The sequence below is a fragment of the Triticum urartu genome, chromosome 3A (assembly GCF_056163025.1).
Source record: "Triticum urartu cultivar PI428250 chromosome 3A, HENAU_Tu73, whole genome shotgun sequence".
NCBI lineage: Eukaryota > Viridiplantae > Streptophyta > Magnoliopsida > Poales > Poaceae > Triticum > Triticum urartu.
The window spans coordinates 477,767,667-477,839,182 of NC_141875.1; the positions used below are offsets into that span (position 1 = coordinate 477,767,667).

Genomic DNA, 71,516 nt, shown 5'->3' on the forward strand with positions numbered 1-71,516 from the left:
TGTATTTACAAGAAAGTGAGTGGGAGCACTACAACATTTCTGATAAGTATATGTGAATGACATATTGTTGATCGGAAATAATGTAGAATTAATCTGCAAAGCATAAAGGAGTGTTTTTAAAGAAGTTTTTTCAAAGAAAGACCTCGGTGAAGCTGCTTACATATTAAGCATCAAAATCTATAGAGATAGATCAAGACGCTTGATAAGTTTTTTCAATGAGTACATACCTTGACAATATTTTGAAGTAGTTCAAAAATGGAACAGTCAAAGAAAGAGTTCTTGGCTGTGTTAAAAGGTATGAAATTGAGTAAAGACTCAAAGCCCGACCACGGCAGAAGATAGAAAGAGAATGAAAGTCATTCCCTATGCCTCAGCCATAGGTTCTGTAAAGTATGCCATGATGTGTGCCAGATCTATTGTATACCCTACACTGTGTTGAGCAAGGGAGTACAATAATGATCTAAGAGTAGATCACTGGACATTGGTCAAAACTATCCTTAGTGGAATAAGGAAATATTTCTCGATTATGGAGGTGACAAAAAGGTTCGTCGTAAAAGGTTACGTTGATGCAAGTTTTGACACAGATCTGGATGACTCTAAGTCTCGATCTAGATACATATTGAAAGTGGGAGCAATAAGCTAGAGTAGCTCCGTGCAGAGCATTGTTGACATAGAAATTCGCAAAATACTTACGGATTTGAATGTGACAGACCCGTTGACTAAAATTATCTCACAAGCAAAACATGATCACACCTTAGTACTCTTTGGGTGTTAATCACATAGCAATGTGAACTAGATTACTGACTCTAGTAAACCCTTTGGGTGTTGATCATATATCGATGTGATCTATGGGTGTTAATCACATGGTGATGTGAACTATTGCTGTTAAATCACATGGCGATGCGAACTAGATTATTGACTCTAGTGCAAGTGGGAGACTGAAGGAAATATGCCCTAGAGGCAATAATAAAGTTATTATTTATTTCCTTATATCATGATAAATGTTTATTATTCATGCTAGAATTGTATTAACCGGAAACATAATACATGTGTGAATACATAGACAAACAGAGTGTCACTAGTATGCCTCTACTTGACTAGCTCATTAATCAAAGATGGTTATGTTTCCTAACCATAGACAAAGAGTTGTTATTTGATTAATGGGATCACATCATTAGATGAATGATCTGATTGACTTGACCCATTCCGTTAGCTTAGCACTTGATCGTTTAGTATGTTGCTATTTGCTTTCTTCATGACTTATACATGTTCCTATGACTATGAGATTATGCAACTCCCGTTTGCCGGAGGAACACTTTGTGTGCTACCAAACGTCACAACGTAACTGGGTGATTATAAATGAGCTCTATAGGTGTCTCCAAAGGTACATGTTGGGTTGGCGTATTTCGAGATTAGGATTTGTCACTCCGATTGTCAGAGAGGTATCTCTGGGCCCTCTCGGTAATGCACATCACTTAAGCCTTGCAAGCATTACAACTAATGAGTTAGTTGCGGGATGATGTATTACAGAACGAGTAAAGAGACTTGCCGGTAACGAGATTGAACTAGGTATTGGATACCGACGATCGAATCTCGGGCAAGTAACATACCGATGACAAAGGGAACAACGTATGTTGTTATGCGGTCTGACCGATAAAGATCTTCGTAGAATATGTAGGAGCCAATATGGGCATCCAGGTCCCGCTATTGGTTATTGACCGGAGACGTGTCCCGGTCATGTCTACATTGTTCTCGAACCCGTAGGGTCCGCACGCTTAAGGTTTCGATGACAGATATATTATGAGTTTATGAGCTTTGATGTACCGAAGGAGTTCGGAGTCCCGGATGAGATCGGGGACATGACGAGGAGTCTCGAAATGGTCGAGACGTAAAGATCGATATATTGGACGACTATATTCGGACATCGGAAAGGTTCCGAGTGATTCGGGTATTTTTCGGAGTACCAGGTAGTTACGGGAGAAGCAATGGGCCTTGATGGGCTTTAGTGGGAAGAGGAGAAAGGGCCAAGGGGCTGCTGCGCCCCCCTCCCCTCTAGTCCGAATTGGACTAGGGAAAAGGGGGCCGGCCACCTCTCCTTCTCCTCCACTTTCTTCTCCCTTCCTCCCCTCTTGGTGGACTCCTACTAGGACTTGGAGTCCTAGTAGGACTCCACATCCTGGCCGCACCAAGCCTTGGCCGGCCTCCTCCTCCTCCATCCTTTATATACTGAGGCAAGGGGCGCCCCATGGACACACAAGTTGATCTTCGTGATCGTTCCTTAGCCGTGTGCGGTGCCCCCCTCCACCATATTCCACCTCGGTCATATTGTAGCGGTGCTTAGGCGAAGCCCTGCGACAGTAGTACATCAAGATCGTCACCACGCCGTCGTGCTGACGGAACTCTTCCCCGACACTTTGCTGGATCGGAGTCCGGGGATCGTCATCGAGCTGAACGTGTGCTAGAACTCGGAGGTGCCGTAGTTTCGGTGCTTGATCGGTTGGGCCGTGAAGACGCACGACTACATCAACCAAGTTAACGCTTCCGTTGTCGATCTACAAGGGTATGTAGATCACACTCTCCCCCTCTCGTTGCTATGCATCACCATGATCTTGCGTGTGTGTAGGAATTTTTTTGAAATTACTACGAAACCCAACACTTGCACCAGTCCATAAATGGATCGCTGGAGCTTGCACACTCTGTTAGCTCCCTTTGGATCGATAAAACCTTCAGGTTGCATCATATACAACTCTTCTTCTAGAAATCCATTCAGGAATACAATCTTTACATCCATTTGCCAAATTTCATAATCATAAAATGCGGCAATTGCTAACATGATTTGGACGGACTTAAGCATCGCTACGTGTGAGAAGGTCTCATCATAGTCAACTCCTTGAACTTGTCAAAAACCTTTTGCAACAAGTCGAGCTTTGTAGACAGTAACATTACCATCAGCGTCTGTCTTCTTCTTGAAGATCCATTTATTCTCGATGGCTTGTCGATCATCGGGCAAGTCAACCAAAGTCCACACTTTGTTCTCATACATGGATCCCATCTCAGACTTCATGGCCTCAAGCCATTTTGCGGAATCTGGGCTCATCATCGCTTCCTCATAGTTCGTAGGTTCGTCATGGTCAAGTAACATGACCTACAGAACTGGATTACCATACCACTCTGGTGCGGATCTTGCTCTGGTTGACCTACGAGGTTCGGTAGTAACTTGATCTGACGTTTCATGATCATCATTGTTAGCTTCCTCACTAATTGGTGTAGATGTCACAGGAACCGGTTTCTGTGATGAACTACTTTTCAATAAGGGAGCAGGTACAGTTACCTCATCAAGTTCTACTTTCCTCCCACTCACTTCTTTCGAGAGAAACTCCTTCTATAGAAAGGATCCATTCTTAGCAACGAATATCTTGCCTTCGGATCTGTGATAGAAGGTGTAACCAATAGTTTCCTTTGGGTATCCTATGAAGACACATTTCTCCGCTTTGGGTTCGAGCTTACCAGGTTGAAGCTTTTTCACATAAGCATCGCAGCCCCAAACTTTAAGAAACGACAACTTTGGTTTCTTGCCAAACCATAGTTCATAAGGCGTCGTCTCAACGGATTTTGATGGTGCCCTATTTAACGTGAATGCAGCCGTCTCTAAACCATAACCCCAAAACGATAGCGGTAAATCAGTAAGAGACATCATAGATCGCACCATATCTAGTAAAGTACGATTACGACCTTCGGACACACCATTACGTTGTGGTGTTCCGGGTGGCGTGAGTTGCGAAACTATTCCACATTGTTTTAAATGTAGGCCAAACTCGTAACTCAAATATTCTCCTCCACGATCAGATCGTAGAAACTTTATTTTCTTGTTACGATGATTTTCCACTTCACTCTGAAATTCTTTGAACTTTTCAAATCTTTCAGACTTATGTTTCATTAAGTAGATATACCCATATCTGCTCAAATCATCTGTGAAGGTGAGAAAATAACGATACCCGCCGCGAGCCTCAATATTCATCGGACCACATACATCAGTATGTATGATTTCCAACAAATCTGTTGTTCACTCCATAGTTCCGGAGAACGGCATTTTAGTCATCTTGCCCATAAGGCATGGTTCGCAAGTACCAAGTGATTCATAATCAAGTGATTCCAAAATTCCATCAGTATGGAGTTTCTTCATGCGCTTTATACCAATATGACCCAAACGGCAGTGCCACAAATAAGTTGCACTATCATTATCAATTTTGCATCTTTTGGCTTCAACATTATGAATATGTGTATCGCTACTATCGAGATTCAACAAGAATAGACCACTCTTTAAGGGTGCATGACCATAAAAGATATTACTCATATAAATAGAACAACCATTATTCTCAGATTTAAATGAATAACCGTCTCGCATCAAACAAGATCCAGATATAATGTTCATGCTTAACGCTGGCACCAAATAACAATTATTTAGGTCTAAAACTAATCCCGAAGGTAGATGTAGAGGTAGCGTGCCGACGGCGATCACATTGACTTTGGAACCATTTCCCATGCGCATCGTCACCTCGTCCTTAGCCAGTCTTCGCTTAATCCGTAGTCCCTGTTTTGAGTTGCAAATATTAGCAACAAAACCAGTATCAAATACCCAGGTGCTACTACGAGCTCTGGTAAGGTACATATCAATAACATGTATATCACATATACCTTTGTTCACCTTGCCATCCTTCTTATCCGCCAAATACTTGGGGCAATTCCGCTTCTAGTGACCAGTCTGTTTGCAGTAGAAGCACTCGGTCTCAGGCTTAGGTCCAGACTTGGGTTTCTTCTCCTGAGCAGCAACTTGTTTGCCGTTCTTCTTGAAGTTCCCCTTCTTCTTCCCTTTGCCCTTTTTCTTGAAACTGATGGTTTTATTGACCATCAACACTTGATGCTCCTTCTTGATTTCTACCTCCGCAGCCTTTTGCATCGTGAAGAGCTCAGGAATAGTCTTATGCATCCCTTGCATATTATAGTTCATCACCAAGCTTTTGTAGCTTGGTGGCAGTGATTGAAGAACTCTGTCAATGACACTATTAACAGGAAGATTAACTCCCAGTTGAGTCAAGTGATTATGATACCCAGACATTTTGAGTATATGCTCACTGACAGAATTATTCTCCTCCATCTTGCAGCTATAGAACTTATTGGAGACTTCATATCTCTCAATCCGGGCATTTGCTTGAAATATTAACTTCAACTCCTGGAACATCTCATATGCTCTATGACGTTCAAAACACCGTTGAAGTCCCGGTTCTAAGCCGTAAAGCATGGCACACTGAACTATCGAGTACTCATCAACTTTACTCTGCCAAACGTTCTTAACGTTGTCAGGAGCATCTGCAGCAGGCCAGGCACCCAGCGGTGCTTCCAAGACGTAATTATTCTGTGCAGCAATAAGGATAATCCTCAAATTACGGACCCAGTCCGTGTAATTGCTACCATCATCTTTCAACTTTGCTTTCTCAAGGAATGCATTGAAATTCAAGGGAACAACAACACGGGCCATCTATCTACAACAACATAGATAAGCAAAATACTATCAGGTACTAAGTTCATAATAAATTCAAATTCAATTAATCATATCACTTAAGAACTCCCACTTAGATAGACATCCCTCTAATCATCTAAGTGATCACGTGATCCATATCAACTAAACCATAACCGATCATCACGTGAAATGGAGTAGTTTTCAATGGTGAACATCACTATGTTGATCATATCTACTATATGATTCACGCTCGACCTTTCGGTCTCAGTGTTCCGAGGCCATATCTGCATATGCTAGGCTCGTCAAGTTTAACCCGAGTATTCTGCGTGTGCAAAACTGGCTTGCACCCGTTGTAGATGGACGTAGAGCTTATCACACCCGATCATCATGTGGTGTCTCGGCACGACGAACTTTGGCAATGGTGCATACTCAGGGAGAACACTTTTATCTTGAAATTTAGTGATAGATCATCTTATAGTGCTACCGTCAAACAAAGAAGAATAAGATGCATAAAGGATAAACATCACATGCAATCAATATAAGTGATATGATATGGCCATCATCATCTTGTGCTTGTGATCTCCATCTCCGAAGCACCGTCGTGATCACCATTGTCACCGGCGCGACACCTTGATCTCCATCGTAGCATCGTTGTCGTCTCGCCAATCTTATGCTTCCACGACTATTGCTACCGCTTAGTGATAAAGTAAAGCATTACAGCGCGATTGCATTGCATACAATAAAGCGACAACCATATGGCTCCTGCCAGTTGCCGATAACTCGGTTACAAAACATGATCATCTCATACAATAAAATTTAGCATCATGTCTTGACCATATCACATCACAACATGCCCTGCAAAAACAAGTTAGACGTTCTCTACTTTGTTGTTGCATGTTTTACGTGGCTGCTACGGGCTTAAGCAAGAACCAATCTTACCTACGCATCAAAAACCACAACGATAGTTTGTCAAGTTGGTGCTGTTTTAACCTTCGCAAGGACCGGGCGTAGCCACACTCAGTTCAACTAAAGTTGGAGAAACTGTCACCCACAAGCCACCTCTGTGCAAAGCACGTCGGGAGAACCGGTCTCGCGTAAGCGTACGCGTAATGTCGGTCTGGGCCGCTTCATCCAACAATACCGCCGAACCAAAGTATGACATGCTGGTAAGCAGTATGACTTATATCGCCCACAACTCACTTGTGTTCTACTCGTGCATATAACATCAACATATAAAACCTAGGCTCGGATGCCACTGTTGGGTTTCGTAGTAATTTCAAAAAACTTCCTACGCACACGCATGGTCATGGTGATGTATAGCAACGAGAGGGGACAGTGTCGTCCACGTACCCTCGTAGACCGTTAAGCGGAAGTGTTATGACAACGCGGTTGATGTAGTCGTACGTCTTCACGATCGACCAATCCTCAGTACCGAACGTACGGCACCTCCGCGTTCAGCACACGTTCAGCTCAGTGACGTCCCGCAAACTCACGATCTAGTAGAGCTCGGGGAAGAGTTTCGTCAGCACGACAGCGTGCTGACGATGTTGATGAAGCTACCGCAGCAGGGCTTCGCCTAAACACCGCTACAGTATGACCGAGGTGGATTATGGTGGAGGGGGGCACCGCACACGGCTGGGAGAGATCTTTGTGATCAACTTGTGTCTAGAGGTGCCCCCCTGCCCCTGTATATAAAGGAGCAAGGGGGAGGCCGACCGGCCCTTGTTGGCACGCCTAGGAGGAGGAATCCACCTCCTAGTAGGAGTAGGATTCCTCCCTTTCCTACTCCTACTAGGAGGGGAAAAGGCAGGGAGAGAAAGAGAAGGAAAGGGGGCGTCTCCCCCCTTCTCCTAGTCCAATTCGGACAGGGGGAAGAGGGCGCGCTGCCTGCCCTAGGCCGGCCCCTCTCTCTTTCCCTTATGGCCCAACAAGGCGCATTAGCCCCCGGGAGATTCCAGTAACCCCTCCGGCACTCCAGTAAAATCCCGATTTCACCCGGAACTATTCCAATGTCCAAATGTAGGCTTCCAATATATCAATCTTTATGTCTCGACCATTTCGAGACTCCTCGTCATGTCTGTGATCATATCCGGGACTCCGAACTACCTTCGGTACATCAAAACATATAAACTCATAAAACCGATCGTCACAGAAATTTAAGCGTGCGGACCCTACGGGTTCGAGAACTATGTAGACATGACCGAGACACGTCTCCGGTCAATAACCAATAGATGCTCATATTGTTTCCTACATATTCTACGAAGATCTTTATCGGTCAAACCACACAACACTATACGTTGTTCTCTTTGTCATCGGTATGTTACTTGCCCGAGATTCGATCGTCGGTATCCAATACCTAGTTCAATATCATTACCGGTAAGTCTCTTTACTCGTTCCCTAATACATCATACCGTAACTAACTCATTAGTTATCATGCTTGCAAGGCTTATAGTGATGTGTATTACCAAGAGGGCCCAGAGATACCTCTCCAACAATCGGAGTGACAAATCCTAATCTTGATCTATGCCAACTCAACAAGTACCATTGGAGACACCTTTAGAGCACCTTTATAATCACCCAGTTACGTTGTGACGTTTGGTAGCACACAAAGTGTTCCTCCGGTATTCGGGAGTTGCATAATCTCATAGTCATAAGAACATGTATAAGTCATGAAGAAAGCAATAGCAGTAAACAAACGATCAAGTGCTAAGCTAACGGAATGGGTCAAGTCAATCACATCATTCTCCTAATGATGTGATCCCATTGATCAAATAACAACTCATGTCTATGGTTAGGAAACTTAACCATCTTTGATCAATGAGCTAGTCAAGTAGAGGCATACTAGTGACACTATGTTTGTCTATGTATTCACACATGTATTATGTTTCCGGTTAATACAATTCTAGCATGAATAATAAACATTTATTATGAAATAAGGAAATAAATAATAACTTTATTATTTCCTCTAGGGCATATTTCTTCAATATGTGGATGACATATTGTTGATCGGAAATGATACGAAATTTCTGGATAGCATAAAAGGATACTTGAATAAGAATTTTTCAATGAAAGACCTCGGTGAAGCTGCTTATATATTGGGCATCAAGATCTATATAGATAGATCAAGATGCTTAATTGGACTTTCACAAAGCACATACCTTGATAAAGTTTTGAAGAAGTTCAAAATGGATCAAGCAAAGAAAGGGTTCTTGCCTGTGTTACAAGGTGTGAAGTTGAGTCAGACTCAATGCCCGACCACTGCAGAAGATAGAGAGAAAATGAAAGTCATTCCCTATGCTTCAACCATAGGTTCTATCATGTATGCAATGCTGTGTACCAGACCTGATGTGTGTCTTGCAATTAGTTTAGCAGGGAGGTACCAAAGTAATCCAGGAGTGGATCACTGGACAACGGTCAAGAACATCCTGAAATACCCGAAGAGGACTAAGGATATGTTTCTCGTTTATGGAGGTGACAAAGAGCTCGTCGTAAATGGTTACGTCGATGCAAGCTTTGACACTGATCCGGATGACTCTAAGTCACAAACCGGATACGTATTTATATTGAACGGTGGAGCTGTCACTTGGTGCAGTTCTAAGCAAAGCGTCGTGGCGGGATCTATGTGTGAAGCGGAGTACATAGCTGCATCGGAAGCAGCGAATGAAGGAGTCTGGATGAAGGAGTTCATATCCAATCTAGGTGTCATACCTAGTGCATCGGGTCCAATGAAAATACTTTGTGACAACACTGGAGCAATAGCCTTGGCGAAGGAATCCAGATTTCACAAGAGAACCAAACACATCAAGAGACACTTCAATTCCATCCACGATCAAGTCAAGGAGGGAGACATATAGATTTGCAAGATACATACGGATCTGAATATTGCAGACCCGTTGACTAAGCCTCTCTCACGAGCAAAACATGATCAGCACCAAGACTCCATGGGTGTTAGAATCATTACTATGTAATCTAGATTATTGACTCTAGTGCAAGTGGGAGACTGAAGGAAATATGCCCTAGAGGCAATAATAAAGTTGTTATTTATATTTCCTTATATCATGATAAATGTTTATTATTCATGCTGGAATTGTATTAACCGGAAACTTAGTACATGTGTGAATACATAGGCAAACAGAGTGTCCCTAGTATGCCTCAACTTGACTAGCCCGTTAATCAAAGATGGTTAAGTTTCCTAGCCATAGACATGTGTTGTCATTTGATGAACGGGATCACACCATTAGAGAATGATGTGATGGACAAGACCCATCCATTAGCTTAGCACTATGATCGTTTAGTTTATTGCTATTGCTTTCTTCATGACTTATACATGTTCCTATGACTATGAGATTATGCAACTCCCAAATACCGGAGGAACACTTAGTGTGATATCAAACGTCACAATGTAACTGGGTGATTATAAAGATGCTCTACAGGTCTCTTCGATGGTGTTTGTTGAGTTGGCATAGATCGAGATTAGGATTTGTCACTCCGTGTATCAGAGAGGTATCTCTGGGCCCTCTCGGTAATGCTCATCACTATAAGCCTTGCAAAAAATGTGACTAATTAGTTAATTGCGGGATGATGCATTATGGAACGAGTAAAGAGACTTGCCGGTAATGAGATTGAACTAGGTATGATGATACCGACGATCGAATCTCGGGCAAGTAACATACCGATGACAAAGGGAACAACGTACGTTGTTATGCGGTTTGACCGACAAAGATCTTCGTAGAATATGTAGGAGCCAATATGAGCATCCAGGTTCCGCTATTTGTTATTGACCGGAGATGTGTCTCGGTCATGTCTACATAGTTCTCGAACACGTAGGGTCCGCACGCTTAACGTTCGATGACGATTTGTATTATGAGTTTATGTGATTTGATGACCGAAGGTTGTTCGGAGTCTCGGATGAGATCACAAACGTGACGAGGAGTCTCGAAATGGTCGAGACATAAAGATTGATATATTGGACCATGTTATTCAGACACCGGAAGTATTCCGGATATTTTCTGGTAAAACCGGAGTGCTGGAGGGGTTACCGGAACCCCCCGGGGAAACTAATGGGCCACCATGGGCCTTGTTGGAGAGAGAGGAGGGCAGCCAGGGCAGGCCGCGCCCCCCTAGCAGTTCAAATTGGACAAGGGAAGGGGGCGGCGCCCCCCTTTCCTACTCCCTCTCCCTCTCCTTCCTTCCCCCTCTCTCCCTTTTGGTGGAATCCTACTAGGACTTGGAGTCCTAGTAGGACTCCCCTCTTGGGCGCGCCCTAGGGGCCGGCCGGCCCTCCCCTCCTCCCTCCTTCATATACGTGGGGAGGGGGGCACCCTAACACACACAAGTTGATCTTTTAGCCGTGTGCGGTGCCCCCCTCCACAGTTACACACCTCGGTCATATCGTCGTAGTGCTTAGGCGAAGCCCTGCGCCGGTAACTTCATCATCATCGTCGCCACGCCGTCGTGATGACGAAACTCTCCCTTGGACTCAACTGGATCAAGAGTACGAGGGACGTCATCGAGCTGAACGTGTGCTGAACACGGAGGTGCCGTACATTCGGTGCTAGGATTGGTCGGATCGTGAAGACGTGCGAGTACATCAACCGCGTTGATAAAATGCTTCCACTTTCGGTCTACGAGGGTACATGGACACACTCTCCCCGCTCGTTGCTATGCTTCTCCTAGATAGACCTTGCGTGATCGTAGGATTTTTTTTGAAATACTACGTTTCCCAACATACTTGTGGGTCATCAATGTCGCACGATGCATCTCGGCCTTCGGATTCATCACACCACCACCACTGAGCTTGTCGCATACTCTAACGCCGACTAGGCCGGCTGCCTCAACACACGTATGTCTAAAGAGACAAAACACCGACTCTCGGTCTTGTGTCGAGGCGTAGTACCGAGCGGTCGCCAATGCCACGGAGTCAACGTGGCTATGCCAGCTTCTCAGCTAACTCCATCAATCTCTAGCGCGCACCACAATAGTCTATTGCGACAACATCATCTCTATGTACATGCCGAGCACCTGATGCAACATCAACGCATGAGGCATATTAGATCGATCTTCACTTTGTGCGAGAGCATGCCACGCTTGGTGAAATACGCGTTCTTCATGTGCCACAAGCTCGTAGTCCACTGATATTTTGACCAAAGGTTTACCGACAGGCGTCTTCCTCAAACTCTAGTCCAGTCTCAACGTCGGGGAGCCCAAAGTTTTGAACAACTCATGCACTATGTGCACATGTACAACCTGCGTGATAGGCATTATCGGCTAGTGTCGTTGTACTCTCTCCCTATCCCCCTCTCTCGTGCAATTGTATATATAAGCACACAATGCCAGTTGATACAATCAGGAAAGAGTTTACACCGCCTAACTCTCTTAGCCATATGTGAAGCTTTCCATGAAGCTTAGATAGGCCACTTGCACATTTTCAGGGTCTAACTCCCCCGCATTTTCATTCTAACTTTCTTTTTTTAGAAAATTTTCAATCTTAACCATGATAGTCAACTTAACCAACAATGGTGTTAAAAAAACTTAACCAACAACGTGCTTTTAAGACATCTCACCACTCATGTCGAACGGTAACCAACAACGTGTTGAAATGAACCCCGCTAAAAAAACATGTTGAAGCAAACAACTATATAGAAACTTCCCCGCAAAAACAAATAATAGAAATTCATAAACATTAGAATCTAAAAGGAACTCAAAATCAAAGGGGAAATGTTACAAATCAACTGATAGATTACGTCGCTTGCGTTGACCACCTCCCTTTGTTGCCACATGTCCCGTGTGCGCCCTAGTACAGTGCACCCCCGAGTTTCTAGAAATATCCGGGGCAACTCTGTCCCCTTCCTCTAGTGTTTCACCCTCGTTCTTTCAACCCACTTTTTCCGATCTGGATGAAGCCCAAATACTAAGATCTATGCCGGCTGCTGCAAGGTGCATGCATGAATGGTGTTTGGAAGGCGCTGATGATGCGGGCTAGGGCTCTGCTCGCCACCGCGTGCTTGGCAGATCCATGCCCGTTGCTGCAAGGTGCCGTTGATGCGGGCCAGGGCACCGCTCGCCACCGCGTTCTTGGCAGATCCATGCCGTTGCTGCAAGGTGCCGTTGATGCGGGCCAGGGCACCACTCATCACCCATGCTAGGCAGATCCATGCCCGTTGCTGCAAGGTGCCGTTGATGCAGGCCAACCCCTTTCTCCTTTCCTCCTCCTCTCTCCTTACCCCCCTCTCTTTCCACAAACGAGCTCCCAAACCAACTCTCATGACGTTCTTTTCTTGGGTGCTTTTCTGTAACAATACCTTTATTGTAAAAAATTCTACAAAAAGAACTATGTATAAAAATTTCATAAAAAACATTCTGCAACAAGACCTTTGTTAGGATTTTTTTTTTTGCAACAAGAGCAAATTCTGTACCAAAACTTTTGTGCAACTAGATCTATGCTGCAAAAAAAATTATGCAACAAGATTCCGCTCAATGCGCTAGATCCAACGGCTCGCGACTTGGCCAATCTTTTAAAAAGTTCAGCTGACTAGCACGCCTCAAATCAAAGAGACTTGGTTTTATCTATTTGATCCGATATACATCGTGAGAAGGCACGGAAAGGCGATTACATCTGATACGGGCTCCCAAATTTAATTTGGCAGGACATTATCTAAGCCATCAAGGAGGAAATTTAACCAGCCGGCACGGAACTCATCACACCCGATCTACACGTACACACAGCAAGCCGGCCCCGACCGACCCCGAACCAGTTCGTTCCGCCCGGTCGCCGCACCACCCGCCCCCTCAAACACCGGCGGTGGTCATGCCGCCTCCGCCTCCTCCGCAACCCCCGCCCCCACCTCCTCCGCCGCCGCCGTCTTCGCCCCCTCCTCTCAGCGCCCACCGCCTCCCTCTCCCGCCCGCGCCGTCCTCTCCCACCTCGCTCCTCCTCGCGCCGGCCCCCTCCCCGTCCCGCGCCTTCGCGCTCCTCTTCCCGGACGCCTCCGCGCGCCTCTTCGCCTCCCTCCCCGCCCCCGCCTCCGCCGCGTCGCCCGCCCCAGCTCCCACCCCTGTGCCCTCCCCGCTCGCCGCCGCCGCCTGCTTCGCGCTCCTGCTCCCCTCCTCCCACCTCCTCTTCCTCTCCGCGCACCCGGCCCCCTCCTCCCCCGCGGTCCACCTCCGCGCCTACTCCCTCGCCTCTGCTCGCTTCGCCCCCGCCCCGCTCTCCTTCAAGCGCCACGTCTCGCCCTCCGGCCTGCCCCTCCACGGCCTTCCGTTCGGCCTCGGCGTCCGCCTCGCGGGCGGGGTCAACGCCGTGGCGCTTCTCTCCCTCGCCGCCGGGCAGATCTGGGTGCTTGCACCGAGGATGGCCGCGGACGGGAGGACGCTTGAGCTGCACAAGTGTGCGGTCATCCAGCTCGAGCCAACGCGGCCGGTGTATGCCATGGAGGTCGCCATGGGGAGGCTGCTGCTCGGCGAGGCTGGCGGCGTGCGCGTGTTCCCACTGAGGAGTTTGATGAAGGGTGGGAGGGAGAAGGAGGGGAGGAAGGAGGGTGCCGCGGCATCAGCAAAGAAGAGCTTGCATAAGAAAAACGGGATTCTGAATGGACTGATTGTGCCAGTTGGGCGTGGTAGTGGCGCCCGAGGTGGTCAAGGAGGTGCTGCTTCCGACTGTGAGTATTTCCCGCTTCTGTGAAGCTTTGATTCCGTTTTATAACCAGACAATCAAAGAACTAGCACTAAAGTAATTAGGTTTGCGCTTCGTCGCCGACGATTGCGGGCGCCGTTATCTTCCTGAAGACGTTGTCGTGGTGCTCCTCTGTGTGCCAGGGTTCCGGGTGAAGACCCTTGTTCCTTTTGGACTCGGCAACGGCGACGTTTTCCCTCTGGGGGGGGGGGGGGGGGCGTTGTCGTGGAGCTTATGTGTTTAGGGCACTGTGTAGCGCTGCACTCAGTTTTCCCAATGCTTTCTTTTGGTAGCGTAGTCGTACTTCTGCTTGATCCGACTATCTTGGGATCGGCATTGTTTGAGGGCTACCCCACCATCTTGTATCGTTCGTTCGGCCGTGTACTTCGTTCGATGTTTCCTTTATTATATATAAAGCGGGGCGAAAGCCTGTTTCGAAAAAAAAAGTAATTAGGTTATCAGCTAGGTCTCATGCTCAAAGGTGTGTCTTTGCTAGTGACTTCATATCCGAGTGTTCACCTCGGATGTTCAAGACAACGTAAATGTGCCAGTGGAAATGATGAAATATGAAATGTCTGATCAATTCATATTGTAGGAGTATTTCTTTTTCATTGCAAACAAGGAATATTTGGTTATTTCCATTAATTTAATTGTGTGCCCCTCTAGTTGTCCCACACTTCACTTTCTGTTTGCTGGGTCAGTTAATGGTCTTCTTTTTCATATATAACAGTAAAGGAGCAAAAGCTGGAAGCGTTTTTTTCCTGTTATAAGCAAACTATTTACATGTCTATGTTATGCCTATTCTTATGTTATCTCGGCCCCATTTTCCCCAACTGGTGGCATTTTTTTATGAGCAAACATATTTGAATTGACTAATTTGCATCTAAGCCATAATCATTTCAAACTCAAAATTCCGTAGAGATAAACAACATTCGTTACCGCATGGTAATTCGTTATGTGGATGGGCACCAGACAAACTTTTATTCTGTTCATAGTCATAGATATTGCTAGGTGCTCACATATGTTGCGTGCCATATTTACTAGGACTGTGCTGATGTAAATGGCAGATAAATAGAAGGTGAGTACTTCACTGGGTCTTGGGGGCAGGTCCGTGCAGACATGACGATCAATCCTGACCTGTACCAGTACCAACATCTCCTGGATTAAATTGATTTATTTCTTGAGCCAAATCTACCGCGTAGGATTTCTAGTAGTATATATTAATAAGTACTCCCTCCGTAAAGAAATATAAGAAATATAAGTTTTCTGATTCCACTAGCCTCTCGAAGGACCCCTTGTCCAGAGGATGTACTGTATGTGAATAATCACTAGGACGTGTGTCAACTATATAGCATTCTCAGATAGTTACACAGCAATTCATATCTGGTTCCTTTCAGACACGCTAACTTACAAGCAAAACTCGTAATTGGTACTGCTACTAGAGTTAGTTGTATTCATAGAGTCTTAAACAAGGTTTATGATTCTCCACTTGTACTGCTTGCAGCTGTATTTTCGCAAAATCAATTAATATGTTTCCAATTTATTCTTTCAGGTAAGCTTACAACCTTGAGGGTAAAACAGAATTCAGGGAGCTATTCATCTTTCTTTTTGGCATTTAATCAAGAGGATCATAACTCTCAAGGTGGTGTTAAATTGATAAAATTAGTTAAAGCTGTTTCAATCCAACCTTCTTCCAAGGACAAGTTTTTAGTACTTGATTCAGCTGGAGTGATACATGCCTTCAGTCTTCGAAATGCTGAATTGGAACCGGAAGCTGCCAAAACATGTTTTTTGGATTGTGCCATGAAAGTCCAATTGTTTGCTGTTTTCCCAAGTAGCTCTACGAGTGAGTTTTTGTACTGGCTCTGTTCTTTTTACATTGTGGTGGTTTACTTAATTAATAAATGTGTTCAGAGCATTTGTGCAGAGACACAGATTCTTTGGGTTTCAGATGGTGGACATTCCATACAAATATTGTCACCATTGCCGGCATTTGATGTCAAGTCTCCTAAAAGCGACGATGATGTTAGTGATGAGGAAAGAGAGTTAGCAACCATTAAGCTCTCAGGTTTGTAGCATTGACTTGGTTCTTTTGTTGTCGTTATTTTTTTAATTCTTAACTTAGTCAGATTCTTTAAAAAGTGTGTATTTATTGTCAATTTATTAGAATTCTGAAATGTACCGCCTATTGAAGTATTAGTTCAAACACTGGTTTACATCATTTACATGTTTAACCTCGGAAGTTTATTCACAGTACTTAAAAAACACATAGTAATTGTTCAGAAGAGTAGCATTACCTATTATTCACTTTTTATATTGGCCAGTTTTCTTATCTTCCCACAGATAATGGGAGTGAGTTCATTTGGTTTAGGTGGTCTATATAGTGCTTTCCAGCAGGTAGATCATAACCTTCTTTTCCAGGGGATTAACTTCTGTCGTCCTGCAGCTACTGAAGCCATCTTCACTAGTGAAAAGGTTCAAGACATTGTACATATCTCCAAGGATTCCGTGCTTATCCTTGGCCAAGGTATGAGATAGTGATGTATCTTGAAGCTGAACATTTTGGATTGTGATAAATCTGTTGATATATCGGTTTTGTTTCAGTTCTTCCTTCTCTTATTTTCAATTTTTCTGAACATCATAAATGCTGTTTTTTTCAGGCAACATGTTTTTATATGGAACTGCTTGAATTTGGCTTGTTATCATATTCGTGGTAAATCTATCTAAAGAACTTTCTGTCTTTTCCATTTTCACATTCATTGGTTTAGTCTACACCCACATATTTTTTTTTTGATATCAGGTGGAGACACAGCTGTTGTTTAGATCATGAGTGTGCAGTTTTGGATGGTTTTTTGGCCAACGACAGGGTGGGTTCAATGATTAATAGCTATTTATCACTTGGAAGGCCACTCTTGTGTTGTTCTCTAATGCTTCCCCCTTTTTTCAAGTGCAGCGTTTGTTAATCTTGAAGACATACTTGTTCACCTGTTTTTGGAAGTCATGAGCACCATTAGTCTTTTAATTTCAGTAAGCAGAGTAAAACTCATGACTTGGATGACAACCAGCAAGAGTTGAAAGGTGCAGGCCATTCTATGCTGTCTCGACTGTCTGAAAGCAACATTGCAAAACTCGGAGCCATCTTTCAGCACAGCTCGTCGATACTTCTGAGCAGGTGATGCCACATTATGCAATGCGTGGATTACAACAACTGGGCTGTTGTCTATTCACATTTCTGCACGCCGGGACAAGGGCATTTCTGGTTGCTATGGCTGCACGAAGGGGTGGCTGCAGGCTGCAGCCCTGTGCCCAGGCTCAGCTGTGGTTGATCACCGCCAAGTGCCGCTCCCTTGGTGGTGGACTAGGAGGTTAATCCTACTGCAGCAGGGAGACTGGGCTGTGGAGCTGAGTGTGGTGTGTGCTTTCTTGTAGTAGTTGCCAGGCTCTGGGTGCCTCAGAAACCAATAATGTAGCACTATTTCTGTAAGGTCAGGCCTAAGCTGGAACGATTGGTAAGGTCGTCCATTTAATTATGATGTGAGTTTTGCTACAGCCTGCTAGTTTGTGGTTGTTGATGAATAATATCGAGACCTAGTTATTTGTTTCCTTTTGTTTTGTTTGTTCGTTCACAAATATAAGATGTTCTGGATATTTCAGTATGGACTAAATATATACTGAAATGAGTTAACAAAGGGAAAATGCATTGCAGCTCTCAGGTGCCACATACCCCTATATGAGTATAGCATTAAGAAAAATATCAGGAAATTTCAAAAAATTCTGAAATTTTGGGATATGAAACACGAGTGCACATTGTACACCCGTGTTCATTTTCGTGGGGAATGGGTGATTACGATCCGACATATGTTACACCTAGTTTTTTTTGCTACACATACTTTTGTCTTTTTACTGACATTACCACGGGCACCCATTCCTCACGAAACTGAACACGTGTGTACAACGGGCACCCAGGTTTCATATCTCAAAAATTCAGACTTTTTTGAAATTTCCTAATATGATTTTTACTGCCATATTTATATAGGGGTGTGTGGCACCCAAGAGCCACAAATCCTCTTCCGTTAACAAAAACACTAGAACGTGTCTATACATTCGGTGTGCAAAAAAGTTACTGTAAACATCTTACTCCCTCTGTTCACTATTATAAGATGTTGATGCTCCATTTCACTCATGGGCGGCCGATACCTGGTTTAGTGGTCTGGTCATCGAGCTGCAGTGTTCTGTAAAATGGGCTCTAAATTTCCGGGGCATGAAATTGATCTTCATAGTATCATACTCCATGTTTCATAATGTAGTGCGTATATTAAAACATTACAAACTTTGACTATGTTTATATAATATGTATATTTAAATTAAACAATGCATATCATTGGATACATAATCATTTATATTTTCATGTTGTATATGTTTGAAATTGTATATGTAAATGGTTTTCTCTTTAAACTTGGTCAAAGTTTGGTTAGTTTGACTTTAAACAAAATCTATACACACTATGTTATTGAACGGATAGAGTATATGCAAGTGATTGCTTTATTTATGGATGCTCGTAACTGGCGAAGGTTCATCAGGGAAGGTAGCACACACGAACGTTTTAGGTGACACTTTTAGTTCTGAGTGGGTGGTAATTTCTTCAGAGTGACATGACATTTTTTTCTAGAGAAGACATTTTTCATTTAAGAACTGCTGTCGTTTGATTTTTCTTCACAACTAAAACTTTTATCAAATGACGTTCGCTTGTCACCCCTCTCCCAGCGAACATCAGCTGGGTAACATTACCGTTATTTATTTATTTCCTCCCCGTTGCCGCACCAATTGTTGCTGTGATTTCAAATCGATATGGTAGGTGTATTTTGTCTATTCTGGTGACGAGTGACTGCCGCCACTTCCGCCGCGCAGGACGATACCTCCTTTTCCTTCCTCAAATGTTTCATCCAGCCGCCTACCAGCTCTCGGCGCGACATTCTCCGGCCCCGCTTCAATCTCCCCCTCGTTCTCATCCTGGTATTTCTTTCCCTTCTACCCCCCGGCTCATCCCATAGGGAGTACGTGGTTGCCGCCTTTGGGCTCCTCCTACACAGATCAGCCCCTGCTTGCTTGTGCACACGCTATCCATGTCCCATGCACGCACACGCAAGGTGTTTGATAGAATGCCTATGAGGAAATGAACTGTGGATTCTTAATTAATGATCAGGTATGCTTTGAATAATTTGGGCTGGTGGTGGTTAAAATGCTTCTTTTTAGCGAGGGAAAGTTTAAATGCTTTAATTTCTTAATGCCTTATTTGGCTTAGAGCAGGTGCATATTCGTGAGGACCTCAAACATAGTCTTGGTAAAATTGCTGTCTGACTTGTAGTCTTTTATACAGCATTCTGAAAGCATGTTTGAAGGAATATCTACTACGTATAGCACTTAAAGCCTCCAGTTCTATGAAAGTAGTTGGACGCTCTTCACCTGCTTGCTACTGAGAAATTCTTTCGTATTCTCTTTTGTGACAAGAGAACTAGTCTAAGAAAATGGACCAGGGAGACCTGAAATACTTGAGAACGCCGGACAGGCTAGAATACAAGCCGAGAATAAGTTGTTAGACTAGCCACAATTCCACCTCTATGACATTATCTCCTTGTACTTAGCTCAAGAAGTAGATTATCAACACCAAGTTATACAATTGACGCGTTACAGTTCTATTTCTACTACATAACTGGCATATTATTCTTATTGCCATTAACTCAAGAAGTAGATGATCTGTTCTAGGAGATATGATAGCAGAAGGTGGTTTCACTCGCCCTCTACCTCATTTGCAAGCAGTAATCTACCTTTACCTTGTTCAGCTTCACTACCACCTTGTCCATTGCGGTTCTTTCATCAGGCATCGTTGATGAGCACTGTAAACTCAACTCTATTACAGATGCAAGGCATGTGTTGAGAATGATAGACTGCTCTCTCGATGTGCTTTCATCGCTAGCATGGCAATCACTCTTGATTCCTTGTGATAGAACTTCGTTGTCGACAACATCTATAAGCCTGGTTGGAAATGCTTTAGTAACCCATTGCCGCAAGCTGAGCTCCTCACCGAACAGCGGGCTAGTGGGTCTTTTCCCCGTGAAGACCTCCAGCATCATGATCCCATAGCTGAACACATCGCTCATGCGTGATGCTTTACCAGTTGATCCATACTCTGTTCATTACGCATATGAAAACATAATGGAAAATAAGAAAAAAAATCTTTATTTGTAAACGTTTGGTTTGTTGAAAAGATAGGTAAGTTCAATACCTGGTGCCATGTAGCCGATTGTTCCGGGCAGGTTTGTTAACGCAATGGAGTTATCATCACCCAACAACAACTTGGCAATGCCAAAGTCAGCGATGTGCGCAGTCATGTCTGCGTCCAGCAATACATTGCTAGGCTTCAGATCACAATGAAGAACAACCTCGGTGTGCTGGTGGTGGAGGTACTCCATCGCCATCGCTACATCTAGCATAATTTCTAACCTCTTGAGGAACCCCAAACCCTGAGGGCTGTTGCTTGAGTGCAGCCAACTATCCAAACTCCCATTTGGCATGTACTGGAGCACCAGGGCCTTGAATTCAAAGTTGGAGCAAGTGCTAAGTATTTTCACTAGGTTCCGGTGACGGGCCATGCGCAGAGCACGACACTCTGCATCAAAACTCACAGAGGCTCCTTCATGTTGCATGTTGAGCACCTTTACTGCAACAATTGATTCGTCATCCAGTTGTCCCTTGAAGACTTTGCCAAAGTTCCCAGATCCAATCAGATTGTCCTCACTGAAGTTTTCTGTAGCACGAACAAGCTCGTGGAATGATATTAACCGGTAGTTGATTATGTTGGACTCCGAGGGAACTGATGTCTTTTTGCACTTCTTGATCTTTATTCTGATTAATATGCACAAGCAGGTAGCCAAAATTGCAACTCCCCCGGCTACAGGAAGTATAATTTTTATCAACGATTCCGGTGATTTATGATGGCTCTGGCAGGGTGAAATGCCTAGACGTGAGAGGCCACAGAGAGCATCGTTTCCTCTCAAAGACTGAAGTGTGATGTTTGAGAAAATTCCTCTATCCGGTATCGGACCATCTAGTTTATTGAAAGAGAGGTTCAGGCTAGTGAGGAAGGTCAGATTGGCCAGTGACTTTGGTATGGTACCCCGAAGGGAATTGTATGATAGGTCCATGGTCTCTATGCTGACTAGCTCTCCAAATGAGTTTGGGATTTGTTCCTGGAATGAATTGTTTGACAGGTTCAGGTAGGTGAGCATCTGGAGCCTGCCCAAGGAATCCGGTAAGACACCGGTCATAAGATTGCTTGAAAGATCCATTTGAGCAATTTGTTTTACTTGGCTAACATCTCTCGGCAGTGGACCAGTCAGCATGTTGTATGCCAGATTAAGACTGATGAGCTTTGAGAGGCGCCAGAGACTGAAGGGTATGGTCGAAGACAGTGAGTTAAGAGAAGATGTCATGTACTGCAGCTCACTTAGATTACCCATAGTGCTCGGTATCGAGCCAGACAACTGGTTTTTATCAAGATATAATCGTACTAGGCGTGTTAATCTGGAAATTTCTTCTGGGATGGCGCCGGTCAAGGTGTTGTTGGCAAGGTTGAGTTCTTGGAGATTGTTCAGTGTAGTGACGGATACAGGGATGGTCCCGCTCAGTTGGTTTCCATCGAGATCAATTGTGGTAAGGCTGCTAAGATTTGCAATTGTATCTGGAATGCTCCCTGTTAGGCTGTTAGAACTTGCTATGAAGTACTGGAGTTGTGAAGTAAGGTTTCCCAAATAGTCAGGTATGCTTCCTGCAAACGAATTGGACGATATGCCAAGGGTACTCAGGTTCTTGCAGTTGGAGAGTGCATGGATAAAGTTTAGCTTCCCGCTAAGCTTGTTTCCATCCACATACAAGCCCGTAAGACTACGAACATTCCCAAACGTGGTTGGAACTGATCCAGTGAAGGCATTGAGTGTCAGATCAAGAGTTTTTATGCTTGATATATTGCCTATGGATTCAGGAATTTTACCTGTTAGGAGGTTTGTCGAAAAGCTCAAGTAATTGAGGTTTCTCAAATAGCCTATTTGAGGTGGAATTTCTCCTTCCAGCTGGTTGACACTAAGATCAAGCATGACAAGGTCTGTGCGGTTGCTTAGCTCAACCGGGATCTTACCGACGAGGTTATTTGCCGACAGTAGAATAGTAGAAAGCCGAGGCATTGTTGCTAACCATGCCGGTACAGGACCAGTGAAGTTATTAATGGAGATAGAAAGAAGCTCAAGTTTGTTGGATCTGGCCAGTGCCGGCTGGATTGGGCCAGTAAAATGATTCGAAGAAAGACCTAGTTTTTGTAGCATGGGGAGGCTAAAGCTCTTGTTGCCAGGGAGGGAGCCGAAAAGATTGTTGTTCCCCAAACCGAAGATTCGGAGCATGGACATGTTAAAGATGGCAGCAGGGACAGTGCCAGTAAGAAGGTTGAGTTCCAGGACAAGGATTTCAAGCTTCCTCAAATGGCCAATGGCTTCAGGTATGCTTCCAGCGAGCCTGTTCCTGCCAAACCATATGACGCTCAAATTGGGCGTGTTGTTGAAGAGGCCTATAGGTATGGTGCCACTCAGGTCGTTGCTGTTGAGGTTTATGTACCGGAGGTTGCGCAGCGCGCGCAACTGTGTGGGAATGGCCCCGGAGAGTGAATTGTAGCCGATGTGTAGGTACTGGAGCTCGGTGAGGTTGCCGAGCGCCGAGGGGATGGTACCTGACAGGCGGTTCTCGTCGAGGTCGAGGTGTCTGAGCCGCGCGAGCCGGCCAAGCTCGGCAGGGATCACGCCGGCCAGCCCTGTGTTGCTGAGGTTGAGGTGGGAGATGAAGGAGAGGTTGCCAAGCTCCGGTGGTATGGCGCCTCCGAGTGGCATGCCGGGGAGCGACAGCGCGGCCACACGCCGCCCACGGGCGTCGCACGAGACGCCGAGCCAGCCACAGAAGGGCGTGCGTGCCGTCCAGCTGCGACGCAGGACGCCGCGCGGGTCACGCACGCTGGTCCTGAAGGCCAGCAGCGCCGAGAGGTCGTCGTCGGTCGCGTTTGCTGGCTGATCAAGCGCGGCCGTGCCGGGCAGCAGCAGCGAGAAAGCCACCGTGGTCAGTACTAGGACAAGAAGAGCCATGGTGGTAGCGTGATGCGCGTGGTTATGCCTTCCGTGTCTCCAGGCCAGGGATGCATTGCATGCGTGCATTGCGAACTTGAAGAAGCCAGTGGTGTGCTGGGAATTTAGTGCAGTCGCCTTCTGAGTAGTTGATTATCGGTGCAGGGGAACATCAGCAACTCTACATACTGTGCTGGGGTGGAATGGCAGCCCATGCTCCGTTTACTCGGTCCAGAAATCAGATGCTACGGTTCACATCTCTGCAGGCGTTCTCAGGCATATGGTCAGAGAAATGGAAATCCCGGCTTTGGCATGCTCTGACCTTCCAGCATCAGCGTGGTTAGCACAAGAGCCATGGTGGACTAGCGGCAGCGTGGAGCTTCATCGAACGGGTACTACTGTACTGCTACTTGAGATGCATGCATCTGAGGCTTTAGATAGAGACTTTTGAGCGCCGCTTGAAAGCCATTTTCCTTGTGAAGAGTTGATTGTCCAAGCAGGGAACATCAGCTGTACCGTGCTGGAGTGGAATGGCAGCCCATGCTCCCTATTCGGTTCATGAATCAGATGCACTTCACATCCTCAAACGTCCTCATCGTTTGACTTGTACTCAACTCCAGCCTAGCCACCCAGGCCAGCAGTGAACGGCATGACCTGAGAAATGGAAGTTCCTCCTGGTTTGGCATGCTCCGACCTTCCGTGCCCACGCGTCATGGAGAAATTCCAACTTAGCATGCACGACTGAATCTGATGCGGCCACACGGAAAAAAGTCTCAGGGTGCAGACCCGGTACGCGATGTTGCCGTTGACGGTGACAGAAGTACAACTTGCTGTCTTTGTGAACCCTCCATCAGTCGGTGCGGCGAGACTGCACGGCGCCTTAACACACTGGTTACGACTCCTCGTGCCGCAGAGTTAGCTTCTGTAACTCTCACACTTGTATTGCCTGGCCTCGATGGGCTTATATTATACTGTGTTACAACAGAGGTACAGAGAGGGAGAGAGGGTACAGCGGCAATACAAGCGTGAAAGTTACAGAACCCAACTCGCAGCTGCTCCGATAGAAACACTGGGAAGAATTACAGAGAGCAACTATATATTGTCATAGGAAGAATTACAGTCAGTACAAAGAGCTAGCTGACCCAGCTAATGTCAGAATTTATGTTGTTGCTCTGTTTACTGGTGTTTTTTCTTTTGAGGAGTGAAGCAGGGTGCTCTGCTTTATTTCCTTACTTCGTTATCTGAGCACAGTAATTTGCCTTGATCTTGTTCAATTTGACAACCACATCATCCATTGGCAGTCTCTCATCAGGTGCAGTCCTTGAGCAAACTAACCCCAACTCGATGATGGACGCCAGGCAAGCATTCAAGATGGCGGAGGAATCCTCGGAGGGATTGCTTATCTTATCCATACCGTGCTTTGGTACATCTTCCAGCAGGCCACGGTCAGTGACACTGGAGAGTTCATATTGGAATGCTTGGTTAACCCACTGCCTTAAGCTCAGCTCACCAGCAAACATTGGATCAGTCGGCTTTTTCCTCGTGAAGACTTCAAGGAGAACAATCCCAAAGCTGTAAACATCACTGAAGCGTGATGCTTTCCCGCTTGATCCGAACTCTGTTCCATGCCAAAAGAAAACCAGTGAGCTTTTATAATGGATCAAAACAATCGGAAATATCTTATCAGACTTACAAGGGAAATTACCTGGTGCCATGTATCCTACAGTGCCGGGCATGCTCGTTAACACGATAGAGTTGTCGTCTCCAACCAGCAGCTTGGAAATCCCAAAATCGGCAACATGTGCAGTCATGTCCATGTCAAGCAAAATGTTGCTCGGCTTTAAATCAAAATGCAGGACAACTTCGAAGTGCCGGTGGTGCAGATACTCCATTGCCATTGCAACATCCAGCATGATTCCAAGCCTTTGCAGAAAACTAATGTGCCTCCGTTCGCTTGAATGCAACCAATCATCTAAGCTGCCATTAGGCATATACTCAAGAACCAATGCTTTGAAGTCAAGATTAGAGCAAGTGCTAATTATCCTGACCAGGTTCCGGTGCCGGGCCATTCGTAGTGCACGACACTCTGTGTCAAAGCTCTTTGAAGCTACTTCGTCTTGCATATTGAGAACCTTTATTGCAATGACAGACTCATCATCTAGCTGACCTTTGAAGACTTTACCAAAGCCTCCAGCCCCTAGCAGGTTATCATCACTGAAGTTGCTTGTTGCACGGACAAGTTCATGGTATGAGATCAACTGGTAGTTCGTCAAGTCTGTGTTTGAGGGCAGTGACATCTTTCCTTGCTTATTCAGCTTTCTTCTAACCAACATGTACACGCAAGCTGATAAAACAAATAATGTCACTACTGCAGGTAATATGACTTTCAGCAGTAGTTGTTTTGACCTTGAGTGTGAGTTGTTCTGGCATGGTGATATTCCTTCCCTTGGAAGGCCGCAGAGTGCACTGTTTCCCATCAATGATTCGAGAGTGATGTTGGAGAACACACCTCCTTCTGGTATCTGTCCATCTAGCTTGTTGAAAGAGAGGTTCAGGTTGGCAAGATAAGTGAGGTTGGCCAATGACTTCGGAATGGCACCAGAAAGTGCATTGGAGGAGAAGTCTAACTCCTCAATACTTAATAACTTTCCAAGTGAGTCTGGTATTGATCCTTCTAATAAGTTTCTGGACAGATTCAGATTGATCATCATCTGCAGTGCACCAAATGAAGTTGGGATATCACCTGATAGCTGGTTACTCGACAGGTCCATCTCGGTAATTGCAGTCAGTTTCCCTACATCTTCCGGCAGGGAACCACTGAAAGAGTTCTGTGACAAATCAAGCTCAATTAGTTTTCGTTGGCGCCATAGACTTGTTGGTATGGTTGAAGATAACGAGTTGCGGGATAGTGTCATAATCTGTATCTGGCTTAGGTTACTGATGCTACTTGGAATGGGACCAACGAGTCTATTGCTGTCAAGATGCAACTTAGCCAGGCTTGTTAACCCACTGATTTCTGCTGGGATGGTGCCGGACAAGCTATTGTTGGCAAGGTTGAGTTCTTGGAGATTGCTCATTGCAGCGATTGGTGTGGGGATTGTCCCATTCAGCTGGTTTCCACTGAGCGACAGAGTCATTAAGTTGGTAAGATTGGCAAATGTACCTGGGATGCTTCCCGTGATCCTGTTGTTATCTGCTATAAAAGTCTCGAGGACTGTGCTAAGGTTTCCAATGTAGGCTGGCAGACTCCCTGTGAATGTGTTGTTTGCCATGCTGATTGTATTCAGGCTCCTGCAATTTGAGAGTGCAGACAGGAAGTCGAGGTTCCCGCTGAGCTGGTTCCCATCAAGCCAGATGCGACGAAGGTTCAGCAAGTTCCCAAATGAAATTGGCACCGATCCAGTCAAACCATTTCCATAGAAATCTATGGTTGTGAGGTTAGAAAGATTGCCTATGGAATCAGGAATGGGACCTGTTATTCGGTTGTTGGCAAAGCTCATAAACCTGAGGTTTGTCAACCGTCCAAACTCTTGTGGGATTCCCCCCTCAAGTTTGTTCTGGCTAAGGTCCAAACCGAGAAGCTCAGTGTGGTTGCTCAGTTCCACAGGGATCTTTCCAGTGAGGCCATTTGTCGACAAGTAAATTCTTGTGAGGTTCGGCATTGTCGCCAACCATGATGGCACGGGACCGGTGAAATCATTCACGGCGAGGGAGAGCGTGTCAAGGTTCCGACACGCCGAAAGACCTGGCGGGATAGGTCCCTCAAACTGGTTTTCATTGAGGGACAACACTTCCAACATGGGGAGGTAGAAGCTCTCATTTCCAGGGATTGGACCTGAGAGATTGTTCCTTGTGATGGCTATGACCTGCAGCTGGGACATGTTGAATATGGCAGGAGGCATGGGGCCTGAGAGAAGATTGCCTTCCAGGACCAGCCACTCGAGCTTCGACAACGAGCCGATGCTGTCAGGAATCGCTCCCGTCAGCCGGTTCGACCCGAGACGCACCACGCGCAGATCGGGCGTGTTGTTGAACAGGCCATGCGGTATCGGCCTGCTCAAGTCATTGTTTGACAGTCTCAGCGACTGAAGTTTCCTCAGGTTTTGAAACTCGTATGGGATTGCGCCGAAGAAGTTGTTGCTGTCGAGGTAAAGAGACTGGAGCCCTGTGAGGTTGCCAAGGGTGGAGGGGATGGCACCTGACAAACTGTTGTACGAGAGGACGAGGTTTTGGAGCCGGGGCAGGCCGCCAAGCTCGCTGGGCACGGGGCCGGCGAGGCTCGTGTTGCTGAGCACGAGGCTGGAGAGGAAGGAGAGGTTGCCAAGCTGCGGGGCGATGCTGCCATGGAGCGGCACGCCGTCGAGCTCTAGGCCGGTGACGCGCTGCCCGCGGCGGTCGCATGAGACCCCGACCCAGGAGCAAGGGGACGCCGCCGCGGTCCAGTTGCCGGCGAGGATGCCGAGAGGGTCCTCCACCTGTGCTTTGAAGGCGAGCAGCGCGGCCAGGTCCGTGGCGTTGGACGACGCCGGCTGCGCCGCGCCACATGGCATCAGCGAGACGAGGAGCGCCGCCATGCAGAGGCAGAGACGAGCGGCCATGGATGTGGAGAGGTGAAGGTTGGTGAGGGAATATGGGGCGTGGTGCGCTGGTTTTGGACGTGCCATCGATCAGTGGGCTCAAGTGGCTGATAACTGAAACTGAAAAGGAGGAGGAGCCGTCCCTCCAACTTGCTCCCATTATTTAATGACGAGGAGTGGAACAGGCGTAATGCTGCTGCAGTAGTCAACATGTTCACATGCATCTGACCACACACGGCTGCTTCTTGGAAACGAGATCTTCCTTCAGGTGCTAGAGCTCTTTCCTTCATTGGATACCTGAATCGGATTCGGAGGCACCGATGCAATTCAAAAGTTGAGATTGATCAGCTGATTAACAGAACAGAGATGATTCTGGTTCTACTTGATCGTAGGTGGAGCTGATCCTGGTTGGCGGAGACGCACCATCACGCCAGTTTTCAAATGGTTATTAGGCTCTAGACTGCACACATTGACACATTATTGACGCTGGTCGGATCCATTATACAAGTGCAAGTTGATGATAGCATAGTTCTTCTGGCTTCCTGGGCTCTCTCAGAGTAAAATACTCCCAAGTGCGCGTCATTCGCATCTTTATCGTCGTAGCACCGTATCTGAGTGAGTGAGCTGTGCACCTTTCTTCTTTCTGAATATGGTGAGAAGCTGTTGTTGTAGTGCTTGTGTTGTGTTGGACCGACCTGGCATCAGACTATTCCATGGCCCATGGCTACTTCAATAATTTGAATTTTGGTGCTGTTCTTATATGAGATAATTGAAAAATAAACAACTGACGGAAGTGGGTGTTGGGAAGTTCGGTAAGATTTTGGGCTCGAGTGTTAATGATAAGTAATAACTGGTAGCTCATGCATACTACTACTACCTTCTTCCCCAATCTTAATGAAAATGACAAGCAACGATTGCTTCTTCTTCTTGAAAAAGTCCTGAGAATATGATTCCGTTGTTTAATTCGGCGATGTGGTGGGTGGAAGGTGGAAGACTAGCTTTGCTTCCTAGTAGAAAGAAATAGGGAAGAATAAACATATTCTTGTTGCTAGTTACGATGAACCTACATAGTATGGTTTTCTTATCTTCTATATCTAAATAGTTAGCCTCCACTAACATATTTTTCTCAACATGCAATCATGCCACATCATCAAGCAACATGCATGGCAAAAGGCCCACCACAACATGCATTCATGCACATGAAAACGTCCACCTCAACATGCAAACATTTATTAGATATTTTACAATACATTAATCAAACACAATAAAGCATATGGATTTGCAATTTTAGTTTTCGTAGTATCACTATTCACGTTCCATAGAAATTACATATCATCGAAATGTATTGCAAATATTCCCGTAACAACGTGCGAGGTATCATCTAGTATGTAGAAGAGTTGATGACTGAAATGATTTCCAAACATTAATTAATTTAGGCGCGGTATATGATTCAGCACCGTCCTTTCTCGCAAAGGCAACAAATTAGTCGTACTAAATTGTTCTGCAACTTTTGCCAGTGAGTCCGGTCCAAGGGTTGCGGAACGATAGCATCGTAGACGTAGTCGATCACGTAAAGGTACAAGAAGTAAAATTGACACAGAGATGTAGGGGTAGTGCCCTCTTTATTAATCATCATCCACCGTCTGTACAAAGGGTGCTTTTCTCTGTATATAACTAGGGGGTGGAGGGATAAGTGCCCACTTTACATTAAGCGAGGGAAACGCTCGGTCAACAGGAGGGCGTTGGCCGAGTCGGGCTGCGGCCGCTCCTATCGGCCCATCAGTTTCCCAACATCCCCCCTTGGGCAGTTATTCGTATATTCACGCCTCAAAATTCCAAAAAACCCAGTGAGAAAAATATAGAGAAAGAGCGCATAGTATACGTTATTGTATTACATGAATTGCCTCGTCAAAAACCTCGTGTGAGAAACATCAGGAAAACTCACTCAAGAAAAAAAGAGTGCAATCCACTCAACCGTGAAGTTGAGTATTCGATCATCGGGACCGAGATTTTAGCGACGAGTTTGTGAAGTTTCTCCCCCTGAACCTTGCATGTCCCTAAGTCTTATCATGCCGATTCCACACACACATCTCTCAAAGGATGGCGCCAATACTGATTTAGTGAACAAATCAGCAATATTGTCACAAGACTTAGTATGCTCAATAACAAAGAGAGAGAAATGTTTTGATAAGTTTGCCTCGCTAAGGGTATGCCACTTGCTTGCTAGATTATTTTTTATATTATCTTGTTTACCAGGATACTAATATCATTCTCCATCAATGTAAAACTTGCATTATATAGTTTTATGATGTATTAATATTGTATTTTACTTGTTGGTGACATTTGAAAACTCAGTTCCCTATTTGTACATAACAATGAAATGCCTAAATTTCCCTCAAAAAAAAACAATGAAATGCCTAAAAACATGTAAATTATTGCCTAGTGGTGATACACTATCAATGTAGTGATTGTTGATTGTTATTATTACAACCACAGATGGTCATATTTTTTTGGTCGAAAACATGCCAACATATGAATCCCTAGTCCAGACGAAAATGACAGTAAAGAAGGACCGCTAATTGGATTAACTACTTGTGAAATAAGTAGTTTTCTTTTGAAAGTGAAATAAGTCTCTTTCTAGAATCAAGTTTTTTTTTGAAATAAGTATTTTCTTTAGAATCAAGTTTTTCTTAGCAATAAGTCTTTTTTAGGTTAATTTTGATAAATAAGCCTTGTTTTTTTAGCAATGAGAAATAAGTCTTGTATGTGTGTGTGGTTAGATTGGGCCAAACGACCAATTCATCTAACTACCTACTCCTACATGGTTAGCCCATTTAACCTAACCTAAGAAGCCCAGCATTCCTCCGAGTTCAGGCCCCTGTCCCATCCAAACACTACCGGTGCCCAATTGGTAGGGCCGGCGACGACGGCGGCGATGCGGCTGCTCTCCGGCGCCTCGGCCTCCCGCCTCCCCTCGGCCCTCCCCTTTTTGGCGCGGGCAAGGCCTAGATGTGTGTCGCGCTATTCCTCCGCCTCCGCTTGCCGGGCCGCCTCCTCGTCAGCTGCGCCCGTCGGTGACGGCGGCGCGCGGAAGCCGTGGCTGTTCGTTGGGCTCGGGAACCCCGGGAAGATGTACCAGAGGACTCGCCACAACGTAAGCTTCCGTACATGCTCTATTCACTGTAAAACCCATCATTCTGCTCGGTGGGATTGTGGAATTATCCTAGTTACTCGTGGGTTGAAATGTTGAGAATTGGTACATATTGGAGTTGGACGCCAAAATAGTTGCACGCTTTGATTAGTGAATGGTGAGGTCGTAGGCATGAACATTTGGTATGTGATTGTAGGAACATGCCAGCAGCAAATTTGCGAGTGTAAAACTGCTTTCTGTTTTAGCAATTTTGCGAGTGTAAAACTGCTTTCTGTTTTAGCTGGCCGATTGAAGATATTGTCTTTGTGATGGGCTGTTAACCTGTTGTTGATAAACACATTTTGTAATCATGGTGGTTATCAGAAATTTCATGTTATACTATCTCAGTATGACAGTATCCGTATCTGAATGATCGTCTAGACCAATCACCACTTTTTGGGTAAAGAATTTGGAACAGCCAAGTGTCCTAGCCAGATACTTATTTATCCAAGGTCATTATGCTATAAAAGTACTCCCTCCGTCCCAAAATAAGTGTCTCAACTTTAGTACAACTTCAAAGTTGTACTAAAGTTGAGACACTTATTTTGGGACGGATGGAGTATATATTATGAAGGATACTACACTTTATAGGCAGCAAAACTGGTTATTCTGCACTGCTTGTCATTTGGTTTAAGTTTGCTCTTGTTTCGTACTTTGTTGTATAGAATTGAATTGCACATAACTTATATCTACAGTATCTCTATTTAAGTAAAGGCCGTATCCATTTTTTCACAGGTTGGATTCGAGATGATTGATGCTATAGCAGAAGCAGAGGGTGTATCACTCAGCAGTATGCAGTTCAAGGCAATGGTTGGCAAAGGTAATATTCCCACCAAAGTTTTCAGGATAATCTATTCCTGATTATTTAACATCGCTATATGCATGTTACTCCTTTAAAATTCTGTAGGTGCATAGACATTTGTAAAATTGTTTGTAATCGTTCAGGTCGTATCGGAGATGTTCCTATCATGCTTGCCAAGCCGCAAACATTTATGAATGCAAGCGGTGAGTCTGTAAGTACAATGCTTGCAAAACAAACTTGAAACTACTTCTTCCGTTGTTCCCTTGTTTGACGCCCTGAATTGTACAGGTTGGGCAGCTGGTTTCATATTTCAAGATACCACTTAATCAAGTCGTTGTGGTAAATGTTAATCTTGATTTGGTTCCTTTTATCACGGATCGTTATAATTTGGTTCCAACATCATTCTTCTCTTCTCTGCAGATGTATGATGATCTGGATTTACCCTTCGCAAAATTGCGTCTACTGCCAAAAGGTGGACATGGCGGGCATAATGGGTACTCCAGTCTTTTCTACTTCTTTAATGAAACACATTTCCTGTATAAATACATAACCTATTGTCCCGTCCTTTATTTTACGAACTATAGGATGAAAGCCTCATGACTTTGTAGGCATATAATCGCTAAGCACTCTTAAGTTTAACTAAGCAAAAACATAGAATAATCATATACTTTTTGGAACTGTTCTTTGAACTCAGTGCAATGTAATGGCATTGTTATCTTAAAAATTGATTGTAACTTGTAAGGTTCCAGGCTGTGTTGATGTTATGTACGCACAGTACATGGTCCACCCAATGCCAATTTAGTGAAATGATTCCCGTGATCTCTTAGTTAGGAAGTTTTGAATTAGGAAGATATCATTTTGCTTGGTCCTTAAGCCAAGTAGAGATAAGATCTATGATTTGTTCCTTAGATTGGATTGTTAGGCCTCTATATAAAGAAGACCCTTTGTAGAATAAAGCAAGCAATAATTAGGAGAGTAAGAAAAAACTCTTCTGTCTAACCCCCAGGGGCAAGAGCCTCTCCTTAAGCCTAGTACCCAACAGACAAAATTAGCATGCTGACATTTGTACATTTATTTCTCCCTCATATATATAGATCTTATTACCAACAGTAAAAAATGTAAATGTAATAATTTTTATCCTTGTGAACCTTTCCTTTGTTATTGTTCTGGGAAGAGCTTGGGAGAACCTAACAAAATAGTTGCAATGAGCTGGAATTCTTTCTTGTATTTTTTGTTCTGACGAGCTATTTTTCTCAAGGATGAGAAGCATTATCAACCATCTCAAACAAAATCGTGATTTTCCACGTCTAAGAATTGGTATGTCACTTTGTCAGTCACTTTTCTCCTTTTCTAACAATGTTACTATTGTCTGAAATATTCTTGATGATATTTGTGCAGGCATTGGACGACCACCTGGGAAGATGGATCCTGCCAACTTTGTTCTCAGGCCATTCACCAAAAAAGAACAAGAAGAGGTTTGGAATGCTTGATAGAAATTTAAAATATTTGATATTTACCGCTTCTCTGTCATGCTTAGGCACCATCGCCTATCCAGTGTATATGCTTTCGAAAAAATGATCTTTATATTGATTCAAGTGCGGCACAACCGAACAATAATGCAAGTAATCTGTTTCTGCAGCTTGATTTCACATTCCATAGGAGCTTGGAAGCAATAAGAATAATGGCACTTGAAGGATTCAACAAGAGCGCTACTTTCGTGAACACTGCCCAGTCATCCGAAATGCTGAATAGATGACAGGCCAATTCATTGTTTCTTGTGCCAAAGCGATTGAGTTTAAGTGATGAACTAGAGTTAAGGAACTAGATAGGGGTGTTCAGTTACTTGCATTGTGGCCATCTTTCCTGTTAGAAGACCCCACGCTGAAAACTGAAGCTTTATTAGTGCATATACGGCAATATTGGATGATAATAATCTATTTATACCAGCAGTGTGAAACATTGTGAACTAATCAATGCCACAACATTTGAGTTTATGTATACTGTTCCTGCCATGTTCATTAGTATCTTCTAATTTTACAAATCAAGAAGCATACTAGTCTGCAAATCGACTGACATATATACTTAAAAAAACAAAGTCTTGTATTCGTCCGATCCTAACCTTAATTCAAAACTGCGATATTTATTTTGGATTGCAGGGAGTAGTACATAGTTTTCGTTGTATGTACTCATGCCGATTGAGCGATCTCGGTTGTTGACCTCCACTCACTGAACCGGGCAAAAAAGAAAAGAAAATGAAATGACATGAAAGAAAAGAAAACGAAAACGAAAACGAGACCAGCACCCGGTGTCCGTTTCTTTCTCCTGTCGTGACACACGAGCAACGGCATGTCTGACTGAAAACACGAGGGGATATTATTTCCATCTCGGGAGAAGCCGGGTGGAGGCGTCGAGCGTCGTTGGCACTGTAGGTGCGCTGCGGCACATCCCTCAGACGCGACCACCTGTGGTGGCCGTGAGCCCGGGGCCCTCGACGCTTCCCTCCAGCCGTCCAAAATCGATCTTCAGCGGCGCTCTCGATTCCATTCTCCACGTTCTAAATGTTCGGGATAATCTCTCGTTTTCGTTCGATTTTCCACGTTCCGGAGAGGGATAAGTTCGTTTTGCCTTATCGGCTCTGCCAGAAGCCACAGCTCAGGTTGCCTTTCGTACAGCTCAAGCATCGACCGCGAGACCGGATATTCGATGATCCACCCTTGCTCCTTCGGGCTCGGCGATCTTGGTTGGGTACCGGATTCAGAGTGAAGGGGTGAATGTATGTAGACATCATCATCTTATAAATTTATTAAGGTGCAGAATTGTGATTTCAAGCCACACAAGAGGATAGTAATAATTGTTTTAACGACATATGTAATTTCTGAACGTTAGGATTTTGACGAGCAGGTGCGCTACCACCCAGGCTAAGCCTGCTTTTGTGTTTCTGATTCCAGTTAGCTGACTTTTATACTCTGTTTGATAGAGACAAAAAACAACAATGTTTTTCACGAGGGGGCAGACCCATGGACAAGTTATTTCAAGGATCGATGCCTCTCGAGAAATGAATGTTTCTCTTCGTGTAGAATTCAAACTCCAGTCATTGTATTGTGTGTAAACCCGAGGAAAAAAATGTTTTGAAATATATGTTGGATAGTATGATAATTTACACACCACCAACCTGGTAATTTACATACAAACATTGCAATAATTTTTTTGACCCTTTTTTATTGTTGAAATATAAGATCCGATAACTTACGCGGCAACACCATAGTAACCTTTTCTTTACCTGAAAAAATGATACAATATACCCCTGGTTTTTCCGTGTGAATAGCATGGTAGTTTAGGAATCGCATACCTGATAACTTGCGTGCCAACACCGCGATAATCTTTTATTCACCAGGAAAAAAGTTGATGAAATATACCCCGGTAACTTATGTGTGAATAGCATGGTAATTTACACACCGTGAACCTGATAACTTATGTACCTCGGGTCTGGTAACTTTGACGGGGGAGGGAGTTTGTTGAAACATACAATGATAACTTCCGTGCAATTATCATGGTAATTTTCACACGCTGACCTGATAACTTACATACCCTTAGCATGGTAAGTTTGACCCAAGGGGAAAAGTATGAAACATAATCCGATAATTTCTTTTTAAAGAGCATGGTAATTTATGCACCACATCCTTCATAACTTACCTAAAAACACCGCGGTAACTTTAGACCGGGATTTTTTTTGTTTGAAAACACATCGCCGCTAATTTCTATGTATATGATGGTAATATACGCACTGCGGACCTGGTAGCTTACGTACAAACATTGTGTTTAACTTTGACCCAAAGAGAAAACTGTTGAAGCATACTCCGATAATTTCTATGTAAGTAGCGTGGTAACTTTCGTACCATGGACCTTCTAACCTAGGTACAATCATCATGGTAACTTTGACCCGAGGGAATTGAAAAACATACGCATGATAACTTGGATGTAAATAACATGATAATATACACACCGTAGACCTGTTAAGTACAAAACAACGCATTAACTACAAAGGCATCTGTGGTGACTTTTGTCAATCTCAAGATGAAGTGTTGGCCTAGTCTCTCGGATGCTCATAGGGGTAGGGTGTCTGTGTGTACGTTTATAGGGGTTAGCATATGTGTGTATGTATGAGCGCCCGCATTTATACTGTGTTTAAAAGAAGAACTTTGATCGAAGGTGGGGAGGGGACAGAATTGTTAAAAAAATATCTGGTACTTATGTGTAAATATGGTATGTGTGAACCGTAGACCCGATGATAACTTCGACGCATTGATAAAGTAGTCGAAACATCCCCGTGATAACTTCGGTGCAAACACTATGATAAGTTACGTACTGCTGTGGTGATAGCTTACGTAGTCCAGGCGTGGTAACTTTGGACTTGAAAAAAATATCGCCAAAACATACCAACATGGGATCTCGTTTCGAAAATCTTATCGCGATGAATTTTTTATGTGAAAATGGATTTTCAATCAGAGCGACGGTTTGAGCTACAAAATATTTTAAAAATTGAAAAAAAGAAAGAATTTAGAATGACATCAGCTTTTCGTCCTTTAGTGCATATATGCATGTAATTAGAGGGAGGGATGCACGTGAAAAGAAAATTAGTCATTCTATTACATGCACATATATAATTAGAGTAAAGTAAGGATCGTTTTTGCCTATTGCTAAAATCCGAACATTTGGTAGTTATAAAAGTCCTTTTTTAAAGGAAAATATATGGGACCAATTCTTGCCCTCCTGTTTTAATTGGCACTATGATTTATTTTCTTTTTTGTGAAAGTGAAAAGTTAATACTAGCCCTACACAATAAGTCATTGATAATGACTTACCCATTAGGTAATTTGTACTTAATGGCTCATGTCAATTCTGGACGTGCAACTATGACAAAATAGCTAGTGTGTGTGTGTGTGTGCGCGCGTGCGTGCGTGCGTGCGTGTGTGTGTGTGTTGTCAATTTTCTTTGATTAAGCTTTTCAAATGGAAACTTAGAGCATCTCTAAGTGACCCTCAAAGGACTTTAACTCTTTTCTCATGGGAACTTAGAGCATCTCTAATCGGATCCTCGCAAGGCTTTAACTCTTCAACAGATTTTATTTTGAGGAGTTAAATCCTTTCTAAACGACCCCTAAAAAGATTTAACTCCTAATTTTTTGAGGAGAAGTGTCTCTCCCTCCTCAAAATTGAGTAGCCGAAGGGAGTTCTCGTCAAAAGATTCCTTCACTTGGGTCCTCTCTGTCTCAGCAAAACCTCTCTTCCCTTTTAGCCACCTGCTGCTTGCAGCTATAAAAGAAACCTCTTCACTTCTAGCCGCCGACAACCTTAACTTCCCTCCTAGCTGCGCATAACGTTCACTATCACTGCTGGCGGACTAGTTGAGTAGTGTTGGTATATATTATACAAGCCATTTGGGGAGACACATAAGAATCTCTGCAAGGATTACCGTATGTGTCCCGCAGATGGTTAGCATATTTTTTCTCATCAGGGGAGTGAAATTGATCTCGATATCGCCGCCTGAATTGAGTCGCCCTCATTGCCAAAATCGACACCATTGTTCGAAAGTATGATAAGCATTAGGTGGGATATCCACGTTACTTATCATAATTTCAAGCATCGTCGTCAGGACCGAGTCTCCACAGGAATTGATGGAAAAAGCGTTAGGCGTAAGCGAGACGGTTGACCTTAGCCTAGCGCCTAGGCGGTGCTTAGACGCCCTAGGTGTAGCCTAGGCAGAGATACACTCTTGATTGTCAGTTTGTATTTGGATATTATATGTGTATCAGTATTGATTTAGAGATTATAAGTGAACAAATTATCGGCTATTGCAATTGGAAGAGGCTCAATTTGATCTGTTGGTGCAATATAGCTTGATTTCTCACTTTAGTCTACAATTTCTTGCTTGCATGCCTAGAATTCCGCTTGTGCCCTTGACGAGGCATTTGGTCATTGCCCAGTGCCTAAGCGTGCCTAGATGCCTCCTAGACTTTGCCTTTTCCAATAGAGCCTCGAAGTCGTCGCCGGGCTTGCCATCCTGCTCATGGTGGTCCAAGCCCTCGTCGTTGTGCATGTGGTCTCCATATCTGTATAACCTCCGAGATACTAAGCCGACACAACATATTAAAATTGAAGAAGTCATCATAGACATCTCATAGCAAAGCTGGCCAAACAGGCCGGCCCGGCCCACCGCAATTGTGCCTAGCTCGACATGACCCGCCATGGCACGATTAATAGTCGGGCTGTGCCGTGCCAGCCCATGTGCTGCGGGTAGCAGCCCAGGCATGACACGGGGGCCATGTGGGTTGGCACGCGACACACCCAGGCATGCTGGCCCGTTAGGCACGAAATTTCCCATTTTGCGCGAAACACCTCGGAAAATAGGGGGGAAAGGCCAAAAAAATACGGGAAAATGCAACATTCGATAGAGTATTATGTGGGATAGATCTAGAGGTTTATTAGCGCTTATCTCATTAAAACCTGTTGGGAAACATTGTATGGAAAGCAAAAAAAATTCTACGCACACACAATATCTATCCATGGAGATGCATAGCTACGAGAGGGGGTGAGCATCTACATAACCTTGTAGATGGCTAAACGGAAGCATTTATCAACGTGGTTGATGTAGTCGTACAACTTCATGATCTGTACCGATCAAGCACCGAACACACGACACCTGTTGGGTGAAGGAAATATGACATAGAGGCAATAATAAAGTTGTTGTTTATATTTCCTTATATCATGATAAATGTTAATTATTCATACTAGAATTGTATTAACCGGAAACTTAGTACATGTGTGGATACATAGACAAACAGAGTGTCCCTAGTATGCCTCTACTTGACTAGCTCGTTAAACAAAGATGGTTAAGTTTCCTAGCCATAGACATGTGTTGTCATTTGATGAACGGGATCACATCATTAGAGAATGATGTGATGGACAAGACCCATCTATTAGCCTAGCATAATGATCATTTAGTTTTTCTGCTATTGCTTTCTTCATGACTTATACATGTTCCTCAGACTATGCGATTATGCAACTCCCGAATACCGGAGGAACACCTTGTGTGCTATCAAACGTCACAACGTAACTGGGTGATTATAAAGATGCTCTACAGGTGTCTCCGATGGTGTTTGTTGAGTTGGCATAGATCTAGATTAGGATTTGTCACTTCGTGTATCGGAGAGGTATCTCTGGGCCCTCTCGGTAATGCACATCACTATGAGCCTTGCAAGCAATGTGTCTAATGAGTTAGCCACGGGATGATGCATTACGGAACGAGTAAAGAGACTTGTCGGTAACGAGATTGAACTAGGTATGATGATACCGACGATCGAATCTCGGGCAAGTAACATACCAATGACAAAGGGAACAACGTATGTTGTTGTGCGGTTTGACCGATAAAGATCTTCGTAGAATATGTAGGAGCCAATATGGGCATCCAGGTTCCGCTATTAGTTATTGACCGGAGATATGTCTCGGTCATGTCTACATAGTTCTCGAACCCGTAGGGTCCGCACGCTTAGCGTTCGATGATGATTTGTATTATGAGTTTCATGTTTTGATGAACTGAAGTTTGTTCAGAGTCCCGGATGAGATCACGGACATGGCGAGGAGTCTCGAAATGGTTGAGACATAAAGATCGATATATTGGAAGGTTATATTCGGACACCAGAATGGTTTTGAAGTGTTTCGGTTATTTTACGGAATACCGGGAGGTTACCGGAACCGCCCGGGAGAGTAATGGGGCTTAATGGGCTTTAGGGGAAAGGAGAGAGGGGTCTCAAGGGGTGGCCGCGCGCCCCCCATGGGCTGGTCCGAATTGGACTAGGAGGGGGCGGCGCCCCCTTCCTTCCTTCTCCCCTCCTTCCCCTTCCCTCCTTCTCCTAGTTGGAATAGGAAGGGGGGGGGCGAATCCTACTTGGACCGGGAGTCCAAATAGGACTCCTCCCTATGGCTCGCCCCCTTATGGCCAGCCTCCTCTCCTCCCCCCTTTATATACGTGGGAGGGGGGCATCCCAAAGGCACACCAAAGTTTCTCTTAGCCGTGTGCGGTGCCCTGAAAGTGCAACTATCCCTAGGTGGTTTTGGTAATTCATAACAACATATAGCTCATTGAGCTAATGCTATTTCAAGATGATTATTTCAGGAAAGCTCAATGATTGGCATGGCATGGATGTGAAAGTGGAACCCTCAAAATGCTAAGGACAAAGGATTGGCTCAAGCTCAAAAGCTCAAGACTCTTCATTTTATATTTTAGTGATCCAAGATCACATTGAGTCTTTAGGAAAAGCCAATACTATTAAGGAGGGATGAGGTGTTGCTTAATGAGCCTCTTGCTTCATGTGCTTAGTGATATGCTCCAAAACCCTCAACTACTTTCCCATATCCACATATGACCTAAACCCTAAGCCAAACTCGGTCCTACCGATTCTTCCTATCCGGCGCCACCGAGTTTCTCTTGTCATTAGCCACTGCCAAACCCTAGCAGTTCGGTCCTACCGATAGGGATCTCGGCCTCACCGAGATGGGATTGCAAACTCTCTGTTTCCCTTTCGTAACTTTTCGGTCTCACCGAAAGAGCGAATCGGTCCCACCGAGATTGCAATGTAAACTCAGTGTTTCCCCTTTGTAACTTTTCGGTCTCACCGAGTTCCACTCGGTCTCACCGAAAGAGCAAATCGGTCCCACCGAGTTTGCCTGACCAACTCTCTGGTTAGTTAATTACCAAATTCGGTCTCACCGAGTTTGTGTAATCGGTCTCACCGAGATTACGTTATGCCCAAACCCTAACCATATCGGTCCTACCGAGTTGCATGTCAGTCCCACCAAAAATCACTAACGGTCACTAGGTTTACATTTTCGGTCCGACCGAGCTTATTGATTCGGTCCCACCGAGATTGGAAAACTGTGTAACGGTTGGATTTTGTGTGGAGGCTATATATACCCCTCCACCTTCTTCTCATTAGATGAGAGAGACATCAGAACACACACATCATTCCAACTCATATGTTCTGATAGAGAACCACCTACTCATGTGTTGAGACCAAGACATTCCATTCCTACCATATGAATCTTGATCTCTAGCCTTCCCAAGTTGCTTTCCACTCAAACCTTCTTTCCACCAAATCCAAATCCTATGAGAGAGAGTTGAGTGTTGGGGAGACTATCATTTGAAGCACAAGAGCAAGGAGTTCATTACCTACACACCATTTGTTACTTCTTGGAGAGTGGTGTCTCCTAGATTGGCTAGGTGTCACTTGGGAGCCTCCGACAAGATTGTGGAGTTGAACCAAGGAGTTTGTAAGGGCAAGGAGATCGCCTACTTCGTGAAGATCTACCGCTAGTGAGGCAAGTCCTGTGTGGGCGTTGGCCATGGTGGGATAGACAAGGTTGCTTCTTCGTGGACCCTTTGTGGGTGGTTGCTTCTTCGTGGACCCTTCGTGGGTGGAGCCCTGTGTGGACTCGCGCAACCGTTGCCCTTGGGTGGAGCCCTATGTGGACTCGCGCAACCGTTACCCTTCGTGGGTTGAAGTCTCCATCAACGTGGATGTAGGATAGCACCACCTATCCGAACCACGGGAAAAACATCCGTGTCTCCAATAGCGTTTGAATTCTCCAAACCCGTCCCTTTACATTCTTGCAAGTTGCATGCTTTACTTTCCGTTGCCAATATACTCTTTGCATGCTTGCTTGAATTATGTGATGATTGCTTGACTTGTCCCAAAATAGCTAAAATCTGCCAAGAACTAAAATTGGGAAAAGGTTAAGTTTTTATTTGGTCAAGTAGTCTAATCACCCCCCCTCTAGACATACTTTCGATCCTACATGCCCCCCTCCACAGTTACACACCTCGGTCATATCATCGTAGTGCTTAGGCGAAGCCCTGCGCCGGTAACTTCTATTGGGGAACGTAGCAGAAATTCAAAATTTTCCTACGTGTCACCAAGATCTATCTATGGAGAAACCAGCAACGAGGGGAAGGAGAGTGCATCTACATACCCTTGTAGATCGCTAAGCGGAAGCGTTCAAGAGAACAGGGTTAAAGGAGTCGTACTCGTCGTGATCCAAATCACCGGAGATCCTAGTGCCGAACGGACGGCACCTCCGCGTTCAACACACGTACAGCCCGGTGACGTCTCCTACGCCTTGATCCAGCAAGGGGAGAAGGAGAGGTTGGGGAAGACTCCATCCAGCAGCAGCACGACGGCGTGGTGGTGGTGGAGGAGCGCGGGATTGCAGCAGGGCTTCGCTAAGCACTACGAGAGACGAGGAGGGAGAGGGGTAGGACTGCGCCAACAAGAGAGAATTCCGTGTCTTGGGCAGCCCCAAACCTCAAGTATATATAGGGGGAGGGGAAGGGCTGCGCCCCCACCTAGGGTTCCCTCCCTAGGGGTGGCGGCAGCCCCTAGATCCCATCTAGGGGGCGGCCAAGGGGAGGGGGAGAGGGAGGCGCACCAGGCATGGGCCCTAAGGCCCATCTGCCCTTAGGGTTTGCCCCCTCCTCCCCTTTAGGCGCCTTGGGCCCTTGTGGGGGGGGGGGGGGGGCGCACCAGCCCACATGGGGCTGGTCCCCTCCCACACTTGGCTCATGCAGCCCTTCGGGGCTTGTGGACCCACTTGGTGGACCCCCGCGACCCTCCCGGTGGTCCCGGTACGTTACCGATAAAACCCGAAACTTTTCCGGTGACCAAAACATGACTTCCCATATATAAATCTTTACCTCCGGACCATTCCGGAACTCCTTGTGATGTCTGCGATCTCATCCGGGACTCCGAACAACATTCGGTAACCGCATACATACTTTCCCTATAACCCTAGCGTCATCGAACCTTAAGTGTGTAGACCCTACGGGTTCGGGAGACATGCAGACATGACCGAGATGACTCTCCGGTCAATAACCAACATCGGGATCTGGATACCCATGTTAGCTCCCACATGTTCCACGATGATCTCATCGGATGAACCACGATGTCAAGGACTTAATCAATCTCGTATACAATTCCCTTTGTCTAGCGGTACGATACTTGCCCGAGATTCGATCGTTGGTATCCCGATACCTTGTTCAATCTCGTTACCGGCAAGTCTCTTTACTCGTTCCGTAACACATCATCCTGTGATCAACTCCTTGATCACATTGTGCACATTATGATGATGTCCTACCGAGTGGGCCCAGAGATACCTCCCTGTTTACACGGAGTGACAAATCCCAGTCTCGATTCGTGCCAACCCAACAGACACTTTCGGAGATACCTGTAATGTACCTTTATAGCCACCCAGTTATGTTGTGACGTTTGGCACACCCAAAGTATTCCTACGGTATCCGGGAGTTGCACAATCTCATGGTCTAAAGAAATGATACTTGACATTAGAAAAGCTTTAGCATACGAACTACATGATCTTGTGCTAGGCTTAGGATTGGGTCTTGTCCATCACATCATTCTTCTAATGATGTGATCCCGTTATCAGTGACATCCAATGTCCATGGTCAGGAAACTGTAACCATCTATTGATCAACGAGCTAGTCAACTAGAGGCTTACTAGGGACATGGTGTTGTCTATGTATCCACACATGTATCTGAGTTTCCTATCAATACAATTCTAGCATGGATAATAAACGATTATCATGAACAAGGAAATATAATAATAACTAATTTATTATTGCCTCTAGGGCATATTTCCAACAGTCTCCCACTTGCACTAGAGTCAATAATCCAGTTCACATCGCTATGTGATTAACACTCAAGGTCACATCCCCATGTGACTAACACCCAAAGAGTTCTGGGTTTGATCATGTTATGCTTGTGAGATAGGTTTTAGTCAACGGGTCTGCAACATTCAGATCCGTATGTACTTTGCAAATTTCTATGTCATCTTGTGGATGCAACTACTACGCTACATTTGGAGCCATTTCAAATAACTGTTCTACTTGGAGCTATTCTAAATTGTTGCTCCATTATATGTATCCGGTATCTCTACTCAGAGCTATCCGGATAGGTGTTAAGAAAGCATCGACGTAACTCTTTACGTCGAACTCTTTATCAACTCCATAACCGAGAAAGATATCCTTATTTCTCTAAGGATAATTTAGACCGCTATCTGGTGATCTACTCCTAGATTACCTTTGTACCCTCTTGCCAGATATGTGGCAAGGCACACATCAGGTGCGGTACTCAGCATGGCACACCGTATAGAGCCTATGACAAAAGCATAGGGGACGACCTTCGTCCTTCCTCTTTCTTCTGCCGTGGTTGAGCTTTAAGTCTTAACTTCATACCTTACAACTCAGGCAAGAACTCCTTCTTTGACTGATCCATCTTGAACACCTTCAAGATCATGTCAAGGTATGTGCTCATTTGAAAGTACCATTAAGAGTTTTGATCTATCCTTATAGATCTTGATGCTCAATGTTCAAGTAGATTAATCTAGGCTTTCCATTCAAAAACACTTTCCAAATAACCCTATATGCTTTCCAGAAATTCTACGTCATTTCTGATCAACAACATATACTCATCAGAAATTCTATAGTGCTCCCACTCACTTCTTTGGAAATACAAGTTTCTCATAAACTTTGCATACACCCAAAATCTTTGATCATCTCATCAAAGCATACATTCCAACTCCGAGATGCTTACTCCAGTCCTTAGAAGGATTGCTGGAGCTTTGCATACTTATTAGCATCTTTCAGGATTGACAAAACCTTCCGGTTGTATCACATACAACCTTTCCTCAAGAAAATCATCGAGGAAACAATGTTTTAACATCCTATCTGCAAGATTTCATAAATAATGCAGTAATCGCTAATATAATTCCAACAGACTCTTAGCATCGCTACGAGTGAGAAAGTCTCATCGTAGTCAACTCCTTGAACTTGTCGGAAAACATCTTAACGACAAGTCGAGCTTCCTTAATGGTGATACTTACCATCATTGTCCATCTTTCTTTTAAAATCCATATGTACCTAACAGCCTTACGACCATCAAGTAGTTCTTCCAAAGTCTACACTTTGTTTTCATATATGGATCCTCTCTCGGATTATATGGCCTCGAGCCATTTTGGAATCCAGGCCCACCATCGCTTCTCCATAGCTCGTAGGTTCATTGTTGTCTAGAAACATGACTTCCAAGACAGGATTACGTACCACTCTGAAGTAGTACGCATCCTTGTCATCCTACGAGGTTTGGCAGTGACTTGATCCGAAGTCTCATGATCAATATCATAAGCTTCCACTTCAATTGGTGTAGGTGCCACAGGAACAACTCTTTGTGCCCTGCTATACACTAGTTGAAGTGACGGTTCAATAACCTCATCAAGTCTCCACCATCCTCCCACTCAATTATTTCGAGAGAAACTTTTCCTCGAGAAAGGACCCGATTCTAGAAACAATCCCTATTGCCTTCGGATCTGAATTAGGAGGTATACCCAACTGTTTTGGGTGTCCTATGAAGATGCATTTATCCGCTTTGGGTTCGAGCTTATCAGCCTGAAACTTTTCACATAAGCGTCGCAGCCCCAAACTTTTAAGAAACAACAGCTTAGGTTTCTCTAAACCATAGTTCATACGGTGTCGTCTCATCAGAATTACGTGGTGCCCTATTAAAGTGAGTGCAGTTGTCTCTAATGCCTAACCCATGAACGATAGTGGTAATTCGATAAGAGACATCATGGTACGCATCATATCCAATAGGGTGCAGTTATGATGTTCGGATACATCATCACACTATGGTGTTCCAGGCTGTATTAGTTGTGAAACGATTTCCACAATGTCTTAATTCTGTGCCAAACTCGTAATTCAGATATTCATCTCTATGATCATATCATAGATATTTTATCCTCTTGTCACGACGATCTTTCAACTTCACCCTGAAATTACTTGAACCTTTCAATAATTCAGAATCGTGATTCATCAAGTAAATATACTCAACATCTACTCAAATCATCTGTGAAGTAAGAACATAACGATATCCACTACACGCCTCAGCACTCATTGGACTGCACACATCAAAATGTATTACTTCCAACAAGTTGCTTTCTAGTTCCATTTTACTGAAAACGAGGCTTTCAGTCATCTTGCCCATGTGGTATGATTTGCATGTCTCAAGTGATTCAAAATCAAGTGAGTCCAAACGGTCCATTTGCATGGAGTTTCTTCATGCATATACACCAATAGACATGGTTCGCATGTCTCAAACTTTTCAAAAATGAGTGAGCCCAAAGATCCATCAACATGGAGCTTCTTCATGCGTTTTATACCGATATGACTCACGTGGCAGTGCCACAAGTAGGTGGTACTATCATTACTATCTTATATCTTTTGGCATGAACATGTGTATCACTACGATCGAGATTCAATAAACCATTCATTTTAGGTGCAAGACCATTGAAGGTATTATTCAAATAAACAGAGTAACCATTATTCTCCTTAAATGAATAACCGTATTGCGATAGACATAATCCAATCATGTCTATTCTCAACGCAAACACCAATCTCGATCGTAGAGGGAGCGTGCGATGCTTGATCACATCAAGCTTGGGAAAAACTTCCAACACATATCGCCAGCTCACCTTTAGCTAGTCTCCGTTTACTCCGCAGCCTTTTATTTCGAGTTTACTAACACTTAGCAACTGAACCGGTATCCAATACCATGGTGCTACTAGGAGTACTAGTAAAGTACACAATGTATATCCAATATACTTCTATCGACCTTGCCAGCCTTCTCATCTACCAAGTATCTAGGGTAATTCTGCTCCAGTGGCTGTTCCCCTTATTACAGAAGCACTTAGTCTCGGGTTTGGGTTCAACCTTGGGTTTCTTCACTAGAGCAGCAGCTGATTTGCCGTTTCATGAAGTATCCCTTCTTGCCCTTGCCCTTCTTGAAACTAGTGGTTTCACCAACCATCAACAATTGATGCTCCTTCTTGATTTCTACTTTTGTGGTGTCAAACATCGCGAATATCTCAAGGATCATCATATATGTCCCTGATATATTATAGTTCATCACGAAGCTCTAGCAGCTTGGTGGTAATGACCTCGGAGAAACATCACTATCTCATCTGGAAGATCAACTCCCACTCGATTCAAATGATTGTTGTACTCAGACAATCTGAGCACAAGCTCAACAATTGAGCTTTTCTCCCTTAGTTTGCAGGCTAAGAAAATCGTCGGAGGTCTTATACCTCTTGACATGGGCACGAGCCTGAAATCCCAATTTCAGTCCTTGAAACATCTCATATGTTCCGCGATGTTTCAAAACGTCTTTGGTGCCTCAATTCTAAACCATTTAGCATTACGCACTGAACTATCATGTAGTCATCAAAACGTGTATGTCAGATGTTTGCAAAATCCACAGACGACGTTCGAGGTTCAGCACACTGAGCGGTGCATTAAGGACATAAGCCTTCTACTGTCTGCAATGAGGATAATCCTCAGTTTACGGACCGAGTCTGCATAATTGCTACTATCAACTTTCAACTAAATTTTCTCTAGGAACATATCTAAACAGTAGAACTGAAGCGCGAGCTACGACATAATTTGCGAAGACCTTTTGACTATGTTTAGGATAATTAAGTTCATCTTATGAACTCCCACTCAGATAGACATCCCTCTAGTCATCTAAGTGATTACATGATCTGAGTCAACTAGGCCGTGTCCGATCATCACGTGAGACGGACTAGTCATCATGGGTGAACATCTTCATGTTGATCGTATCTACCATACGACTCATGCTCGACCTTTCGGTCTCTTGTGTTCCGAGGCCATGTCTGTACATGCTAGGCTCGTCAAGCTAACCTAAGTGTTTCGCATATGTTCCGAGGCCATGTCTGTACATGCTAGGCTCGTCAACACCCGTTGTATTCGAACGTAAGAATCTATCACACCCGATCATCACGTGGTGCTTCGAAACGACGAACTTTCGCAACGGTGCACAGTTAGGGGGAACACTTTCTTGAAATTTTAGTGAGGGATCATCTTATTTAAGCTACCGTCGTTCTAAGCAAATAAGATGTAAAACATGATAAACATCACATGCAATCAAATAGTGACATGATATGGCCAATATCATTTTGCTCCTTTTGATCTGCATCTTCGGGGCTCCATGATCATCGTTGTCACCGGCATGACACCATGATCTCCATTGTGTCTTCATGAAGTTGTCTCGCCAACTATTACTTCTACTACTATAGCTAACGGTTAGCAATAAAGTAAAGTAATTACATGACGTTTATGTTGACACGCAGGTCATAAATAAATTAAGACAACTCCTATGGCTCCTGCCGGTTGTCATACTCATCGACATGCAAGTCGTGATTCCTATTACAAGAACATGATCATCTCATACATCACATATATCATTCATCACATCCTTTGGCCATATCACATCACAAGGCATATGCTGCAAAAACAAGTTAGACGTCCTCTAATTGTTGTTGCAAGTTTTTACGTGGCTGCTATGGGTTTCTAGCAAGAACGTTTCTTACCTACGCAAAAACCACAACGTGATATGCCAATTGCTATTTACCCTTCATAAGGACCCTTTTCATCGAATCCGATCCGACTAAAGTGGGAGAGACAGACACCCGCTAGCCACCTTATGCAACTAGTGCATGTCAGTCGGTGGAACCAGTCTCACGTAAGAGTACATGTAAGGTCGGTCCGGGCCGCTTCATCCCACGATGCCGCCGAATCAAGATTGGACTAGTAACGGTAAGCATATTGAACAAAATCAATGCCCACAACTACTTTGTGTTCTACTCGTGCATAGAAACTACGCATAGACCTAGCTCATGATGCCACTGTTGGGGAACGTAGCAGAAATTCAAAATTTTCCTACATGTCACCAAGATCTATCTATGGAGAAACCAGCAACGAGGGGAAGGAGAGTGCATCTACATACCCTTGTAGATCGCTAAGCGGAAGCGTTCAAGAGAACGGGGTTGAAGGAGTCGTACTCGTCATGATCCAAATCACCGGAGATCCTAGTGCCGAACGGACGGCACCTCCGCGTTCAACACACGTACAGCCCGGTGACGTCTCCTACGCCTTGATCCAGCAAGGGGAGAAGGAGAGGTTGGGGAAGACTCCATCCAGCAGCAGCACGACGGCGTGGTGGTGGTGGAGGAGCGCGGGATTGCAGCAGGGCTTCGCTAAGCACTACGAGAGACGAGGAGGGAGAGGGGTAGGACTGCGCCAACAAGAGAGAATTCCGTGTCTTGGGCAGCCCCAAACCTCAAGTATATATAGGGGGAGGGGAGGGGCTGCGCCCCCACCTAGGGTTCCCTCCCTAGGGGTGGCGGCAGCCCCTAGATCCCATCTAGGGGGCGGCCAAGGGGAGGGGGAGAGGGAGGCGCACTAGGCATGGGCCCTAAGGCCCATCTGCCCTTAGGGTTTGCCCCCCTCCTCCCCTTTAGGCGCCTTGGGCCCTTGTGGGGGGGGGGGTGCGCACCAGCCCACCTGGGGCTGGTCCCCTCCCACACTTGGCCCATGCAGCCCTCCGGGTCTTGTGGCTCCACTTGGTGGACCCCCGGGACCCTCCCGGTGGTCCCGGTACGTTACCGATAAAACCCGAAACTTTTCCGGTGACCAAAACAGGACTTCCCATATATAAATCTTTACCTCCGGACCATTCCGGAACTCCTCGTGACGTCCGGGATCTCATCCGGGACTCCGAACAACATTCGGTAACCGCATACATACTTTCCCTATAACCCTAGCATCATCGAACCTTAAGTGTGTAGACCCTACGGATTTGGGAGACATGCAGACATGACCGAGATGACTCTCCGGTCAATAACCAACAGCGGGATCTGGATACCCATGTTAGCTCCCACATGTTCCACGATGATCTCATCGGATGAACCACGATGTCAAGGACTTAATCAATCTCGTATACAATTCCCTTTGTCTAGCGGTACGATACTTGCCCGAGATTCGATCGTCGGTATCCCGATACCTTGTTCAATCTCGTTACCGGCAAGTCTCTTTACTCGTTCTGTAACACATCATCCTGTGTTCAACTCCTTGATCACATTGTGCACATCATGATGATGTCCTACCGAGTGGGCCCAGAGATACCTCTCCGTTTACACGGAGTGACAAATCCCAGTCTCAATTCGTGCCAACCTAACAGACACTTTCAGAGATACCTGTAATGTACCTTTATAGCCACCCAGTTACGTTGTGACGTTTGGCACACCCAAAGTATTCCTATGGTATCCGGGAGTTGCACAATCTCATGGTCTAAGGAAATGATACTTGACATTAGAAAAACTTTAGCATACGAACTACATGATCTTGTGCTAGGCTTAGGATTGGGTCTTGTCCATCACATCATTCTTCTAATGATGTGATCCCATTATCAATGACATCCAATGTCCATGGTCAGGAAACCATAACCATCTATTGATCAACGAGCTAGTCAACTAGAGGCTTACTAGGGACATGGTGTTGTCTATGTATCCACACATGTATCTGAGTTTCCTATCAATACAATTCTAGCATGGATAATAAACGATTATCATGAACAAGGAAATATAATAATAACTAATTTATTAATCCCTCTAGGGCATATTTCCAACAACTTCATCATCACCGTCGCCACACCGTCGTGCTGACGGAACTCTCCCTCGGCCTCAACTAGATCAAGAGCTCGAGGGACGTCATTGAGCTGAACGTGTGCTGAACGCGGAGGTGTCGTACGTTCGGTGCTTGGATCTGTTGGAAAGACGTCTGACTACATCAACCACGTTATTGAACGCTTCCGCTTTCGGTCTATGAGGGTAAGTTGACACACTCTCCCCTCTCGTTTCTATGCATCTCCTAGATAGATCTTGCATGATCATAGGAATTTTTTTGAAATACTGTGTTCCCCAACATTGTGGATATGACTATTAGGTATGAACCGCCCAGGAGGGACCGGGTCATATCGTTGGCGATTTATCAATGAAGATGGCGGATCATAGCAAGCCCATTGACGGCCCAAGACCCAGAGGCGACTTGAGGCCCAAGGGGATGAACTGCCACATGTATGACTTGTATTGTAAGGCAAGATTAGTTAGTCACCAAGCCGGACACGTAGTGTATGAGCCGACCGGGACTCTGTAAGCCACAGGGCGTCAACCTATGTATATAAAGGGACGACCCGGCGACGGGTTAAGGACAAGAAACAATAGATCGAGAACTAGGTCAAGCGTATTTGCTCCCTGGTAATCGAAACCCAAGCAATACGACCCCAAACTGGAGTAGGCCTTTACCTCCACCGCGAGGGGCCGAACCAGTATAAACTCTCTGTGTCCTTTGTCCTGATTAACCCCTTTAAGCTAACCTAGTTGTGATGGCTCCACGACTAAGTCCTTCCGCTAGGACATCTGCCGTGTCAAGTCCATGATAGTTTGCGCCCACCGTGGGGCCAGCGCACAGTGGTTTCGAGTTCTTGAAGGGCAGCTTCCCAGGGATCAAGGGATACGCTGTGGGCCGGATGACCAAGAGTCGTCACGGCAAGCTCTACATCGACGGTGCTGGCGGGGGGCCCGAGGCCGGATCAATTGAGTATGGGTACCGGGTCCCCTTCGGCGGAATCCACGTATTCATCGGCAAGATTGGCGAACCGGGCCCTGGGTGGGACACCTGCATCGACATCATCGAGACGGCTCAGCGTGCACGACACGCCTAGGTTCAACCCGCCGTGAAGCACGCCTTTGTTGGTTTCATCCATGGGGCGGAATTTGAGGAAGGATCTGTGTCTGGCGATGAGACGGCCATCCACTCCGATGGTAAATCGTCCACAGACGAGACCAATTCAATGTATCAAGTACAAGACGATCGGCTTGGGGGCTGTTCCGATGGCGACAGTATTCCGGACCCCTATGAGCCGCCGAACAGGGTTGCGATCTTCATGGCCGGTACACAGCCAGCGCTCGGCTCAACGACCGCTGCAGCTATGACCTCCAGCTCAGTGGCTGCGGTGATGGCTGGTGCTAGCGGCTTTGCGCGCCCGCCAGCTCAGGTTATTATAGAGTTATTGGAGGCTTTGGCGACTTTGATGGGGGTGGAAGTGACCCCGGACACTCAGGAACAACATAAGGTGGATGTTGTGAGGTTACGAGATGAGATAACTCAAGCCAAGGAGCAGCTGTCGGCTGAGAACGCTAGGATGGCCACAGAGTGAGTTGCTTTGGATGCCCATGCACAACGTATTCAGACAGACTCTTTCTGGCTCACCTTGGATCAAAACACTTCAAATGAAGTCATGAGAAGGAGACACCAGAGTCGCTTACCTCTGGAATATGATGCGATAAACCTTTTCAACACGCCAGGGGCAGGGACTAGTGACCCGCCCATGGTGAACCGGGCGGTTGAGGCGCCCGTGACTGGAGCACCAGTTCAGCCACGTGTCATGGATCCGCCTCGTTTGGATATGACTCCGCCTCAGCGTGTTCCGACACCGCCGGGTCATTATTCTAACCCTTTGGATAACATGATCGCTGCGGCATCACGATTGGCGGCTCTTCCAGTTGAAGGCGAGTCTCCAGCTGCGATAGAGATGCGGAGGGCCAGAGAACTTCTTCAAATGGCCGTGGCTCAACAGGCGGCTTAGTCGTATAGCCGTGAACGGATTCATTCAACCCCTCATCCAAGCCGGAGTTGTAGCAGGAACATTGACTCACTGGCAGTTTCAAGCAGTGAACAGCGCCGTAACCAGCCTCGTGGGCATGACCCGGCGCGCGGTGGTGTGGATGCTCAGACTTTGGTGGATCAGGGCAGGGCACATCGGGAGGCGGAGCTGGCGGCCCAACAGCAACCTCCGGTTTATCCGTCAACATCTGTGGAGGCAGGAGTGACATCTAGAACATTGGGTGTGCCATGTTTAGCGCCGGCTCTACGCAAAAAGCAGTTGCCTAAGGATTTCAAGGGCCCTCATAAGGTGTCTAATTATACAGCGGATCAGCCCCCGGAGGAGTGGGTTGAGAGTTATGAGATGGCCATGGAGATGCTGGATGTTAGTGATGCTGCATGTGCTAAGTATTTCACCATGATGTTGGATGGGCCGGCTCGTACTTGGTTAAAAGGGCTACCCTCTAACTCCATTAGATCATGGGCAGAGTTGAAAGCCCGTTTCATCCAAAAATTTAAAGACACGTGCAAGCAGCCCCTGTCGATCCTGGATTTGGATTCTTGTGTCCAAGGTGAGGGCGAGTCAACAACCAATTGGGTGCGCCAGATCTCAACTGTTATACACTCATTGGATAGTATCAATGCCGGTTCAGCAGTCCTGATGTTGGAGAAGAATTGTTGTTTCCTCCCCCTTAAGCAGAAACTGGGGCGGCTTAAGCGCCACTGCAATGACATGGGGGAGCTCATGGCGGCCCTCGTCAAATATGCCGATTTTGATAGTACCAAGGACCCCGACTCTAATGAAGAAAAGGCGGGTAAGGGAAAGAAGAGTGGCAGTGCGAAGGGACAACAACATAACATAGCAGGTCATGGTGGCAACGGTAAGCGCAAGGCGGAGAGCGTTTCAGACTTTGTGGCCAGCGCCAATGCACAGAATAATAATCAACGTCACAAGGGAAAGCCTCCCCGGTTTGGAGGGCCAAAATTTAACCTTGAAGCAATGATGAACCAGCCTTGCCCAAAGCATGGCACGCAAGAGAAGTCGACGAATCATCTATGGAAGGATTGCTTCATTACGAGGGAGTATGGGAATTCCATTTTTTCCATAATAATCATGGCCCGAATGGCGGTTCAGGATCCGGCTCTCACGGGCCTGGCTTTGGCTGTAGTGGTTCAAACTCCGCTTTCCAAGGCCAAGGCAATCAAGGTGGTTTTAATCAGCAGTCTGGTCAAGGGAATCGGCAACCACAATGTGGTTATCAGAGTAATACAATGAAGTTAAATAGTGGACAATATCATGTGTTCACCATGATTTTATGTAAACGGGACCAGAAGATTCATAAAAGGGCGGTGAACGCAGTTGAACCGGTGATTCCATGTTACTTGCGATGGTCTGAACATCCTATTCTCTAGAGCCGTGAGGATCACCCGCCCCGGGTTGACAATCCGGGTCATTTATCTTTGGTGGTTGCACCTCAGGTTGGAGGTTACAAATTCACTAAGGTGCTGATGGATGGAGGCAGTAGTATCAATATCCTTTACTATGAAACTTTTCGTCGTATGAGTTTGACTGGCAAGGATCTTAAGCCGTCTAACACTATTTTTCATGGTGTGGTGCCTGGTAAGTCGGCATATCCAGTAGGCAAGATAGCTTTGGAAGTGGCCTTTGGTGATGATCATGATTCTAGAGTTGAGACATTGACCTTTGAGGTGGTCAAGATTAAGAGCCCTTATCACACTTTATTTGGGCGGCTGGCTTAAGCTAAGTTCATGGCAAGGCCTTGTTATGTTTATCTACAGCTCAAGATGTCGAGTTACAAGGGTACCATCATAGTGCATGGGAACATGAAGATAGCTTTGGAATATGAAGAGGGCGATGTTACCGATGCTGAGTCTGTTTGTGTAATAGAAGAGTTGAAGTTTTACAAAGATAATGTTGACCCGACAGATATGACACCTTTGAAGAAGCCAACCATAGTGGATGACCCTTTGTTGAAGTTTGAATCGGCAGATGACACTAAGTTGATTGATTTTGTTCCTGGCGATTCATGCAAGCAGTTCAGTATCAGTGCCAATTTGGATCCAAAATAGGAAAGTGCGCTCATCGAGTTCATCCATGAGAACTGGGACATCTTTTCATGGAAGCCTTCAGACATGCCGGGTGTACTGAGGGAACTCAATGAACACACTCTCAATATTGATCCGAAGTTTAAATCGGTCAAGCAATTCCTTCGTCGCTTCAATGAAGAGAGGCGTAAGGCCATTGGTGAAGAAGTGGCCCAGCTCTTAGCAGCTGGGTTCATTGTTGAAGTTTTTCATCCTGAATGGTTGGCTAACCCGGTGCTGGTGCTTAAGAAAAATGATACTTGGCGCATGTGTCTGGATTACACTGACCTTAATAAAGCCTGCCCGGCTGATCCTTTTGCTCTTCCCTGTATTGATCAGATTATTGATGCTACGCCGTATTTTGAGCATTTGAGTTTTTTGGATGCTTATTCTGGGTATCATCAGATCAAGATGGCAGTTAAGGACCAGGAGAAGACAATATTCATCACTCCCTTTGGAGCCTTCTACTATGTGTCTATGCCCTTTGGGCTCAAGAGTGCCCAGGCGACTTACCAGCGGTGTGTTCAAAATTGCCTTCATGGTCAGATTGAACGCAATGTTCATGCCTATGTGGATGATATTGTTATGAAATCAAGGAAGAAGGAAACCTTGATAGATGATTTGAAAGAGACCTTTGACATTCTCTGGGTCGACAAGATGATGTTTAACCCGGCCAAGTGTGTCTTTGGTGTACTAGCAGGCAAGCTCTTGGGCTTTTTGGTTTCTGAACAGGGCATTGAAGCTAACCCGGAGAAAATCAAGGCCATCACTTCCTTGACTAAACCGGTGTGTATTAATGATGTTCAGCGTCCGGCGGGTCATATTGCGGCCTTAAGCCAGTTCATAAGCCGGTTGGGAGAAAAAGCTATTCCTCTGTACCAAATGATGAGGAAAATAGATCACTTTATCTAGAGTGATGCTACTGATCAGGCATTTGAAGCCTTGAAAACAGTTAGCTGAGCCGCCGATCCTTGCCGCTCCTATTGAGAAAGAGCCCTTCTTGTTATATGTGGCTGCCAATAGCCGAGCTGTCAGTGTGGTAATTGTTGTGGAAAGGAAGGAATCAGGCAAGGAATATCCGGTTCAGCGGCCGGTTTATTACATCAGTGAGGTGCTCATTGAGTTCAAGTAGAGATATCCACATTGGCAGAAGCTGGTATATGGGGTGTTCATGGCTAGTCGAAAGCTTAAGCAATATTTCCTGGGTCATCCCATCACTGTGGTTAGTTCTGCTCCTTTAGGGGATATTATTCAGAACAGAGAGGCCACAGGTCGGGTAGCTAAATGGGCCATTGAGCGTGCACCCCATGGTTTGAAGTATATGCCTCGGACGAATATCAAGTCTCAAGCACTTGTGGATTTTATCAATGATTGGACTGGGCTGCAGATGCCAGAGGAGAAGCCAGATAGCACATATTGGACTATTTACTTCGATGGATCCAGGCAGTTGGAGGGCTCGGGGGCTGGAGTTGTTTTGACTTCCCCACGAGGTGATAAATTTTGTTATGTTTTAAGGTTGATGTTCCCTTGTACTAACAATGCAGTTGAGTATGAGGCCTTACTCCACGGTCTTCGAATGGCTAAAGAGATGAATCTAAGCCGGGTGAGGTGTTTTGGTGACTCAGATTTTGTGGCTCAGCAAGTTTCAGGCACTTGGGATTCTAAGGACCCACTCATGGCGGCTTACCGCCACGAGTTTGATGCTATTGCTGGTCATTTCAAGGGTTATCAAGTGGAACATGTGGATCACAGGAAGAATGAGGCGGCTAATGCTTTGAGTCGGTTAGAGTCCTAGCGTAAGCCGGTGCCACCTAACGTTTTCCTTGATATTCTGCATAACCCTTCAGTCAAATTGCCTACAGAGGAAGAACTTGCTATTCCTGTCCCAGAGGCACAATTGGTGGCGGCTCTTCGTGCTATTCCTGACTGGGCAGTTCCATATTTGGCTTATATGACCCGGGGCGAGTTACCTGACGATGAAACTTTAGCCAGGCAGATAACCCGATGATCCAAGTTAATGACCACTGGCAATGGTGAGTTGCATCATTGCAGTGTCTCAGGGGCGTTTCAACATTGTGTTTCTCCCGAAGAAGGCCATGAAATCCTATGAGAGATTCATGAAGGAGATTGTGGTCATCATGCCGGCTCTAAGTATCTTGTAGCCAAGGCTTTCCGTCATGGGTTTTATTTACTGATGGCTAATGCTGATGCGGAGGATTTGGTCAGTAAATGTGATGGCTGTTAGAAATTTTCAAAATGAGCTCATGTGCCGGCTCAAGAATTGCGGATGATTCCAATCACTTGGTCATTTGCAGTCTGGGGGCTAGATATGGTTGGACCTTTCAAAAGGTCCAAAGACAAAAAGACTCACCTTTTGGTGGCGGTTGACAAATTCACAAAGTGGGTTGAGGCAGAGCCGGTTAGTAAGTGTGACGCGGCAATAGCGGTTCAGTTCATCAAAAAGGTGATTTTCCGGTTTAGCTTTCCTCACAGCATTATAACTGATAATGGGACTAATCTGTCCAAGGATGCTATGAAAGAATTTTGTCAACGAGAGCATATTCATCTTGACGTATCATCAGTGGCTCACCCCTAGTCCAATGGTCAACCTGAAAGAGCCAATCAAGAAATTTTGAGAGGCATCAAGCCCCAGCTTATGGTCCCTTTGCAGAGGACGCCAGGTTGTTGGGTGGAGGAATTGCCTTCAGTGCTATGGAGTATCAATACTACCCCCAACAGATCTATGGGTTACACGCCTTTCTTCATGGTTTATGGAGCAGAGGCAGTTCTCCCTAGTGACATCTGTCATGATTCGCCCCGTGTGGCGGCTTATGTTGAAGTTGATAATGAAAAATCACGTCAAGATGCTCTTGACCTATTGGATGAGGAGCGTGACCGTGCGGTGGCTCATTCGGCGATTTACCAGCAAGATCTGCGTCATTATCACAGCCGTCGGGTCAAAACCAGGACCTTTCAAGAAGGAGATTTGGTGCTCTGGCTGATCTAGGATCAAACCGACATGCACAAGCTATTCCCACCTTGGGAAGGACCCTTTGCGGTCAGCAAAAATCTGAACAACGGGGAATACTACCTTATCGATGTTCGAGACCACAAGGACTGACGCACATCGGAGGAGGAGACCCGCCGACCGTGGAATATTGCTCATCTTTGGCATTATTACACTTGAGCCACTGGCTCTTGTGATGTACATATTTCTATCAATGTATATATTATGATGAATATAATAAAGCCGGCATCCCTGAAAAATTCAGGGCCTCTGTCATTTCATTTCTGAGAATAACGAGTCTTTATTGTCACTTCATATGATCACTTGGGGGCTTCCTGCTCATTCAGGATAGCTATGACTACCCTCTTGATCCGGCTTGTACGCCATACTTACCAAGTACTTGGGGGCTTCCTGCTCATTGAGCATAGCTATGACTACCCTACTAATCCGGCTTATACGCCTGGAATCAAATATTACTTGGGGGCTCCTTGTTAATGAACAGAGCTTTGTTGACCCTTGTAATAGTCTTGGACGCCAGATGTATTCACCAAAAAATCTGGGTTATCCTGCCTTTGTTTGCCTGCCACTCCGACCAGGTAATCCTGGAATGACTCATTGTACTCTTGACAATCAATCTTCTAAAAAGACCGTGAGTTTGTCAAAGTTAAAACGGGGATTGGTCATGTGAGGTCCGTCTTACGGGTTTGAATTAAGGTTTAACTCAACGGCTGCGTGGCCCTTGAATAACGCTTGATATGCAGGCTTGGCAGCCTATATGAATGCCTTGTTTTCTATTTTTCTGGTTTTTGATTTGATTTTTATTGAGATTGATCTTTTGTACCATGTTGATACATGGTTTCAAACTGATAAAGGCCATGTTTGCCTTATGGTTCATATATGAATCTATCCGGCGTTTTGTTAACCCGGGCTGGCTTTGGACTTTAAGTCACTAGTATATGATGACTATGTACTTGGAGTACTGGCTCTAAGCTTTGGGATGTTACCCCTTGCTACATATGGCGTGATAAGCCGGCGGTGTGAATAAATTGAACAGGGCGTTGTGCTCTCAATCTTTGGGCTGAGACCCTTACTGCATGATGGATGATAAGCCGACAGTGTGAACAAATATCACAGGTATGATATTTATTTGTTATGATTATATGAGGTTTTGATAAACCGGCCCTGGTTCTGGATTATTTAGTCATCCGTGGCTTTTATATGGGATATTATGACCCGCCCTAGGGTAAACCGCCAGGGCACTTGTTATCTGTTTATGAGCAGGAAAACATGATAAGTATGGTCTGCATAATTGATGATATCATGAGCATAAGTGGCAGATCTTCAAATGATGGATCGGCAGTGTTATGCAAATAAAACGTACACGATGGCACGACAAATCATTGTTTATAACTAGCCTATTACAAGGCATCTGACGGCCCAAAGGGATAAGTGTTTTTGAAGACATAGCATCCATATGTTATGGCTGGTAAACCGGCTCATGAATTGCGACTTCTACTCTTGGCGGGTTTAAGCCTCCGGATCATCATGTGCTTCTTCTTCTTCATCTCCGTGATTATCCATTGGCTGGAAGTCAGGCGTACCCCAGTTGATACCGGTCAAAGCTCTAAACACAACCTCATCATCAATAAGGTTTGATGGATCAATGTCAGGAGCGAAGGTGTGCTTACGCGTCGGTGGGATGAGATCCACCTCTTGATGAACCAGTGCCTTCATCTTCTTGTTCCCAGGATCATAAGCCGCCTGGTATTGGGATAGATTGGTATCTTCAGCTAGCTTGCTCGCTAACGGACGCATTGCTCTTGCTATTTCTGCAAAGTCATTAGCACTGAAGGGAGATCCGTCTTCTTTTACACTCGGGCAACCATCAGCCAAGTCTTCTGGATCAAGATCTGCTTGCCACGCCTTTGCCCGACTTAAGGCAGTCAAGGCGCCGGCTCTGGCAGATGCTCGCTTTAAATCGTCGATCCTTTGGGGCAGCACCGATAATCTCTCTAATGCTTCCTTGATGAGGGTTGGCGGATGTTTCTTATGAATAGCAGCAGCAATGGTCCGTTGAGCGCCAGTGTATAGCTGTTCTACAAGGCTATAGACAGCCTTCAGCTTGATGCACATGTTTGAGCCCAACTTGACGCTCCGGGAGCCTGTGTTAGTAAAGTTATTGATAAACCGGCACATGAGTATAATATGCCTGCTGGGGTAAAGGAGTCATTTTTACTACTTACCGAAGATAGCTGATGTCATGGTATTGATCTGATGTTTTAAACTGGACAACTCATCAGTCACCGCTTTAAGAGCTGCCTCGGCATCCTCTGCTCTCTTTAATACAGCCGTCTTCTCAGTCTCCCAGCCGGTTTTATCAGCACTGAAGCTTTGTTTCAACTGCTCAATGTTTTCCAATGCAGTCTTCAGTTCTGACTTGGCCTTGGACGTCTCAGATTGTTGAGTTTTAATATTGGTCCTCCGATTGTTGATTTGCGAATCCTTCTCAGTTAGTTCAGCATGCGACATGAACAAACATGGAAGGTATTATGATCATGATTATTTTTTAAGTCCCAAGCACAATACAAGTATTTTCCTTGGCACTTGGGGGCTAATGCCTATTGCTCTTTTCAAGACAAGTTTATGTGATGACCCAGGCAAAATGAGATGCTCCAGTTTATAAAGGCTACACATTGGGATATTGGTTTCAGCCATGGTGATAAGTCCAGGTTTATCCATACTGATTAAGCCGGTCCTTGGGGACTACAGAAGCAAAATTGATCACTGTTGATTGAAGTCCTGACTTAGCTTGATAGTTTAAGCCGGCCCTTGGGGGCTACTAGTGATAATGTTCATCTATTTGTGGCTATCTGAAAGTCTACAGTATATTCGATTCTATCATAATCCATAGACTTGGCGGCTGATAGTAATATATTTATGAAGAGGATTGTGTTGGATTACCTCAAAACGATCCTTCATCAAGTTAACCAAGCCAGCTTCAAAATCACGACTGGTGTGAAGGTGGTTCAGATAACCAGAGTGAATCTCTTGAGTGCTAAATTGAGAATAGCCTTCCAAATCAACCTTCCATTTGCCTTTGTCAACAACAGAGAACTCTTCTTTGGCGCTGTGTTTGGACAGGGCGATGGGATTGCCCGGGGCTTGATAAGTCGTCCCAGTAACCATTATATCGTCAGATTCATGAGCCGGCTGAGCAGGACTGGCGGTTTATCATTTTTTGGATCAATGTCCATGGCGTCTTGAGTGACGGGGTGATCTTCTGAAGGGGGGTCATCCATAACAGCTTTCGACTCTTGATGCAAGGTCTCGATGGTGGCATATTGTGTCGATTCAACAGTCTTGGGCTCTTCAGCCGGTTTGTCGATTTTCTGCTTCTTGCTGGGCTTGGCCATAGCACTGAAAAGGAAGCATGAGACAGAGTTAATATGACAATTAAGTGCATAATTCAAAAGTGGGTAAGATTTAATGTTCTCACCCAGGCACAATTTTGAAGGCCGGGATTTGAGTCCCAGTTGAGTCGCCAGAGGATGAATGAGACATTCCCTGATAGTTTGAATCAGACGGGTTAAGAGGTTGTCGAAAAGACCCGCCTTTGGATAAGATAAGTTAGAAATTGTTGAAACCTCCGGTCGACGCTTGCGAGGTGCTGGGGTGTTTGGTAAGCCGAAGGATAAAACTCCATCGCCACTATTCCGGGTTGTGTGGCAAGCTTCATGTTGCTGCTTCATCAAAAGAAAGTTGGGATCCAAGTAAGCTAAAAGGTGAGAAAATCTTACTTTCCGGCTTGCTTATCAGGTTTCCTATGTTGGCAGAGGGTCTGAGCCGGAGGAAAGAGTAATTACCTCTTCATCATCTGCATGGCTGGCCTCAGCGTCATCCTAATAATGGTCATTGTTAATAAGGTGTACAAAGAATGAGCCAAGGGAATCAAGTTCTACCTCTGACTCATCGTTTCATGATTGTCCAAGTTAAATAACTCGGCATGGTTGGTTTTCTTCTTGGCAGGCTTTTTGATAGCCTTGCTCTTTGTCCGGGTCTTCCTGACCGGTTTATCTTGCAGCTTCTTGGCCCAAAAAGGTGAATCGGCCTGTAAAAATTGAATGAGTGTGAACAGGCAGTACAAGGGAAAAACATGATTCAAGTGTGAACTTGATTAAAAGCTTACAGCTGGCAGTTTATTCAGAACGCAGAAATGACTTAATCCGACTTTACTGCAATCTTCCAAGCTCTCATTTAACAGAGACTTGGTCATCTCATTGATGTCTTCATCAGTCAATTCAATTTGACAGTGGCGTTGAGGATCTGATAACTCACTGGTATATTCATGCATCAAACCGGGACAGCGGCTTAGAGGTAATACTCTCCAAGAGACGCAGCATCGAACCAGATCAATTCCAGTCAAGCCGTTGACCATTAAGGCTCGGGTCTTTGAAAAAACTGGCATGTACTTTTTTCGTTCTGATGTGCTGGTGCGGTCTAGAAGATGATGTCTGTCACTAAGCCGATTGGGGCGATAACCCGGCAAGGAATTTTCCCCTTCTGGAGAAGTGTCTTTGCAATAAAACCAAGTTTGATTCCAGTCTTTGGGATGACTGGGAAGAGTGGCAACTGGGAAGGTGACTTCTTTCCGGCACTGTATAGAAATGTCGCCTAGATCTAGGCTGGGGCCATCTGTGAACTCGTTCTGCCGGTTTAAGTAATAGAACTCCCTAAATAGTTCTACGGTGGGCTCCTGTTGAAGGTACACCTCGCAGAATACTTGGAAGTTGCAGATGTTTGAAACAGAATTTGGTATGATGTCCTGAGGATGGAGCTTGAAAAAGTGCAGCACATCACGGAAGAATTTTGAGCCGGGAGGGTTGAAGCCCCGGAGCATATGATCAGTGAAGACAATTACTTCGCCATCCTTGGGCTCAGGAGGAGTTTCGGTGCCTAGGACCCTCCAATGAATGACATCCTTTTTGGCCAGGACATCTGTCTGAACATATTCGTTCAAGTCTTCCTCGGTGACCCTGGAAACGACCCAATTGCAAGCAGTGACAGTTTTGCCCATTTGGAGATTGAAAGCCTAAAATAAAGAAACATTACTGGTTTAAAACAGATGTTAGGTTAAGCAGGACGATGAACATTGAAGTATGCGGATATTCATATTGGCGGCTTAAAAGGGGACTAATGGTACCTACCGGGTTAAGATTTCTGCTGTTAAGCCGGACAGAGTTTAAAAATCAAGTGTGTTGTACAGAGATAAAATATGAGGATAAATAAGCAAGCATGGTTAAACTGGAGAAGTATTGCCGTTTTAGGCAAGCTATGAAGCATATGATGGCGGTTCAAACAGGGCCTAGTGTTGCATGGTGGGTCATAGTTTATGATATAAGCCGCCATGGCAGTTATGTTACTTCATATTTACAAGTGAAATTTTTGCTAAGTGATGGACAAACAGAGTTCACAGACTGAGGCTATGATTTTGGATCTACAACAATTCAGAAAAGACAGTAAATGCTAAACCTAAGGTGGCAGAATTAGAAAAGTTTGGGTGCTCCGATGAGATCTTCTATGGAAACATGCTATCCTGATGATAAAAATGAATGCTAAACTACTACCGCGCAAGGTTCATGGCCTATTTCAGATTAAAAGCTACTTGAGTTGAAGGAAACAACAAAGAACGGCCAAGAATACCGATGAACAGAGTAAACCCTAATGCAGATCTAAGGATTGGGGAAATAAGACTTACGGATGTCGATGAAGTAGCGATCGCGCGCCAGCGTTTTCTGGTCCGGTCAGGGTGATGCAGCGGCCTAAGTTGATGTAGCGGACGGAGGTCGACGGTGGCGGAGCTCGAGCGCAGGTGCGGCTGTGCAAAGGAGGAAGGCGAAGACGAGGAAGTGAGGGGGGAATGATAAAGACCCCCGTCCCTATTTATAAGAGGGTGGATACAAGGCATGCGCGGGAATCGAGGAAGTGGAAATCATCATGTGGCTATATGAACACCTCGATTCTCGGGAAGTTCGTTAAAGATATTCTGGGCCTCGTGTGAAATTAATGTGAAATGACATCATGGCGGGTTACGGCAAAGTTTATCAAACGGACGATGCAAGATTTTGACAAGTCAGGTATTGAAGATTGATATGAACAAGTTCAAATCAACCTGGGGCCTAATGTTGGGGATATGACTATTAGGTATGAACCACCCAGGAGGGGCCGGGTCATATCGTTGGCAATTTATCAATGAAGATGGTGGATCATAGCAAGCCCATTGACGGCCCAAGACCCACAGGCAACTTGAGGCCCAAGGGGATGAACCGCCACATGTATGACTTGCATTGTAAGGCAAGATTAGTTAGTCACCGAGCCAGACACGTTGTGTATGAGCCGACCGGGACTCTGTAAGCCGCCGGGCGTCAACCTATGTATATAAAGGGACGACCCGACGACGGGTTAAGGACAAGAAACAACATATCGAGAACTAGGTCAAGCATATTCGCTCCCTGGTAATCGAAACCCAAGCAATACAACCCCAAACTAGAGTAGACCTTTACCTCCACCGCGAGGGGCCAAACCAGTATAAATTCTCGGTGTCCTCTGTCCCGATTAACCCCTTTAAGCTAACCTAGTTGCGATGGCTCCACGACTAAGTCCTTCCGCTAGGACATCTGCCATGTCAAGTCCACGACAACACCTCCACGTTCAGCACATGTTCGGCTCAATGATGTCCTCGCCTTCTCGATCCAAAAAGAGTGGCGAAGTAGTAGATGAGTTCCGGTAGCACGACGGCATGGTCACGGTGGTGGTGAAACTATTTCCACAGGGCTTCGCCAAGCACAACAGATTTAGGACGGAGGACGAACTAGAGGGAGAGGGGGCGCCAGCACATAGCTTGGTGAATTGTGGTGTACCTCAGGGGCTAGCCCTACTCCAATATTTATATGTTGAGCCCTGGGGTCGTTTCTTGGATAAAGAGCCTGCTCGAAGTCGGTTTGGAACGCAAGGAAGAGTCCTTCTTGGTTTCCAGTACCAGACGCCAAGATCCCTGACATCTGGCCCCTGACCTTCGCAAAACTTCCTTTTGCACTGACCTAAAGCCTCGTGGGCATTTCCCTTTGGCCCAACCATATCATCCTATATATCAATCTTTACCTCCGGACCATTCCGGAGCTCCTTGTCATGTCCGTGATCTTATCCCGGACTTCAAACAACATTAGGTCACCAACATACATAACTCATATAATACTATATCGTCAATGAACGTTAAGCGTGCGGACCCTACGGGTTCGAGAATGATGTAGACATGAATGAGATGCTTCTCCGACCAATAACTAATAGCGGGACCTGGATGCCCATATTGGTTCTTACATATTCTACGAAGATCTTTATCGGTCGAACCTTTATGACAACATACGCAGTTTCCTTTGTCCGTCGGTATGTTACTTGCCCGAGATTCGATTGTCGGTATCTTCATACCTAGTTTAATCTCGTTACCGATAAGTCTCTTTACTCGTTCCTTAATACATAATATTGTAACTAACTCCTTAGTCACTTTGCTTGCAAGCTTCTTGTGATGCTGTATTACCGAGAGGGCCTAGAGATACCTCTCCGTCATACGGAGTGACAAATCCCCATCTCGATTCATGCCAACTCAACAGACACCTTCAGAGATACCTATAGAGCACCTTTATGACCACCCAGTTATGTTGTGACATTTGATAGCACATAAGGTATTCCTCCGATATCTGGGAGTTGCATGATCTCATGGTTGAAGGAATATGCATTTGACATTAGGAAAGCAGTAGAAATAAACTGAACAATCATATGCTAAGCTAACGGATGGGTCTTGTCCATCACATCATTCTCCTAATGATGTGATCCTGTTATCAAGCGACAACGCATGTCTATGGTTAGGAAACCTTAACCATCTTTTGATCAACGAGCTAGTCTAGTAGAGGCTTACAAGGGACACGGTATTTATTTATGTATCGACACATGTATTTAAGTTTTCAGTCAATACAATGCTAGCATGAATAAACCTTTATCATGATTAAGAAAATATAATAATAACCACTTTATTATTGCCTCTAGGGCATATTTTGAACAAAACCTTCCATCCCAAAGAAGGAAAAGAGTACAAGACATGCTCTAGAAATACTAAAAAATTAAAAGAAATAAAAAAATACAAAGACTACAACAGTACAACTGAAGAAATTGGGATTCTTCATTCTTCCCCGCAGCCGCAACCTCCTCGTCTATGCCTAGTAAGGATGTTGATTCGCCGTGCCGGACAATGCACAATAAATTACCGCATCTTTTGCATGTTGCTTTTAGCTCAGAGACTCTACCATCCATAACTACTTGTGCATCTTAGTATTCTGAGATTCTATATGAGCAAGGTGCAAGGAGAGTGGGGGAATGGTAATGGGATCACAGGTAGAAGGGTAGAGGCTATACTCCATATCCCAAAGACCGAAATCGGAGAGTGGGAAGGTAAGATCATTGTTGTCATCCATGTTTGAGTGTGATAAATATGTGGGGTGAGCAGCCCTATTTATAGCAAAAAAGGTTGACAATTTTCGGACAAATTTGACCCTTCAACGATTTTTTTGAAGATATGGATTTTTGTTAAAAAAATAGACCCTAACTGTTGAGGAACGTAGCATGCAATTTCAATAAATTTCCTACGATCATGCAAGATCTGTCTAGGAGATGCATAGCAACGAAAGGGGGAGAGTGTGTCCATGTACCCTCGTAGACCGAAAGCGGAAGCATTAGGTTAACGCGGTTGATGTATTCGAACGTCTTCACGATCCAACCGATCTAGTACCGAACGTACGACACCTCCGAGTTCAGCACACGTTCAGCTCGATGACGTCCCTCGAACTCTTGATCTAGCAGAGGGTTGAGGGGGAGTTTCGTCAGCACGACAGCGTGGTACGATGATGGTGATGTGATCCACGCAGGGCTTTGCCTAAGCACTACGATGCTATGGCCGAAGGAGTAAACTATGGAGGGGGGCACCGCACACGGCTAAGAGAACAACTGTATGCTATGGGGTGACCCCTGACCCCGTATACAAAGGAGGAGGGGAGGAGGCCGTAGGCCTAGAGGGGAGCGCCATGGGGGGAAACCGAATAGGACTCCATGTCCTATTCGTCCCCTTCCTTTCTTACAGAGGGGGAAAGGGGAAGGGAGAGGGAAGAGGAGAAGGAAAGGGGGGCGTGCCTCCTCTCCTAATCCAATTCGGACTCCCCATGGGAGGGGGCCGCGGCAACCCCTTGTGGGCTGCCTCCCCTCTCCCCTATGGCACATGTAGGCCCATTACTTTCCCTGGGGGGGTTCCGGTAACCCCTCGATACTCCAAAAAATGCCCGAACCACTCCAAAACCACTCCGGTGTCAGAATACCATCTTCCAATATATCAATCTTTACCTCTTGACCATTTCGAGACTCCTCGTCTTGTCCGTAATCTCATCCGGGACTCCGAACAATCTTTGGCTACCAAAACACATAAGCGTTAAGCGTGCGGACCCTACGGGTTCGAGAACTATGTAGACATGACCGAGACACATCTCCGGTCAATAACCAATAGTGGAACCTGGATGCTCATATTGGTTCCTACATATTCTACGAAGATCTTTATCTGTCAAACCGCAATAACAACATACGTTATTCCCTTTGTCATCGGTATGTTACTTGCCCGAGATTCGATCGTCGGTATCATTATACCTACTTCAATCTCATTACCTGCAAGTCTCTTTACTCATTTCATAATGCATCATCCCGTAACTAACTCGTTAGTCACATTGCTTGCAAGGCTTATCATGATGTGCATTACCGAGAGGGCCCACAGATACCTCTCCGATACTCGGAGTGACAAATCCTAATCTCGATCTATGCCGACCCAACAAACACCATTGGAGACACCTATAGAGCATCTTTATAATCACCCAGTTACGTTGTGATGTTTGATAGGACACAAGGTGTTCCTCCGGTATTCGGGAGTTGCATAATCTGATAGTCAAAGGAATATGTACAGGTCATGAGAAAGCAATAGCAATAAAACTTAACGATCATTATGCTAAGCTAACAGATGGGTCTTGTCCATCACATCATTCTCCTAATGATGTGATCCCGTTCATCAAATGACAACACATGTCTATGGTCAGGAAACTTAACCATCTTTGATTAACGAGCTAGTCAAGTAGAGGCATACTAGGGACACTTTGTTTTGTCTATGTATTCACACATGTATCAAGTTTCCGGTTAATACAATTCTAGCATGGATAATAAACATTTATCATGATATAAGGAAATATAAATAACAACTTTATTATTGCCTCTAGGGCATATTTCCTTCAGTCTCCCACTTGCACTAGAGTCAATAATCTAGTTCACATCGCCATGTGATTTAACACCAATAGTTCACATCGCCATGTGACCAACACCCAAAGGGTTCACTAGAGTCAATAATCTAGTTCACATCGCTATGTGATTAACACCCAAAGAGTACTAAGGTGTGATCATGTTTTGCTTGTGAGATAGGTTTAGTCAACGGGTCTGTCACATTCAGATCCGTATGTATTTTGCAAATTTCTATGTCTACAATGCTCTGCATGGAGCTACTCTAGCTAATTGCTCCCACTTTCAATATGTATCCAGATTGAGACTCAGATTCATCTAGATCGGTGTAAAAGCTTGCATTGACGTAACTCTTTACGACGAACTCTTTATCACCTCCATAACCGAGAAATATTTCCTTAGTCCTCTAAGGATAATTTTGACCGCTGCCCAGTGATCTACTCCTGGATCACTGTTGTACCCCCTTGCCAAACTCATGGCAAGGTACACAATAGGTCTGGTACACAGCATGGCATATCATATAGAACCTATGGCTGAGGCATAGGGAATGACTTTCATTCTCTCTCTATCTTCTGCCGTGGTCGGGCTTTGAGTCTTACTCAACTTCACACCTTACAATACAGGCAAGAACTCCTTTTTTGACTGATCCATTTTGAACTCCTTCAAAATCTTGTCAAGGTATGTACTCATTGAAAGTCTTATCAAGTGTCTTGATCTATCTCTATAGATCTTAATGCCCAATATGTAAGCAGCTTTACTGAGGTCTTTAAAAACAATTCGTATTCAAGTATCCTTTTATGCCATCCACAAATTCTATATCATTTCCAATCAGCAATATGTCATCCAGATATAATATCAGAAATGCTACAGAGCTCCACTCACTTTCTTGTAAATACAGGCTTCACCATAAGTCTGTATAAAACCATATGCTTTGATCACCTCATCAAAGCATATATTCCAACTCCGAGATGCTTGCACCAGTCCATAGAAGGATCGCTGGAGCTTTCACACTTTGTTGACAAAACCTTCTGGTTGCATCATATACAACTCTTGTTTCAGATATCCATTAAGGAATGTAGTTTTGACATCCATTTGCTATATTTCATAATGTGGCAATTGCTAACATGATTCGGACAGACTTAAGCATCACTACGGGTGAGAAAGTCTCATCATAGTCAACTCCTCGAACTTGTCAAAAACCTTTCACAACAAGTCGAGCTTTGTAGACAGTAACATTACCATCAATGTCAGTCTTCTTCTTTGAAGATCCATTTATTCTCTATGGCTTGCCGATCATTGGGCAAGTCAACCAAAGTCCATACTTTGTTCTCAGACATGGATCCCATCTTGGATTTCATGGCCTCAATCCATTATGTGGAATCTGGGCTCATCATCACTTCCTTATAGTTCGTAGGTTCGTCATGGTCTAGTAACACGACTTCCAGAACAGGATTACCGTACCACTCTCATGCGGAACGTGCTCTGGTTGACCTACGTGGTTTGGTAGTAACTTGATCTGAAGTTTCATGATCATTATCATTACCTTCATCTCTAGTTGGTCTAGGCATCATGGGAACGATTTTCTGTGATGAGCTACTTTCCAATTCAAGAGAAGGTACAATTACCTCATCAAGTTCTTCTTTCCTCCCACTCACTTCTTTCGAGAGAAACTTCTTCTCTAGAAAGGTCCATTCTTAGCAACAAAAATCTTGCCTTCGGATCTGTGATAGAAGGTGTACCCAACAACTTTTTTTGGGTATCCTATGAAGACGCACTTCTCCGATTTGGGTTTGAGCTTATCAGTTTGAAAACTTTTTCACATAAGCATCACAACCCCAAACTTTAAGAAACGACAGCTTTAGTTTCTTGCCAAACCATAGTTCATACGGTGTCATCTCAATGGATTTAGACGGTGCCCTATTTAACGTGAATGCAACTGTCTCTAATGCATAACCCCCAAAATGATAGTGGTAAATCGGTAAGAGACATCATAGATCGCACCATATCTAATGAAGTATGGTTACGACGTTCGGACACACCAATACAGTGTGGTGTTCTAGGTGGTGTGAGTTGTGAAACTATTCCATATTGTTTTAAATGAAGGGCCAAAGTCGTAACTCAAATATTCGCCTCTGTGATCAGATCGCAGAAACTTTATTTTTCTTGTTACGATGATTCTCCAATTCACTCTGAAATTCTTTGAACTTTTCAAAATGTTTCAGACTTGTGTTTCATTAAGTAGATATACCCATATCTGCTCAAATCAACTGTGAAGTTTTAGAAAATAACGATACCCGCCGCGAGCCTCAACACTCATCGGACCGCATACATCGGTATGTATTATTTCCAATAAGTCAGTGGCTCGCTCCATTGTTCCGGAGAACGGAGTCTTAGTCATCTTGCCCATGAGTCATGGTTCGCAAGCATCAAATCTATACCTATACTAATTTGTGACTTCCTACAAATTCCCGTGTTAATCAGAATTTACGAGCCGTACATTTGAGGTGGGACCGAGTTATTACGGTTGTAGATTAAGTTTCATAAAAAAACTTTCAACCAGATTAGTTTCGTTGAAACAAAGAAAACTATAAAGCGTATCATCTTTGAAGCCCAAAAAGAGGCCCATAACTCTCATGATAGTGGTCTCTCAATCTCTCACGTCTCTCTTCCTCTCTCATATCTTACTCCTCCTCCCCTAAATATATATATATATCTTTCTCCTCCAAAACAGATCAGGCCTCAATCTCCTTTCGTCCTTCGGTTCGCCGCCCTTCCCAACTGCAACATCATTCAGCTTCCCTGCCGTCGCTCTTCCTTGCCGCATCTTTATCCACGTTGGAATCGATCTGAAAAAACAAGGAACGATTCAATCCATCCTCTATTGCTGCTAGGTATTCATCCACATTGGAATCCATCTGAAAAAACTAGGTACATCCAACTATACTGCTGCTAGGTACGGTCCAATCCATCATCCACTGCTGCTTGGGATGCAGCTTTCAACTTCTGGCCACGCAGTAATCTAACATGTATGCGTCTGGGTCCGGGCTGAGCATCCCGTCTCTCTGCTCTAGGTCCCATGTCCACGCCTTCTCATGTATGTGTTCGTGCTATGTGGTATACCCGCCGATGAATCTGTCCATTGTGGTTGATGCAGCGGAGGAGGTGTACCATGTACAATGACTATTTGAAGCAGATCGGATGGTAGTCTCTGTCAACCAGGCTGCCTAGCAAACAAGGATGGAGGTTTGGTAGCAAAGTTGTTTACTTGCTCGACACCATTCAATTTTTTTCACCTCTCACCTCTACATCTTGAAGAATTTCCTAATTTGGATAATTTCTACTCATATAATTTATCTCTAATATACTATCCAGATGGTTGATGCGAGCTCCGCAATTTTGTAAGGAAGATTTGTGGTAAGTGCATATCTAAGTAAACTGGGATGGACTAATATTTGTTTATCACTTTTATCACTTTATTAGAC

At 44.9% G+C, this 71,516-nt stretch overlaps 4 protein-coding genes across 7 annotated transcripts; 2 read left to right on the forward strand and 2 right to left on the reverse strand.

Annotated features, from left to right (window-relative positions):
- Positions 1-13,223: 13,223 nt before the first annotated feature.
- On the forward strand, positions 13,224-17,792 carry LOC125544473 (uncharacterized). Of its 4 annotated transcripts, none has more exons than XM_048708183.2 (7): positions 13,227-14,175; positions 15,742-16,035; positions 16,104-16,257; positions 16,636-16,716; positions 16,850-16,902; positions 16,990-17,056; positions 17,143-17,792. In XM_048708183.2, the coding sequence occupies exons 1-3, from the start codon at positions 13,326-13,328 to the stop codon at positions 16,184-16,186; spliced, it is 1,227 nt and encodes a 408-aa protein (XP_048564140.2). In that variant the 5' UTR covers positions 13,227-13,325; the 3' UTR covers positions 16,187-16,257; positions 16,636-16,716; positions 16,850-16,902; positions 16,990-17,056; positions 17,143-17,792. The 4 variants fall into 4 exon arrangements, with proteins under 4 accessions (XP_048564141.2, XP_048564140.2, XP_048564139.2 ...); XM_048708182.2 differs by having other exon boundaries at positions 13,230-14,175; positions 16,117-16,257; positions 16,611-16,716; XM_048708181.2 differs by having other exon boundaries at positions 13,236-14,175; positions 16,117-16,257.
- Positions 17,793-19,764: 1,972 nt separating this feature from the next.
- Positions 19,765-24,045, reverse strand: LOC125544475 (uncharacterized). The gene is made up of 2 exons (XM_048708185.2): positions 20,473-24,045; positions 19,765-20,376 (listed from the first exon to the last, which is right to left on the reverse strand). Exons 1-2 carry the CDS (start codon positions 23,435-23,437, stop codon positions 19,988-19,990), a joined length of 3,354 nt encoding a protein of 1,117 aa, XP_048564142.2. The 5' UTR covers positions 23,438-24,045; the 3' UTR covers positions 19,765-19,987.
- A 1-nt stretch (position 24,046) lies between these two features.
- Positions 24,047-28,011, reverse strand: LOC147980177 (uncharacterized). Its single transcript, XM_087547407.1, has 2 exons — positions 25,053-28,011; positions 24,047-24,965 (listed from the first exon to the last, which is right to left on the reverse strand). The coding sequence occupies exons 1-2, from the start codon at positions 28,009-28,011 to the stop codon at positions 24,577-24,579; spliced, it is 3,348 nt and encodes a 1,115-aa protein (XP_087403533.1). The 3' UTR covers positions 24,047-24,576.
- Positions 28,012-30,774: 2,763 nt separating this feature from the next.
- Positions 30,775-33,910, forward strand: LOC125544477 (peptidyl-tRNA hydrolase, mitochondrial). The gene is made up of 8 exons (XM_048708187.2): positions 30,775-31,078; positions 31,850-31,934; positions 32,060-32,127; positions 32,205-32,255; positions 32,337-32,410; positions 33,175-33,233; positions 33,315-33,391; positions 33,556-33,910. The coding sequence occupies exons 1-8, from the start codon at positions 30,860-30,862 to the stop codon at positions 33,670-33,672; spliced, it is 750 nt and encodes a 249-aa protein (XP_048564144.2). The 5' UTR covers positions 30,775-30,859; the 3' UTR covers positions 33,673-33,910.
- The last annotated feature ends 37,606 nt before the right edge of the window (positions 33,911-71,516 follow it).

Excerpts from the sequence above, each read along its gene's own strand:
- LOC125544473 (XM_048708181.2), top strand. The coding sequence starts at position 13,326 with ATGCCGCCTCCGCCTCCTCCGCAACCCCCGCCCCCACCTCCTCCGCCG. Across the intron at positions 16,036-16,116 it reads TTTCCCAAGTAGCTCTACGA|AGACACAGATTCTTTGGGTT; the intron begins GTGAGTTTTTGT and ends GCATTTGTGCAG. Across the intron at positions 16,717-16,849 it reads CGTGCTTATCCTTGGCCAAG|GCAACATGTTTTTATATGGA; the intron begins GTATGAGATAGT and ends TGTTTTTTTCAG.
- LOC125544475 (XM_048708185.2), bottom strand. The coding sequence starts at position 23,437 with ATGCACGCATGCAATGCATCCCTGGCCTGGAGACACGGAAGGCATAAC. Across the intron at positions 20,377-20,472 it reads AATCGGCTACATGGCACCAG|AGTATGGATCAACTGGTAAA; the intron begins GTATTGAACTTA and ends CGTAATGAACAG.
- LOC147980177 (XM_087547407.1), bottom strand. The coding sequence starts at position 28,011 with ATGGCACGTCCAAAACCAGCGCACCACGCCCCATATTCCCTCACCAAC. Across the intron at positions 24,966-25,052 it reads TGTAGGATACATGGCACCAG|AGTTCGGATCAAGCGGGAAA; the intron begins GTAATTTCCCTT and ends GGCATGGAACAG.
- LOC125544477 (XM_048708187.2), top strand. The coding sequence starts at position 30,860 with ATGCGGCTGCTCTCCGGCGCCTCGGCCTCCCGCCTCCCCTCGGCCCTC. Across the intron at positions 32,128-32,204 it reads TGAATGCAAGCGGTGAGTCT|GTTGGGCAGCTGGTTTCATA; the intron begins GTAAGTACAATG and ends TGAATTGTACAG. Across the intron at positions 33,234-33,314 it reads TTTTCCACGTCTAAGAATTG|GCATTGGACGACCACCTGGG; the intron begins GTATGTCACTTT and ends ATATTTGTGCAG.